The 72,089-nt window shown below is 33.5% G+C and overlaps 4 protein-coding genes and 1 long non-coding RNA gene across 6 annotated transcripts; all 5 read left to right on the top strand.

The window, feature by feature from the left end:
- Positions 1 to 15,112: 15,112 nt before the first annotated feature.
- LOC140890450 (uncharacterized) lies at positions 15,113 to 18,159 on the top strand. The gene is made up of 3 exons (XM_073298233.1): positions 15,113 to 15,955; positions 17,244 to 17,792; positions 17,891 to 18,159. The coding sequence occupies exons 1-3, from the start codon at positions 15,200 to 15,202 to the stop codon at positions 17,999 to 18,001; spliced, it is 1,416 nt and encodes a 471-aa protein (XP_073154334.1). The 5' UTR covers positions 15,113 to 15,199; the 3' UTR covers positions 18,002 to 18,159.
- A 2,568-nt stretch (positions 18,160 to 20,727) lies between these two features.
- On the top strand, positions 20,728 to 22,131 carry LOC140888218 (protein PSK SIMULATOR 3-like). Its single transcript, XM_073295908.1, has one exon. The coding sequence runs from the start codon at positions 20,728 to 20,730 to the stop codon at positions 22,129 to 22,131; it is 1,404 nt and encodes a 467-aa protein (XP_073152009.1).
- Positions 22,132 to 23,334: 1,203 nt separating this feature from the next.
- LOC140890449 (L-type lectin-domain containing receptor kinase S.4) lies at positions 23,335 to 25,605 on the top strand. Its single transcript, XM_073298232.1, has one exon. It carries the CDS (start codon positions 23,392 to 23,394, stop codon positions 25,474 to 25,476), a length of 2,085 nt encoding a protein of 694 aa, XP_073154333.1. The 5' UTR covers positions 23,335 to 23,391; the 3' UTR covers positions 25,477 to 25,605.
- Positions 25,606 to 28,796: 3,191 nt separating this feature from the next.
- On the top strand, positions 28,797 to 31,147 carry LOC140888216 (L-type lectin-domain containing receptor kinase IV.1-like). Its single transcript, XM_073295907.1, is given in 5 exon segments — positions 28,797 to 28,915; positions 29,051 to 29,213; positions 29,216 to 29,795; positions 29,798 to 29,994; positions 29,996 to 31,147. Coding segments are annotated over 5 exon segments (2,211 nt in total).
- A 23,563-nt stretch (positions 31,148 to 54,710) lies between these two features.
- On the top strand, positions 54,711 to 56,762 carry LOC140891862 (uncharacterized). Of its 2 annotated transcripts, XR_012152632.1 has the most exons (3): positions 54,711 to 55,880; positions 55,973 to 56,120; positions 56,476 to 56,762. It is a non-coding gene; the product is annotated as an uncharacterized lncRNA (long non-coding RNA). The 2 variants fall into 2 exon arrangements; XR_012152631.1 differs by having other exon boundaries at positions 54,711 to 56,120.
- The last annotated feature ends 15,327 nt before the right edge of the window (positions 56,763 to 72,089 follow it).

Below are 72,089 nucleotides of genomic sequence, written 5' to 3'. Positions count from 1 at the left end.
ATCCAGCACTTCAACCGTCTCCATCTACTGAAAAGTTTATGGAAGATCTCATTATGGATGAACCAAGTGCTGATCCTGGTACTCCACCAACCATATTGGCTGCAGTCGAAACTATTACATCTCCAACTGTACCATTATTGGAAGGTCCATCGGGTAGCTCTCCAGCCAGTTCACCCGCACCACATCATCGTGAGTCTAGCCCGGTTTCACCAAGAAATGACCCAGAAGGGCAAATGCTTCAGACTGATGATTCTTTAATTGAAGCCATGGCCGCAGCTCTAGATCATACCTTGATAAATCGGCTTCATGAGCTCATGCAAACGGTTAGGTCCTTCTCTCAAGACATAACAAACTCATCCTTATCGGTCGATAATTCACGCCAGACGATGATTCGGCATTTCGAGACCGTGTCTCGAGACCTTGCTCGTCTGTCCACAGAGATCACTAATCATCATCGCACTCAAATCAACACGCTCTCTACCGTCTCCGAACAAGTTATCCGATCCGAAAACCGCCTTCATAAGCAGTTGAATGATCGGATGGACACTATGCAAGCCACTCTACTTGCTCAAATCGATGCAAAAATAGACACTATGCAAGCCTGCCTTGGCACTCAACTCACTGAGGTCATCCTTCGACTCAACCAAGGTGATGCCAAAAAGGGGGAAGAAGAGCAACGTAGAGCAGCAGAGGCAAGAAGACGTGAAGAAGAGTCCAGAAGAAAAGAAGAAGCCGACAGAAGAAGAAGAGAAGGCGATAGGTCAGGAGGAGCCAGTTGGTTCAAAAGATGAACAACTTATCTCTTCTTTACTTATCGCAGCTGCATCTTATTTTTTTCTGTAGGTGTAATAAAAATGCTTATTGTACTTAATGAAATTCATTCTCTCAATGAAGTTCATTTTAATGCTTTCATATTGTTCTTGGAGCACTTAAGTTTTGTCATCACCAAAAAGGGGGAAATTGTTGAATCCGATATTTTGGTGATAACAAACAACAACTCATTGTATAGGAATGTGCTGCCAACCATTGTATTTCAGGAATCTACTACAACTTCTACCGGAAACTTGTCAACCGCCTTTGCTCTCGACCGGCTGAAGTCACAAGCCTATCGACTGGCTATCAAAACCAGCAGAGGATAAATCTATCTACCGGAAGCTTGTCAACCGCCTTTGTCTCTCGACCGGTTGAAGTCACAAGCTTATCGACTGGTTATTCAAACCAGCAGAGGACAAATATCTCTACAGGTAGAATGCCAACTGCTTTTCAGGATATCTCAAGACAAGTACCTGTGACAAGATGTTCTTTGCAAGATCTTTTATTAAAAGCAGAACCGGCGTGTCAGAAGATATGTTGACTCCTGCAATCGAGACAACAGGTTGCACCAAAATGGCAAAAACTCAGAATGACTACAGATAAAGCATTCGACCGTTTATTCCAGTTTTGGACCCTGGAAGTTGTCTGCAGTATACGATCTTCATGCAGAATCATCAATGCATTTATGAGCATTAAATGTGCATTCAATGCAGCATCAGAACGTTCAAAATAAAGACGTTGATGATTGACCTATATAAAGGGAAGATTGCTCAAGAAGTGAGACAACAACAAAAACAAAAAAAAGGTAGACAACAAAGAGAGACAAGCAATTCAGAAAAATCTCAATCAACTCAATCACTTGAATAATATCAGAAGTCCTCATCTGATATACTTGAGCACACTTACAAGATCATTCATTTGCTGCTCAAATAAACCCTCGCCTACAGTTCACATATCTGATCGTCAAGGATCATCCTAGGGTTTTCAAGCCTCTCGACCGCTCTGCAGTTTGAGAAGCTCAACTCAACTATACTCATTGTTGAAGAGAATTGAAGCTACTCTGAAAGCTTCCACCAGTCTGATAAGAACTGAGAATCTTATCTGTGTAAATCTAGGAGTTTCGGATTAGGCATTGGATAAGTCCTAAGTCTGAAGTGGGTGTATTACAAGACGTTGTAATAACCAAAGTCTTCTAGTGAATTCCTTCCTAAGTGGAAGAAGGGGAGACGTAGAAGGATTAAGCCTTCGAACTTCCATAAATCGTGTCTTAGTCTTTACTGCTATTTATCTTACATTCTGCTCATACATTGCATTATAAACTTTGCATCACTAAAACCTCTGAACTATTTCCGCACTATTTAAGTTGTTCAAACCGTTTTAGAAGTTGAGAAAACAGATTAAGTGAACTAAACCTCACTTGATCATTTTGAAGAAGAAGAAGAAAAGTTTCAGAGTGTATTCACCCCCCTCTACCCTCTGAACCGATCCCAACAGTATGCATGTATTATGTGTTTGCATATATTCTGTGATTGCATGATTTATATGATATAACACGTCATGATTGCATGTTTCATTCATATGCATATTGAGCCTTTTACCTTATATGTAACCTGTATTGCGCTCACCCTACGAGTTTATGGATGGTTGGATACTTAAGCCTTGTTTCAGGTCACCATGATTGGTTGGACACTTGTACTAGTTTCAGATCACCATTATCCACTGGTTATATGATCTACCTCCTGATGCGACGACGCAGCGTGCTATATACTCTGGGTCTGGTCTATGAGCTTGTTTCTTGACCCGAGAGTCTTGATACCCAGTTTCACTTGAATATATGCACGTATAATACCTATACTCATACTCATGTAGTGAGTATGTTAGGCTCACTTCTGGTTGTTCTCTATTGGCTGAATGCCCTATTCCATGGGGCATTTGCAGATAGTTTTTCCAGGGACAGAGAGGTTGTGACCAAGGCTGGATAGCAGGGTTGACCACTAGGTTTTGCTTACCTGGTATTATTTTATTTAAAATTCCACAGTTTGCTCTGATTAAGATTATTTATTGATTAATTCTATGCTTAAGTTCTGATTAGCAGGTGATCACGACGCGGGTCACTACACAACACAATACCAACTTCAACTCTGTCGGTTCATTTTAAATATTCTGGTTTCGACAATATTCAATCCAAATCTGAAATGAAGTATAATAGGATCAATATCGACATTCAAACTCAATTGAAATACGGCTCGATCAATTCAAACCAAACGATATCCAAAACTCGAACCGACGGCATAACAGCTAATAAATGTCTAACCGAAAAACCACAAACATCAATCTATCTATCTAATTCAACTCATATTATCAACAATCATCAAAATCTCAACACATTTCAAGCCAAAACGTGAATCTGATATTTGGACTATTTCAAAAATTCTTCTAGAAAAAATCATAACAAATTCAAATGGCGTTCTTTTTTCGAGCCGTCTTTGAATAAACAATCTATGCTAGCTCAATAACAACATATTAAAAAATAGGGAAAATTGCAAATTAAGTCCGGTATGTTTGTCATTTTGTGATTTTGGTCCTTTATGTTTTCACATTTCAGTTTTATTCTTGTATGTTTCAATTTTTGGCAACTTCGGTCCTTTTTCTTCGAAAATGCTGACGTGACACTGTACACGTCAGCTCCACATCTGAATTGAATTGGTGTCACGTCAACGCCACATCAGAAAAATGACTAAAATTGCAAAAAAAAAAAAAAATAGCGGACTAAAACTGAAATCTGAAAATATAGAGGACCAAAATCGTAAAGTGACAAACATACAGGACCAAAAAATCAATTTTCCCTAAAAATATTACGATTCCAACAACATCCAAAATTTGAAGTATAATTGATCGAAGAAAAACTTACGGTAGAACAAATCTTTCGCAACTGTGATCGCAATTATACCTTCAAATTCGAAATCTACCGGACGGATCGTGCAGAATCGGAAATTCCAAATCTTGGAGATCACGTCTGGGCTTCAATGGAGGAAGAACACGATGAAGAGGGAAAAATAAAGGAGAATGAAGCCTATTCATAACAATAAAAGTCCAAGACTAAGTCAAATAACAAAATTGCACTTTGGTCCCTAAACTCTTCAAAAATTGCAAAATAGTCCTAGATCAAATATCAATTTAGTCCTCGAATTCATAATCTCCGAATATCAATATTAATCTCAATTAAGATAATTTCGGAGCATTACATATATTATTAATCTATGTATAACTCATCTTATCCAATCTTACGTTCTTCTCATTATATTATTTATTCATATATAAATTATTTATTTTACATCAATCAAATCATTAATTATTTATCTTACATCAATAAAATTATTAAATTTAAATTATTATAACACTCTTATAAATAATATTATTCATATTTTATTTATTGTTAAAAGAACAAAATAGTAATTTATCACTTTTATATAAAATTTAATCAATAGAATAAATTATAATCAATCAATCAAATCAAATCAAATATTATATTCACTATCCTTTAAAAGAATTTGATGAGTGGTTCACATACAGAACACAAGTCTCATACTCTCACATTCTCAATGAAAAGAAAGAGAAAATTGCAAATTTAGTCATATATGTTTGTCACTTTGCGATTTTGGTCCTCTATGTTTTCACATTTCAGTTTTGGTCCTGCATGTTCTGATTTTTTGCAATTTCAGTCATTTTTATTCGAAAATGCTTACGTGACACTGTACACGCTAGCTCCACGTCAGCACTGAATTGGTGCCACGTCAGCGCCACGTCGGAAAAAGGACTAAAATTGCCAAAAAAAATAAAGATAGCGGACTAAAACTGAAATTTGAAAATATAAAGGACTAAAATCGCAAAGTGACAAACATACAGGACTAAAAAAGCAATTTTTCCGAAAAGAAATTGAGCTACCTTGCCAATTTAGAAGACAAAATGTTCACTCTCACAGATACCTCACATCTTGAGACAGCTCTAGGACAATCGAAGCTTGTTGATGTCCAATTTCGTGATAGCCTAGCCCGATATATTATTCTTCAGAGGAGAAAAGAACTTTGATCCTCTGAGCAAAACTGCCAGAGATGATCTTGAGGTCATTCTATGATTGAAGCAAGCTGCTGAAGTTACTGCCAATTTTCTGTGCGTGTACCGAGCCAAGCATGACACTGATTCAGTTCTATATATCGAAAGAGTATATCCAATCATATCATGATGAAGTAAAAGCCATGATGATTAATTTCATAAACGCTAATGATGCTACTGATGGAACTGGTCTGCCAAAGTAGATCACTACAAGAAAAAAGGCTAAAGACAACGGTTAAAAACCGTTGTCGTAGGGGGTTTAACACTGTTGTTGAAGGCCCTGTTGTTAAAAGTCACGCTCAAAGACAACGGTTTTTAACCGTTGTCTTTGAAGAAAAAGACAACGGTTTTTCACCGTTGTAAAACCGTTGTCTTTTCCTTCAAAGACAACGGTTTTTAACTGTTGTCTTTGAGCATGACTTTTAACAAAAATTCCTTTAACAACAGTTTTTAGACCCCTACAACAACATTGAAAAACCGTTGTCTTTTTTTAAAAAAAACAAAAAAAATAAAATTTGATAAAATTTTTTTGAATATTATAAATCACTAAAAATTCAAAATTTCAAAAATAAAATTTAACATACAATCTTTCAGTATTATACATCATTCAAATATAAAATATAATTGAATTCTAACTCAATGAACAAGAGGAAACAAAAATTATATGCATTAATCTTGATAAACTTGGATTCCTTCCTTGAGCACATGTTTGCATCCCGAGCTAGTGTTGATTTCTCAACTATATTTTTTTGACTCGAAACTTTCATAAAAGTCGCAACAATCTCTTTTTTTTTTAATTTGTATCTCCAAGCTGTAAATTATTAAGAAAACAAAAACCATAAAGACAATTCAAATATGAATAGCTCAAAATGCCACTAATACCGAGTTCGATCATTGTATGTTGGCTTGGTCTTGAGCTCTCTAAGGCACAGGTTCTATACTCCTTTCTCTCAGGTGAGTGTTGAACTATCTCTCCATTGATGAACAACTTGGCTGGAAAACCATGAACAAGCACATAGGTTCAAAAATTGATTCACAGTACTCAGGCATAATGAATAATTTCCTAGCGTCTATTTCTCCGTCAACTTTTTGGCTAAATGATGCAGAGAAGATGAGAAAATTAACCAACAACAACAACAACGATAATGAATCTAAATCAACTTAATTGATGTCCCATAAATGACTTTCTGGTTTTACCCACTAGAAATCATATACCAAAGTGGAAGGCATATATTTAGTCCCCAAAAGTTTTGCATCTCACTGAAGTCCATAGATAGTGAACATACGACTTAGCATTTCCGAAATAAATTCAATAGAACTTTTAGGCCAAATCTGTTTTCCCTTGGATACATGATTCAAAACATTAAGCAACAGAATTTAAGATAATTTTTATCAACAAAACATTTCATATAAATTATTTATTAATGGTTTTAATTTCCTGTGTTTATTTGACGTATTTGAGTATGACCAGTGTTTATCCATGGTTCACTTTTCGGAGATACATTATATATATCTTTTTGTTTGCACAAGAAAGAAAAACTAACTAGCTCTTTTGTCTCAGTCACCGGTGGAACACAATCAAGCACTACAATTAAAAGTGAATAAAGTTTAAGGATCATAAGATTTTGTTCAAAGGAGAGCCAAATAAACTAATTGTGTGTAACTTACATGTATATATCTCATTTCCATGGCGAACAACAAAGGAGTACTCTTTGTTGGATTCTCTGGTATGATCTTCGTAAAAATGAATTTGACACCTAGAATTAGAACAAGACATAGAAACACTTTTTTTAGATGAAACATATAAATAAAATCATGTAAGAACACATATTCAATCAATAACAAATAATCATGCAAGTATGTGATTTAAGGAACTCGAGAATCAATTCGGATTCGAGTGTTCATCCTTTTCTACTTCGATGTCAACTTATATCTTAATCTCGATTCAAGGTGCTCCAAACCTAGATAATCAAATGATAATCTCATATCAAAACTCATTCAAATTCATATCAATCTTCAAATGAGAAATCAACATGTAGTATCCCGGTTCCATTTTACAAGTGATTTTAAACATGTCAAAAAATGACATATAATTTTAAAAGTGTCAAAACATGTTTAAAAAGTCATTATTTGGTCAAAATAATTGAAAATCCAGATCCGAAACGTTCGAAAATGGTAGGGTAGGTCTCCGGGATCTCGGGGGTCCAAAACCAGTTCGGAAGCATGATAAACAATTCGGAGCTTCCGATCCTGCGATCAGAGCTTCCAATCTCGACCAAAAACAGGTGTCCAAGATGCTTGAACACGTAGCTGCATGCAGTAGATTGAAGCTTCCAATCGTGCGATCGGAACTTCCGATCGTAGCCATCCAAAACCTAGCCTGCACAAGATCAAAGCTTCCGATCAGGCAATCAGAGCTTCTGATCGTTGCCTATAAATAGGTCATCCGAGGCTCGTATTTTTCACACAATCACACCTCTCCTTGGCCCATTTTAGCTCAAATTAAGAGCTTTTGGGTACTTTTATTTTGAGTTGGAATAGGTAGTAGTTTTTCTATAGCAGACAGTGTTCACAGTAGTTGTCAGGCGGCGGAGCTCTGGCGAGGCGTCCAGGAGTCATAGCTAGGATATCCCCAGGCTTTGGAGCATGCGACATCAACGGGATAACGTCGGACGAATTTATGACTTTGGTTTTCTATAGTAAATAGGGAGTATGTTATAGTTTAATAAAGGTTTTTAGAGCTAGTAGGTGATGTTTGGCATGCTAGGTAATGCATGGTTGTTTATGTTGTAGTACTCCATGGTAGGCTTGGATCTAGATGGGAGTTTCTAGGATCTTTCTTAAAAAAGTACGGAAGTATTTATTGGAGATATCCAGATGAGTATGCATGTATTATGTGTTTGCATATATTCTGTGATTGCATGATTTATATGATATAACACGTCATGATTGCATGTTGCATTCATATGCATATTGAGCCTTTTACCTTATATGTAACCTGTATTGCGCTCACCCTACGAGTTTATGGATGGTTGGATACTTAAGCCTTGTTTCAGGTCACCATGATTGGTTGGACACTTGTACTAGTTTCAGATCACCATTATCCACTGGTTATATGATCTACCTCCTGATGCGACGACGCAGCGTGCTATATACTCTGGGTCTGGTCTATGAGCTTGTTTCTTGACCCGAGAGTCTTGATACCCAGTTTCACTTGAATATATGCACGTATAATACCTATACTCATACTCATGTAGTGAGTATGTTAGGCTCACTTCTGGTTGTTCTCTATTGGCTGAATGCCCTATTCCATGGGGCATTTGCAGATAGTTTTTCCAGGGACAGAGAGGTTGTGACCAAGCTGGATAGCAGGGTTGACCACTAGGTTTTGCTTACCTGGTATTATTTTATTTAAAATTCCACAGTTTGCTCTGATTAAGATTATTTATTGATTAATTCTATGCTTAAGTTCTGATTAGCAGGTGATCACGACGCGGGTCACTACACAACACAATACCAACTTCAACTCTGTCGGTTCATTTTAAATATTCTGGTTTCGACAATATTCAATCCAAATCTGAAATGAAGTATAATAGGATCAATATCGACATTCAAACTCAATTGAAATACGGCTCGATCAATTCAAACCAAACGATATCCAAAACTCGAACCGACGGCATAACAGCTAATAAATGTCTAACCGAAAAACCACAAACATCAATCTATCTATCTAATTCAACTCATATTATCAACAATCATCAAAATCTCAACACATTTCAAGCCAAAACGTGAATCTGATATTTGGACTATTTCAAAAATTCTTCTAGAAAAAATCATAACAAATTCAAATGGCGTTCTTTTTTCGAGCCGTCTTTGAATAAACAATCTATGCTAGCTCAATAACAACATATTAAAAAATAGGGAAAATTGCAAATTAAGTCCGGTATGTTTGTCATTTTGTGATTTTGGTCCTTTATGTTTTCACATTTCAGTTTTATTCTTGTATGTTTCAATTTTTGGCAACTTCGGTCCTTTTTCTTCGAAAATGCTGACGTGACACTGTACACGTCAGCTCCACATCTGAATTGAATTGGTGTCACGTCAACGCCACATCAGAAAAATGACTAAAATTGCAAAAAAAAAAAAAAATAGCGGACTAAAACTGAAATCTGAAAATATAGAGGACCAAAATCGTAAAGTGACAAACATACAGGACCAAAAAATCAATTTTCCCTAAAAATATTACGATTCCAACAACATCCAAAATTTGAAGTATAATTGATCGAAGAAAAACTTACGGTAGAACAAATATTTCGCAACTGTGATCGCAATTATACCTTCAAATTCGAAATCTACCGGACGGATCGTGCATAATCGGAAATTCCAAATTTTGGAGATCACGTCTGGGCTTCAATGGAGGAAGAACACGATGAAGAGGGAAAAATAAAGGAGAATGAAGCCTATTCATAACAATAAAAGTCCAAGACTAAGTCAAATAACAAAATTGCACTTTGGTCCCTAAACTCTTCAAAAATTGCAAAATAGTCCTAGATCAAATATCAATTTAGTCCTCGAATTCATAATCTCCGAATATCAATATTAATCTCAATTAAGATAATTTCGGAGCATTACATATATTATTAATCTATGTATAACTCATCTTATCCAATCTTACGTTCTTCTCATTATATTATTTATCCATATATAAATTATTTATTTTACATCAATCAAATCATTAATTATTTATCTTACATCAATAAAATTATTAAATTTAAATTATTATAACACTCTTATAAATAATATTATTCATATTTTATTTATTGTTAAAAGAACAAAAAAGTAATTTATCACTTTTATATAAAATTTAATCAATAGAATAAATTATAATCAATCAATCAAATCAAATCAAATATTATATTCACTATCCTTTAAAAGAATTTGATGAGTGGTTCACATACAGAACACAAGTCTCATACTCTCACATTCTCAATGAAAAGAAAGAGAAAATTGCAAATTTAGTCATATATGTTTGTCACTTTGCGATTTTGGTCCTCTATGTTTTCACATTTCAGTTTTGGTCCTGCATGTTCTGATTTTTTGCAATTTCAGTAATTTTTATTCGAAAATGCTTACGTGACACTGTACACGTTAGCTCCACATCAGCACTGAATTGGTGCCATGTCAGCGCCACGTCGGAAAAAGGACTAAAATTGCCAAAAAAATAAAGATAGCGGACTAAAACTGAAATTTGAAAATATAAAGGACTAAAATCGCAAAGTGACAAACATACAGGACTAAAAAAGCAATTTTTCCGAAAAGAAATTGAGCTACCTTGCCAATTTAGAAGACAAAATGTTCACTCTCACAGATACCTCACATCTTGAGACAGCTCTAGGACAATCGAAGCTTGTTGATGTCCAATTTCGTGATAGCCTAGCCCGATATATTATTCTTCAGAGGGAAAAGAACTTTGATCCTCTGAGCAAAACTGCCAGAGATGATCTTGAGGTCATTCTATGATTGAAGCAAGCTGCTGAAGTTACTGCCAATTTTCTGTGCGTGTACCGAGCCAAGCATGACACTGATTCAGTTCTATATATCGAAAGAGTATATCCAAGCATATCATGATGAAGTAAAAGCCATGATGATTAATTTCATAAACGCTAATGATGCTACTGATGGAACTGGTCTGCCAAAGTAGATCACTACAAGAAAAAAGGCTAAAGACAACGGTTAAAAACCGTTGTCGTAGGGGGTTTAACACTGTTGTTGAAGGCCCTGTTGTTAAAAGTCACGCTCAAAGACAACGGTTTTTAACCGTTGTCTTTGAAGAAAAAGACAACGGTTTTTCACCGTTGTAAAACCGTTGTCTTTTCCTTCAAAGACAACGGTTTTTAACTGTTGTCTTTGAGCATGACTTTTAACAAAAATTCCTTTAACAACAGTTTTTAGACCCCTACAACAACATTGAAAAACCGTTGTCTTTTTTTAAAAAAAACAAAAAAAATAAAATTTGATAAAATTTTTTTGAATATTATAAATCACTAAAAATTCAAAATTTCAAAAATAAAATTTAACATACAATCTTTCAGTATTATACATCATTCAAATATAAAATATAATTGAATTCTAACTCAATGAACAAGAGGAAACAAAAATTATATGCATTAATCTTGATAAACTTGGATTCCTTCCTTGAGCACATGTTTGCATCCCGAGCTAGTGTTGATTTCTCAACTATATTTTCTTGACTCGAAACTTTCATAAAAGTCGCAACAATCTCTTTTTTTTTTAATTTGTATCTCCAAGCTGTAAATTATTAAGAAAACAAAAACCATAAAGACAATTCAAATATGAATAGCTCAAAATGCCACTAATACCGGGTTCGATCATTGTATGTTGGCTTGGTCTTGAGCTCTCTAAGGCACAGGTTCTATACTCCTTTCTCTCAGGTGAGTGTTGAACTATCTCTCCATTGATGAACAACTTGGCTGGAAAACCATGAACAAGCACATAGGTTCAAAAATTGATTCACAGTACTCAGGCATAATGAATAATTTCCTAGCCTCTATTTCTCCGTCAACTTTTTGGCTAAATGATGCAGAGAAGATGAGAAAATTAACCAACAACAACAACAACGATAATGAATCTAAATCAACTTAATTGATGTCCCATAAATGACTTTCTGGTTTTACCCACTAGAAATCATATACCAAAGTGGAAGGCATATATTTAGTCCCCAAAAGTTTTGCATCTCACTGAAGTCCATAGATAGTGAACATACGACTTAGCATTTCCGAAATAAATTCAATAGAACTTTTAGGCCAAATCTGTTTTCCCTTGGATACATGATTCAAAACATTAAGCAACAGAATTTAAGATAATTTTTATCAACAAAACATTTCATATAAATTATTTATTAATGGTTTTAATTTCCTGTGTTTATTTGACGTATTTGAGTATGACCAGTGTTTATCCATGGTTCACTTTTCGGAGATACATTATATATATATCTTTTTGTTTGCACAAGAAAGAAAAACTAACTAGCTCTTTTGTCTCAGTCACCGGTGGAACACAATCAAGCACTACAATTAAAAGTGAATAAAGTTTAAGGATCATAAGATTTTGTTCAAAGGAGAGCCAAATAAACTAATTGTGTGTAACTTACATGTATATATCTCATTTCCATGGCGAACAACAAAGGAGTACTCTTTGTTGGATTCTCTGGTATGATCTTCGTAAAAATGAATTTGACACCTAGAATTAGAACAAGACATAGAAACACTTTTTTTTTAGATGAAACATATAAATAAAATCATGTAAGAACACATATTCAATCAATAACAAATAATCATGCAAGTATGTGATTTAAGGAACTCGAGAATCAATTCGGATTCGAGTGTTCATCCTTTTCTACTTCGATGTCAACTTATATCTTAATCTCGATTCAAGGTGCTCCAAACCTAGATAATCAAATGATAATCTCATATCAAAACTCATTCAAATTCATATCAATCTTCAAATGAGAAATCAACATGTAGTATCCCGGTTCCATTTTACAAGTGATTTTAAACATGTCAAAAAATGACATATAATTTTAGAAGTGTCAAAACATGTTTAAAAAGTCATTATTTGGTCAAAATAATTGAAAATCCAGATCCGAAACGTTCGAAAATGGTAGGGTAGGTCCCCGGGATCTCGGGGGTCCAAAACCAGTTCGGAAGCATGATAAACAATTCGGAGCTTCCGATCCTGCGATCAGAGCTTCCAATCTCGACCAAAAACAGGTGTCCAAGATGCTTGAACACGTAGCTGCATGCAGTAGATTGGAGCTTCCAATCGTGCGATCGGAACTTCCGATCGTAGCCATCCAAAACCTAGCCTGCACAAGATCAAAGCTTCCGATCAGGCAATCAGAGCTTCTGATCGTTGCCTATAAATAGGTCATCCGAGGCTCGTATTTTTCACACAATCACACCTCTCCTTGGCCCATTTTAGCTCAAATTAAGAGCTTTTGGGTACTTTTATTTTGAGTTGGAATAGGTAGTAGTTTTTCTATAGCAGACAGTGTTCACAGTAGTTGTCAGGCGGCGGAGCTCTGGCGAGGCGTCCAGGAGTCATAGCTAGGATATCCCCAGGCTTTGGAGCATGCGACATCAACGGGATAACGTCGGACGAATGTATGACTTTGGTTTTCTATAGGAAATAGGGAGTATGTTATAGTTTAATAAAGGTTTTTAGAGCTAGTAGGTGATGTTTGGCATGCTAGGTAATGCATGGTTGTTTATGTTGTAGTACTCCATGGTAGGCTTGGATCTAGATGGGAGTTTCTAGGATCTTTCTTAAAAAAGTACGGAAGTATTTATTGGAGATATCCAGATGAGTATGCATGTATTATGTGTTTGCATATATTCTGTGATTGCATGATTTATATGATATAACACGTCATGATTGCATGTTGCATTCATATGCATATTGAGCCTTTTACCTTATATGTAACCTGTATTGCGCTCACCCTACGAGTTTATGGATGGTTGGATACTTAAGCCTTGTTTCAGGTCACCATGATTGGTTGGACACTTGTACTAGTTTCAGATCACCATTATCCACTGGTTATATGATCTACCTCCTGATGCGACGACGCAGCGTGCTATATACAGTGGCGGCGGCGACACCATGATATCCATCCTTGTTAGATCTGCCGCAGGCTTGCACCATTGGCCATAAAAAATCTGAGAATCTTTCCCATGAACACAACCAAACAAGAAATAATGAATAAATTAAAAGATTTCGATTCACAAGCAGTCCAAATCATCACAAGACTTTACACTAATATTTCAAGGTAAAAAAAATTAGATACTAACCAAGATTTGAGTGGAAATTTGCAGAGGGTCGTGACTAGAAAAATTGAGCAGCTTGGTTGTGCAAGTACCGAGCTGAAGCCTCGCGATTCCAACAATAATCGAGATCTCCACGAACTAAGCAACCTTCTCCGGTGGACGTCGCACCATCTCCGATGACGTACGGCAGTGGCGAAGAAAAATCGAATGAAGAAGAGACGGAATCGGGCTGGGTGATTTTGGGGATTAGGTTTTCTTTCTTTTCTTTTTTGACGGTAGTACTTGGTTGAGTGGGTCGAAGGGGCGATGGGTAGAGCTAGGGCTTGGGCTTTTCTTTCTTTGTCTTTTTAATTTTTTTGGTTGAGACTTAACGTTATGTATGTGTGTATTAAAAAAAAAAGAAAGAAAAGACAACGATTTTTAAAACCGTTGTCGTAAACCCCAAAAAAAACTCGCACATAGACAACGGTAAATTAAAACCGTTGTCTTAGGTCATAAAAACCCGCTTATAGACAACGGTTTTAAAAAACCGTTGTCTTTGATACATATAAGACAACGGTTTTTTAAAAATTGTTGTCTTTTTTTATTAAAATACGTCCAACGACAACGGTTTTAGTAAAAACCGTTGTTAAATGTCAAAAGACAACGGTTTTTTGAAAAACCATTGTCTTTTAAGTGTTGTTGTTTTGCATTTTTCTTATAGTATATGCTAAGGTAAGACATCACTCACAACGTTGACAAAACAGCTGGGGCAAATGTAGATATCGAAGAAAAAGAAGACGTTGGGGCTATAAGACTGAATAAAAGCTTTTTAAATTTGGATTTTGTTGAATTTTGGTAGACGCAAAAAATATTTATAAAAAAACTCAGACATGAATCCTTCGTTTAAAATCGAATTCCTTATCAGATAATATATAGTTGTTACTAAGAAATGTTATCCGTGTGTTATCTGTTATAATTTTAATATATAACGCGTTTCAAATATTCCATGCTCGGTTTGTGATAGGTTCGATTAAAAATCGGCTTCATAGTTAATGTAGGACAATTAACGGACGTGGAAAAACAAGAAAGGTAATAAATTGTTTGTTTAAATAATATATAGTATTTATATGATTTATTTATATATACTGACACTCACATTTAATACCTTAATAAATCGTGTTTGAAGTTTTTAATGAAATTTATAAACGGAGATTATAAATTCATACAAATACTAAAATCAACTTCCCGACCAGAGAATTCAATTCAATTCAAGGAAAAAAACAGTCAAGATTTATCTCAAGTACTTATCGAATATCAACACCATTATCCCAAAATTTTCTACTAATTTTCAATTCGATAAAATGATTCCTCCTTCTTCGGAAACCAAAGCGGGAGAAGCAATATTAAATCCCTGGAAAAATCTCATATCTCATCTATCCAGTTTCATTTTCATGAAAGGCCTTGTAGCAATCTGCTTCTTCACTGCAGTCTCCATCTGTTGCTTCTCCGTGTTCCCCACCTGGAAACCACACCACGCCCCTTGCCCGGAATGCGATCGGATCATGATATACGAATCCATCATCAATGGCGGACACCAAGAGATCAAAACAAACATCTCCCACCTTCTCTTCGGCATCGGTGGCTCGGCCGCCACGTGGAGCACGCGCCGCCACTACTGTGAACTCTGGTGGAAGCCCGCCACTCACCGCGGCTTCGTCTGGCTCGACAAGAAACCCGCCGCCCGCGGGCCGTGGCCGGAAACTTCTCCTCCTCACAAAATCTCCGCCGACACGTCACGGTTCAAGTACACGTGCTCGTACGGAACCCGGTCCGCCGTGCGCATCGCGCGTATAATCAAAGAGAGCTTCGAGTTGGGGTCGGAGAACGTGAGGTGGTTCGTTATGGGAGACGATGACACCGTGTTCTTTACGGAGAATCTGTTGAATGTGTTGAATAAATACGATCACAATCAAATGTACTATATCGGTGGGAACTCGGAGAGCGTGGAGCAAGATGTGACTCATTCGTATACAATGGGGTACGGCGGCGGCGGGTTTGCCGTCAGCTACCCCTTGGCGGCGGCGCTGGTGAGGATCTTGGACGGATGCATTGATAGATACGCTGATTTTTACGGGTCTGATCAGAAGATTGGTGGCTGCATGAGTGAGATTGGGGTGCCATTAACCAAAGAACTTGGTTTCCATCAGGTAAATCTTTGACCCTTTTTTTTTGAATTACAGATTTTGTTTGAATTCCATCATAGTTTATGGAATTATCTTACCTTTTAATTTGTTTGCCTAATCTTATCTTTATTACTTTATATTTCATGCATCAAATCAAATGTGATTTTTTTTTTTTAAAAAAAAAAGCAAAATGTATAGCAAATATCATAGGACCAGCTTGCATGGTGTCACATATAATTTTTTTTAAAAAAAATCATGACATGGGAGTTTCAAATATTATTAACGAAGTTATCTCTTTTATGGAATTTAATTTAATCAACGCTCAAAATTAATATGAGTGAGATTCCGAAATCGAGACATTAATGTTAGTACTACTTTTCATGTTATTGTTAGTAGATGTTACGTAGCTAATTAATGGGGATGCTTTATTGTTATTTTTTCATACGGTCAAAGCACATTTGATACATTAGTTAGTTAATGTAATATAGTTCAATTTTCAAATGAAATGAACAAATCTAGTAATTTAGAACTATAATTAATTGTTGTAAAGAAAATAATCATTATAATGTGATTAATAACATTTCTATAATGCCCAAGGCTTCTAGCCTAAGTGGCATCAATCTTCCAAAAATGGGAGAGGTCTTGAGTTCAAGACCCTACAACCCCCAACCCCAATTAGGGATTGCCCGCCCCCGCATCAAACCCTTTCCGACGGGGAGGGTTCACAAGCGGGTCCAGGGTGGGTCTCGAGTTTGGCCAAACTCACTCACCAAAGTATTATATATATATAAATTTAAAATATTCATGTATATATATAAATATAAAATATATATGTAATATTAATAATATATAAATATATTATTATACTAAATAATTAATATTTTATCCATAATTTGAACGTGTAATATTATTGGATTGAAATGAATTTATTTTATTATGATATGTTTAGTATAAAAATAAATCATTATAATGTTTTTTTAGATAATAAATATTAATTAATTACAAGTTAATAAATTTAAACTTGTAAGAATAATTTTTTTTTGTCTTAAATATTATAAATCTATATTTAAAATTAAATTTATTGATATTTGTTAATTTTTTTATTTTAATAAATTTAAAATTATTTAATTTATGACGAATCCAATGGATCTAACCCGAATTGAATCCGCAGAGTTTGCGGGACAGGACGGGTCCAAAAGAAGGCAGGGCGGGTCCCGGGTTTTGCTAGACCCGCCCGTTGCCATCCCTACTACCCCCAATGTCAAAAAAAATAAATAAATAAATAAAAAATAACATTTCTATAATTTTGCAGATGGATATCAGGGGAAGCCCCTACGGCTTACTCTCGGCTCATCCGCTGGCACCTTTGGTAACCCTCCACCATCTAGACTACGTACAGCCTTTGTTTCAAGGTATGAATCGAGTCGACTCCGTCAAGAAACTCATGGATGGGTACAAATCCGACCCGACCCGAGCACTACAACATACCTTTGGCTATGACCAGGCACGAAACTGGTCCGTCTCGATCGCGTGGGGCTACAGCGTGCAGCTGTACCCGTTTTTGTTGACGGGGAAGGAGTTGAGCACCCCATTGCAGACATTTGTAACTTGGAGAAGTTGGAGCAAGGAGCCGTTTACGTTCGATACTCGAGTTTTGAAGTTGGGGCTGTGCGAGAGACCCATAATCTTTTATTTTGATGGGGTTGAAGAATTAGGAGATGGAAGTACACTGACTTGGTATAGGAGGTCGTCGAGTAGTTATCCCAAGAGACGATGTAACTGGGAGAACTATGTGGCGGCTCATTTGGTTAATGGTTTTAACGTGTCCGCGACGATTATGAATCCTCGCGAATGGAATAAGGTACTTTGCTTTTGACGTTGAGTTAGGTCCGGTTAATAATTATTAACGAAATCAGCCAAATTTGTTGTTTGATTATTGTTTTTGCTGGGCTGAAACAGGCGCCGCGAAGACAATGCACGGAAATAATGAATGGGGCGGATAAAGTAGACGGCACGATAGGAGTCAGAATTAGAGACTGTAGTGTATGGGAATCGGTAACGCCTCGATGAATTGAAATATTATGATCACGCATGGAATTTGATTTTAATTTAAGTTTCTGTTACTTGAATTCACTTGTACAGAGGGAGGAAACCATGTTAAATGAGGATTTGAAATCTAGATATCATTTTGGGGGTTTTTTTTTATATCAATATTTTAATTCCTTTTCCTTGTTCTGTTTCTTGACATGGCATATTATATCGTTTTGGTTATGATATGTAAAAAGCATTTACTCGAAACAATAATTTAACATATTTAACCTATGATGAAGGATCCCATTACGTAGTCAATTTCTTTTTACGATAGGAAACTGGTGGACGTTATTTTTTAATGTGTATTTTGGTAAATCTGCGGATTAACGCTATGTTATATCATATACGAAAATAAGATAAATCATAGTGGAAAAATTTTATACGACAAGATCATCTTAGATTGTCCTCATTAGTTAAATTGTTAGAGCTTCTTCAATCAGGCACCAAATTGGCGTAATACGCCAAATTGGCGCTTGAATTGGAGCTCCAACCCAGCGCTATTTTTGGCGCTGGGTTAGTGTATTGCTATAGTGTTGCACAAAATTTGGTGCAACACTGTAGCAACGCTATCCCTCTCCCCCTTTTTTTTTTTTGTTTTTTCTTTCTATTTTTTTATTATAATAAATATTAAGATTTTTTGTTAATAATTTAATTATATTATTATATAAAATTCTAATTATTTATTTTAAAATTTTAATTTATTCAATAATCAACTAAATTTACATTTTGATTTATTCAGATTATTTTTACGTGTGATTTTAATGTTTTTAATAGTTAATTATTTATATTCAATTAATTAAGAAGTTTAAGTATTTAAATAACGAAATTAAATTTTTGAATTTTAAAAAAATATCTCCTAAAATAGATTTAATTTAAAGTTTTAATTCATCAATATTTCTAATTAATATCTATATAGAAATTATTTTAGGTATTATTGATATTTTAATTATGGTGTTTAAAAATATTTTGTGGAATAAATTAGTTGTTGTGAATAAAATAATAGAAAATATTTCGAGAAATATTCTTTTTAGTGTAAAATTTAGAGTTAATGGGTTGGAAATGAGTTTTGAATTTGGTGCAAAAATTACACTATTTTGAAGTTAGTGTGACACCAAGATAGCGTAATGGGTTGGAGATGGCCTTAGGCCAAAAAATGGCTAACCCAGCTTACTTAACTATACTATTATATAAAAGTTGAGCACACTAGAATAACTATTTTGAGGTGGATATCGAACCAAAATATCGACTTTTTGGGATATCGTATCGAAATTTTTTCGATATATAATCATTTTTTGGTATATCGAATTTTTTTCGGTATCTATACGGTATGGGTATGGATTTTTTCTATACAAAAAATTTGAAATTTTGATATGTATGAATTTTTTTAATACTAATATTTTTTATATGGTATACCGAAAACTCACACCTATTTGAGGATACCAAATTTATTTATGTCACAATTACCATTTTCCTATCAACTACCCACTAAATTTCTTCCACACCTCCATATTTTACTTTTAAAAAAATATATAAATATAAAAACTTCTCTTTTGCACACACTTATTTTCTCTGATTTTAAATAATGAGAGGGATCCAAAGTGGGCAGAACCGATTGACTTATGCTGATTGTGTCCGTCATAATTTTTTCTCACTATATATGACATGAGCTACCTATTTAATTTTATACAAAGGGAAATATTTACTTTTTTAAAAAAATTAAAATAAAACTACAATAGTAAAAATCAAATAAATGAATTTTAAAAAAATCAAATATATAATTAAATAAATGAAGAAACTACAGAATTGTGACTTTAACAATTAAACGTGTGTTTGGTAGACAAGATTTGGAAGAGATTTGTTGGGATTTAGATTTGCAAATATTGTTTCGTTGTTTGGAAAAATAAAATTTTAAAACGAGATTGATATTTGATGAGATTTCATGGGATTTCATTTAATTAAGTGAAATCCTTACAAAATTGATCGGATTTCATGGGATTTGAGTTTATAAAAACATTAAAATTATTTCTAATAATAAATTTATAAATTTTAGTTATAAATTTAAGTTTTCATAACCTTTTTTTTAAAAAAATATCATTTTCCTAAAATTTATGTTAGTAAATTCCAATATGTATTTTAATTTTTTTTCCAAACACCAAAATATAATTTGAATTCCATGAATTCCAATTCCAAATTCTAAATTAGCTTTTAAAGTATATTTATTTTAAAAAACATGGTGTTGGAATTTGGATAAATGTCAAAATTAGTACTATATTTTTAAAAAAATAAATATACTTAGAAGTAAAAGTCCAAAAACTAAAAAATTAACTTCTAAAAAATTATTTTTAAGTGATTTTTATAATCAAGCACTAAAAAAATTTGTTTTTTTTAATCATGCTTTCTCCACTCAACAAGGCTCCAATTGACAAGTACACGAGACACAACGGCTACATGCCTGCACCATTAACACTTCCATTGTATTCTCCATCATTTATGCATAAATCATTTGATTATGTTCGATAATCCAATATGATAACGTTAAAATCCAATAATTCCTTTGATGTGATGGTCATCCACTCTGACTCCTCACTCTTCCCCATTTCAATGCTCCTTTTTCTTCTCTAGCAAAATCCCTTGAACAATCTAAGCGTTCAGGCTTTTGTTCAAGAAATACAGTGATACATTTTCTACTTGTGGGATTCAAGAACATGGGTTGGTTACCGGGTATTGGCTATATAACGGGAGGCGGTGGGCATAGTTTCTGCACGGAGAGTAAGAATAAATCATGTCATTTGGGAATCCTAGCCTTCGAAGCGGCCAAAATCATGTCAAGATTAGTATCCCTTTACAGATCCCTCTCCAATGAAGAGATTTTCAAGTTGAGAGAAGAGATTTTAAAATCTCAAGGAGTTGTGTTTCTGAATTCTAGAGATGAAAAGTTTCTCTTGAGCCTCGCCTGCAAGGAAATGCTCGAAGATCTTGATCGTGCCGCAGCCACCGTTTCTCGTCTTGGAAAGAAATGCAGTGATTTTGGGCTTAATCGGTTTGATCTGGCGTATGTGAATTTGAAACTTGGGATCGTTGATTATCGAAAATTGAAGTATGGGTCTAGATTGAATGAGAAAAGGCTGCGAAAAATGCAGAGATTAATCTCAGCCACCTCGCGTCTGCACGCGGCATTGGAGGCTTTGACAGAGTTGGAACAGCTTACTCAACAGAAGACGAGGCAAGGGAAGAACAAAAAGATTCATTTGATGAAGTCAAATTTCGATCCTTTTACTGCAAAACTCATGAATCAGCGCAAAATGGTTCACCATTTCCGGGGAATTTCGCTTTGGTGCAAGACGTTTGATAAAAGTGTTGGCCTAATGGCAAGAATTGTGTGCGTTGTATATGTAAGAATCTGTGCCATATTCGGTCAGTATGTTCCAAATCTGACCTCTTTTTCGTTCCAAAACATGGGTTGTTTCAAGAATCAAACAGATATGCCCATGATCGAACCAGTCAAGGAACAGTTTACATCCCATTCGGGACCTATTACAATGTCTTCAAAGGCTACTCTTGTTAGGTTTCACAGCCAAAAGACGAACCTTTTCTTCAATGAGAAAGATGATAGAGTTCTATCTATTGAAACTTTTCTGAAAAAGAGTTTATTCCACTCTGCAGGACCTCTGACTCTAGGTGGTTCGGGGCTCGCACTGCGTTATGCCAATGTGATTCTATTAGCAGAAAAGTATCTGGATCCAACTGAATCCATCGATCATATTGATCGTGAATCGTTATACCAAATGCTGCCTGAAAATCTGAAAGTTCTTGTCAGGACAAAGCTTAGCAAGAACATGAAATGTGCAGAGGACGATTTTTTGCTGGCCATTGGATGGAGGGAGGCTATGACTGAGATGTTGGGTTGGCTTGCACCTGTTGCTCGCGACACGGTGAAGTGGCAGATGGAGAGGAGTTTTGAGAAGATGAAGTTCCATTCGAAACCTAGTGTTCTTTTGTTGCAGACGTTGCATTTTTCAGATAAAGAGAAGACAGAAGCCGCCATTGCGGAGCTCTTGGTCGGGTTGAGTTGTGTATATAGGCATGAAAATCGACAGATATATGTATGATTGATTTTGTTTGTGATTGGATTTTGCGGAATGCGGTTGAGTTGTGGACTGTCATCGGATGGAAACCTCGATATTGGTCATTTAGGAGAAGAAATTTAAGTGTGAAGTTGATTATAAGAATTCTACTCATTTTTTGCATTCATTCTGGTTCATGACACCTTTGTTTCTTTTTTATAAACTTTGTTTTGGTGCGAGTAATAAGACGTTGAATGATTAATCAGTTGAATATTCCAGTGTTAGCCGCAAATCTTGAATTTGTGCACGTCCTTTTGGTTGGTATCAAACAGTGCATACATTCGAATATCTGAATCTTTTTGGACACCTTAAAATACCTTATCTCAGAGCAACACCTGCCATGTGATTCCAAGATTTATGATCGCTATTAAATGTATCCTAATTGCTTATGATATATACTTTAGATTATAAAATTTTACGCCTAAACTAAATATAATCGTGTGAGTTACATCTTTCAGCTTATTTATCCCATGAGCTGGCCCAAACTCTATCAAATTCGACACGGCATATGCCGATAAATGGATTGAGCCTAGCTGTGCATTGCATCGTATGAAAAAATAATGTGATTCCCGTTATAACTATTAGATCTACCTTAGCATCAAAGCAACGTGAGCTTGCGTTGGAGTATTATTATTATTATTATTGTGGTAAGGTGGGCATCCAATCCAATTGGCGTTGGGCTTTCTTAATATGTCATTTCGAAATGTAAAATGACAAAAGAATATGGCTCACCTACAATTTGTCCCTTTGTGCTCAGCATCAAAACCTTGACGATGAAATATGTCATCAATATTGACCATGTTCACAATATGATAAATTTGTCATTCCACGCAGATAAAATACTCAAGTTTGCTCTTTAGAAACCCATCGTATGTATTTACAACAGTATCCGGTGTGATTACTGATTGTATAAATATATTTTTTGAATGGGTGTGATTATATATAATATAGCATAAGTAATTGTACCAAAATTATACGAATAATTAGTTAGAACTATAAATGATTTATGTTACGGTAAGAAAAATAGAAATCCAAGACCTTTTAATGGCTGCTTTATGTAGTCCAATCACATCAACTTTAATAATTAAAAAAAATGAAATACCTAATATCTGACATTATTATATATTGAATTAAATAAGTAATCCCACCTATACACTATTATTATTTCACCCCAGTTAAAAGAACAATTCCTGGCCAACTTCAGACATCTAATTTTGCAAGAAAAAGAAAAAATCAGAGCTTTGAATGATTCTTCAATCTGCGATGGCAGTTTTCTTCATTGCCCTCTTCTCTTTCACTTTCTTCTCGATCCAAGCTGAATCTCAGGGGGTTGATTTCACATACACAGGATTCAGTGATCCAAAATCCAACATAAGCTTAAATGGGGTGGCGCTGATAGATGAAAATGGCATCCTTCAACTAACCAACGAGAGCTCCAGATTCAAAGGCCACGCCTTCTTCCCCACTCAGCTCCAGCTCAAGAACTCGACCACCGGCGCCGTCTTCTCTTTCTCCACCTGTTTTGCCTTTGCGATTCATCCCGAGTACCCAAAACTCGGCGGCCATGGCATGGCTTTCACGATTTCACCTTCCAAAGAATTGAACTCTTCTCTCCCGAGCCAGTATCTTGGCCTGATGAATTCCAGCGATGTTGGCAACTCATCTAACCATATCTTTGCGATTGAGTTCGACACGGTTCAAGATTTTGAGTTCGGGGACATTAATGATAACCACGTTGGGATCGATATCAACAGCATGGTGTCCAATGCGTCTGCTGCTGCTGCTTATTTTGGTGATGATTCGGTCAAAAATAGTCTTAATCTCAAGGGTGGGGATCCTATTCTTGCGTGGGTCGAGTATGATTCGATCACAAATTTTGTTAATGTTACTCTCTCGCCTTCTTCGGTAAAACCTCAAATTCCTCTCTTGTCTATGCAAATTGATCTTTCTCAGGTTCTTGAAGAAAATATGTATGTGGGATTCTCTGCTTCGACTGGCTTGCTTGCAAGTTCACATTATATCTTGGGTTGGAGCTTTTCCATGAATGGACAAGCAAAATCATTGGATTTAGGCTCTCTCCCTTCACTTCCCGCACCCAAGAAAAAACCCATTGCCCTGATTGCAAGCCTTTCCGTGGTCGGATCTGTGGTTTTGATATTGGCTTCAATCTTGCTTGCTGTTTTCTTGTTTAAAAAAATTAAGAATGCTGAGGTTATAGAATCATGGGAGCTTGAAATTGGCCCTCACCGGTACAAGTACCAAGAACTCAAGAAGGCCACAAGAGGTTTCAAGGACAGTGAGCTACTCGGGTCTGGAGGATTCGGCAGAGTTTATAGAGGGACTCTGCATCATCCGAAAACCGAAGTTGCTGTAAAGCGTATCTCGCATGAATCTAAACAAGGTGTGCGTGAATTCGTGTCTGAAATTTCCAGCATCGGCAGGCTCCGCCATAGGAATTTGGTTCAGCTTCTCGGGTGGTGCAGATGCGGCGGTGATCTTCTTTTAGTCTATGAGTTTATGCCGAATGGAAGCTTGGATAAGTGGTTGTTTGATGAGCCAAAATATGTGCTTAGTTGGAATCAAAGATTCAAGATTATCAAAGGTGTTGCATCTGGTTTACTGTACTTGCATGAAGGATATGAACAGATCGTCTTACACAGGGATGTTAAGGCTAGTAATGTGTTACTTGACTGTGACATGAATGGGAAACTCGGAGATTTCGGACTGGCAAAATTATACGATCACGGGTCGAACCCCAGCACGACAAGAGTGGTGGGCACATTGGGTTACCTTGCACCAGAACTTTCAAGAACCGGGAAAGCTACCACAAGTTCTGATGTATTTGCATTTGGGGCTTTATTACTCGAAGTCGTGTGTGGGCGTAGGCCAATAGAGTCGAAATCTGATCCCGAAGATCTAGTCTTGGTGGACTACGTTTGGAAGAAATGGAAAGAAGGGGGAGTTCTTGATGTGGTTGATCAACAAATGAAGGGCGATTTCGATGAGAATGAGGTGTTGATGGTACTTAAGTTGGGACTGATGTGTTCAAGTAACGAACCTATGGAACGACCCAGTATGAGACAGGTTCTGAGTTACATGGAACATGAGATTGAAATGCCAGAGATTGTGAAGGTACCGGGGAGTGGTAGTGACTTTGATGGCGGATTCGAAAACTATTTGCACTCGTATGCATCTTCTTCGTTCGACAAGACAACTAGTTCTTTTGGAGGTTTGGCTAGCGGAGATGCGGATAAGAGTTCTACATCCATAGTTACATCTATTTCCACTTCGCCTTTTCTACATGTCCATAGTTTAAGGGAAGCTAGGTAGCATATTCGTTGTTGCCTCAAATTGATGTAGTCCCTACAAATCTATTGTATTTTAGATGGTAACAAAAACATCATGTAATCCATCCAACTCATGAATTAATTCTGGTTTTCGAAGTCGATTATTCTAATGAACTAAAATATGTCTCCTATATTGCTTACCTAAAAGATTTGTATCTGTTAGAGCAAGCATTCAATGAAAGCACGTGGAGTCGGAAGGAATTGTCAAAGCATTCACACATGGTGGGATAAAATAGAAGCTTCTGTTGAAAGAATGAAAAATCAAGAAAGCAAAGTGATGGTGGTCAACCAGCTATTGACTTGTGTCATCCCATTACCAGCCTTCTATTTTGTTAAATGGAGTACACTTTTTGAAAAATTAAGAAAGCAAATGAAGTGGTTTGACAATAGAGCCACCTGAAAGTAGTGAGATTAACATATACAAATCAATAGTGATTTTATATTCTAAAGGCGAGTTCCATTAACTTGAGTCATCATAGCTCATCCCAAACTAAATATATAAACCACCATTTAGTGCGAATGATCCCTTCTCATCCAACGTTTGACTATCTATAATGATTTAAGTTATATATCCTTTTTGTTATCAAGATCTTACAATTTATAGAATCATCAGTGTACATTGTTTATTTATCATATTCCACAAACTAAATGGGGAGTCACTACCCTGTTTCTGGCCAATACAGTAAGGCTTAACTAGACTACATAAACTCCTATGAAAGCCGTCTCACAGCATCTCGACTTTAATTTCTATGTCAAAAGTATTAATTTTACTAAATATAGACCGGATCAACTCATGATATAATAAGAAATGTTTTGTGATATAACAAATATGATGATATATTCGGGCTCATAGTCATAACATTAAAAAGTTCAAGGCAGAAAACAACAACGTTACGGAAGTGCATCAGTACATGTAATTTGATATGAATTTAACCAATCCTTGGCGGACTACACACTTTCCCAGAGGAATCCACGAAGATCCGGACCCGATCCGTTCGGTAATCCATGGTGATAAACGAATCGGATGGAACCACATGAATACGGATTCCTTCCCCCATCTCTTCCTTAATCTTCCTCTCTGCTTCATCTGCTGTTAATCCCACCACTTCATCCCATGATGTTTTCCCACGTACATGACTTCCTCGTTCTACTGATCATATTAAGGCAAGATTAAAAAATATATAATATTTAAAAAAAAACCCAAATTATAAATTACGGATCTTGAACAGGGCAACCAAGAAAATTGGATACCTGGTGGAAGTGGCGGGTCGATGGATGGTTCGTCGGAGACATATTCGGGCCGGGTTTCTTTTTCAGCCATTTATGGAGGTCAAGGTATGAATGATTGCCATGAAAATTATGGCCATTTTATATTGATGATGACCGGCTGCAACATGGTGGGGATCCAGAATGACTCTTGGGACAAATCAAAACAAAAATGTTATCTTTTATTTTATTATCCTTTTACTTTTAAAATGTCGATCCAGCTCCTTTTGGCATTTGGCGTGGATCAAGGATCCTATTCTTGGATCGATCGAGATACGGGTACTTGGCATTTGCCATGGGTTTTGTTTTCATTATGATATTTTGGTAGTATTTAATTTAATTTTTAATGATAATAATAATATTGATGGCAAAACATAGATATTTTTTGCCTACAATCAACATTTGGCAACTTCGAGTCAGCGTGAAGTAGACCACCGTAACATAATATTATGTGAATTGTGCTAATTAAATATTGAACGCGAGATTAGATTATACTTTAATGTTAAATCTAAGAGTTTAAAAAATATATAGATTTCACGTAATCAAAATAAAATTGATCTCTTGGATACAATGTAAAGATATTACACTTCACAAATACGTAAACGAACTCATCGTTTTTTGTTTTTTGGCAATCTCTTTCTATTTATAAAGTTTAAGGTTAAAATAATATATGTTAACTATTCGAATCGTTTTTTATGTTTAATATCTTTTAGAGTTAAATAGAGTAATTGATATTATTATATTAAATATTATATAAAAAGAATCAAAATATAGTGAGAGAAAGGCTAATTAGTAAATTAATTGAAAATAAGGATGTTAAATATATTTTTAGGTGCTCATACGGTCATACCCATGTTTTCCTTTGGGCCTAGAAACAATATTGGACTTGAGGATAATTAAATTTATTGGGCCACAAACGGGTCAAACTTGTAGGCTTATGTTACATTGGCCCAAAGTTTGACGATATATCACGGAATCCAGGTGTACTTTAGGCTTAATATTGGGAAAAAAAATGCCAAAAAATCCAAATAATTTCAATTTGGTTTTTATGTCATCCATTTCAATAAAATGACGTTATTTCTAACATAAATTTCTAAAAGAGACTGGTTTTCAGATTATTCGTGCATACAATGAATTTGGTGCTTGTGAAAGTTAAATTTTAACATGTACATGTATTGTCTTAATAGTATATCTAACGACTAACAGTAAAGATTTATAAATACACGTAAGTTTACTATTATATGTACATGCAAAAACCAAATAGTTATATTATACAAACAAGAATATTATTTGGTACAAATAAAAATGAATAGTGATGTGTATAAAAAACGATATAATAATATGCTTTGTGAAAATTTTATTTGGTATATTTTTTTATGACGTAAGAATCTGCAGTTGTTACTTTTTTGGTGTACACGGAGTAAACTGGACTAATGCATAAATTTTATTTGCTATTGACAATTTGAACGGTGGTGTATCAAATATCAACGCGGAAAAAACACCACAATATATGTAATTTTCATCGTACATCAGCGATAAACATGTATGTTAATGATATCAAGCCAGCGTTGTACAATCCTTTCGGAATTTAATTAATTTCCAATATAAATGATCGATCAGCTCAACAACGTGAACATTATTTCATTGACAATTCGTCTCCATTGCCTCGGCTAGCTAATTGAACCCAATTCTCCGTGCATTCATCCATAGTTAATATGGAGTTGGTTATATATTGTCATCACATCCACTGATATGTCGATGCTACCCCATTCGAGCATTACGCGAGATGTTCAAACATCTCGCTGTAAAATAAGAAGAGTCGTCGGATCTAACATATGAACAGTGCCCATATGCTAGCATCGACAGAACCCACGTCCACATGGTTAGATAAATTTTGGAGACACAGACGGACATTTATCAATCATATATTGTCTATTAATCTTTCAAAAGACTTTATATCTGTCTATTAATAAATATGCACTCTTATGTATATACACTTCGAGTGTTCTCCTAAAAATACCATTTGTGGGTCCGCATATGTTTTATGTCGCCAGACTCGTGCTTTTGGCTTTGTCCAAGTCCAGGACTGAGAACTCCTCAGTAAGTAATTTCAAATTGGCGGCCCTTTCGAGACAGCTGTTGAACGAGAATACAATGTAATATTTGGTTCTTTTTTTGCAATTTTTCATGATAAAATGCAATAAAATCTTGTGAAGATTTGTTACATTTAGCCATGTCTGAGATGAAATTTGGAGCTCTGTTTCTGTTACCTCTAATGATGGCCTTAACAGCTTCCGAGCCTTCTTTCACCTGCAACGGATTCAGATCCTGGATGGTGTAGCAGAAATCATGCCAGATGCATTGTTAAGGCTCTCAAATGTCACCAAACAGAAAACAGGCCACGCCTTTTATCCCAACCCCTTTCATTTCAAGAACTCGGACAATGGTTCGGTTTTTTTTCTTTTTCCACCAACTTTGTGTTTGCCATAGTCCCTCAGTACCAGCCTGTGGGCGGTCACGACATGGCTTTCGTGATTGCCCCGACAAGAGGTCTCCTCGGATCTCTTCCCAGCACGTATCTCGGGCTTTTCGATGAATCAAACAACGGAGACCCTTCGAATAATGTCTTTGCAATCGAGCTGGATATGCTCAAGAGTTCTGAGTTCAATGATATAGATGATAATCATGGTGGCATAAATATTAATTCACTGGTCTCTGTGACAGCGCATCCTGCAGGAAATTACGAGGATCAAACCGGTTTGTTTGAGAATTTGACACTGAATAATGACCACAAAATGCAAGTTTGGATTGAATATGATGGCTTTTCTCAACAAGTTAATGTGACACTGGCTCCAGTAGATGTGAAAAGGCCAAGTTATCCTCTCGTGTCTTTGACGACCGATCTTTCTCCTGTTATAAACCAGGTCATGTACGTTGGCTTTTCGGCAACGCCTTTGTTCGCGTCCCATTATGTGCTCGGATGGAGTTTCAGCATCAACGCCCCCGCGCAGCCATTGGATCTCTCTCAACTCCCTGAGCTCCGAGAGTCGGGCCCAAGAAGAAACCGAGGATTTTGACAGTCGGGTTGCCTATGATTTCTGAAGTCTTTTTGTTGGGAATCTTGAGTGCAGTGTATTATGTTAAAAGGAAGCTGAAGTTTGCCGAGGTTCTTGAAGATTGGGAACTTGACTTCACACCCCAAAGATTCAGGTACAAAGATTTGTACATGGCCACAAAAGAGGTTCAAAGAGAAAGAGCTATTAGGAACTCGAGGATTCAACAAAGTTTACCGGGGCTTGATGCCTAGATCAAGCATTGAAATTGCAGTGAAGAGGGTGTGTCATGAGTCCAGGCAAGGAATGAGAGAATTTGTGGTAGAAATTTCGAGCATAGGGCATCTTTGCCACCGTAATCTAGTCCCTCTTTTGGGCTATTGCAGGCGTAAAGGCGAGTTACTGCTGGTCTACGAATACATGCCTAATGGGAGTCTAGATAAGTTCATTCATGACCAACCAAAATTGACTCTTGATCGGGATCAGAAAATTTGGGTCATCAAAGGCGTTGCATCGGGGCTACTGTACTTGCACGAAGAATGGGAGCAAGTAGTGATTCATAGAGATATAAAGGCTAGTAATATCTTGTTAGAAAACAAATTAAACCCAAGATTAGGTGATTTCGGTCTGGCAAGATTGTATGATCATGGAAAAGATCCACAAACAACTCATGTCGTGGGTACTCATGGCATAACACATATTGTCTATGCGGACGACCTGTTGCTATTCTCTAGAGGTGATGTGATGAGCATTGAGGCGGTTTTTGAGCATTTGAGTTGGTCTAGTGATATGTCTGGAGTAAAGATCAACTTGTTGAAGTCGAATGTGTTCATGGCCGGTGTGTGTATGGAGGATAAAAGTGCTATCTTGGAGTTGTTGGGATTCAAGGAAGGGGTGATACCATTTAGATATCTTGGTATTCCGATCTCTTCGGCTAGACTCCGCACATCCGACTATAGCTTACTTGTGGATGTCATTGGAGAGAGGGTGTCGAGATGGCCGAAGCATTCTTTATCATATGCGGGAAATATTGAATTGGTGAGGTCCGTTCTACAATGGGTGGAGTGCTTTTGGATATCTATATTGTCTTTACCATCCAACATTATTGATAACATCTATGATATTTGCTGGAACTTTATTTGGAATGTCAAGCACCCACCGATTGCTTGGAGGGAGGTTTGTAAACCGGTAGAAAATGGGGGATTGGGGTTGAAAGATTTATCGGCTTCAAACAAGGCATTTCTTGCTAAAACTCTTTGGAAGATACACATGAGAAAGGATGTCTTGCAGATAAAATGGGTGAATCATAAATACCGATCATTTGGGGAAGTGTGACATTGGAGATGACATAAAGAGAAGTCACTGTTGATTAAAAAAAAATGCATGTGATGTGTATACGAGACTTATTGGTGGAGAGGCTTGGATCGATTGAGCTTACGAGCCGTGAGTTGGAGGTTTGGTTTAGGGGCGATAGTGACTTGAAGAGAGCTTATGGATTATTCTTGGGTACTAGAGGTGTTTGGCTGTGGAAGCCTATTGTTTGGAAATCTTGTATCTTACCTTAGCATAGAGTTATCTTGTGGCTCTTTGCTCATGAGAAGTTGCTTACGAAAGATAGACTTGGATTTGTGGAGGAAAAAAGATGTGGATTATGTAAGTGTTAGGAATCAATCCGAAATTCGGTTATCGAGAATTCACCAAGCAAAACGAAACACACAGATAAGAACAATAATCCCAGAAACAGATAAAACCAACGCACACAGATCAAACTCAAACACTCACGTGAAAGCAATAAACAACGCAAGTATTTACGTGGTTCGGCAATGAATTTGCCTGCGTCCACGGGAGAGCAACACAACACTTTTATTAATCACCAACAGAACAACCCAAGCTCAAGAACAGAGCTTATTACAGAGATGGACTCAGACAAACTATCAAGCTAGATACAGACACGATTCAAGCTATTGATACTTGAATCTTCCCGTCACAATCCACGCTTAGTTTTCTCCTCCGAAATCTCTCCTTCTTATCTCTCGATATATTCTGAAGAATTTTGATTTTCTGTTATTCTCGTTGCGGCCAGCTTCCATCTGCTTATATAGGGAATTAGACCGACTTTCATCTTGGGCTTTAGGTCAACAGTAACTTACGACCCAAATATAAAGTCAACCTGGTCCAGCCCGATAAGCCTTCATTCATCAATCTGATCTGCCCTCGTATTTCGATCTGCATCGATCTGCCTGCAAGCGTATAGCTCCTCGGACACTTCATCTGTCTTCTAACCAAGTCACAATACTCGAGCAATCTATCTGCATGAACTCATCCGAAGACTCATCTGACCATCACATCGATCTGATCCCAGTATACGATCTGGGCCATGAACTCATCTGAACACCGAGCTCATCTGATCTGTACTATTCGATCCGATCTCTTCTCTATTCCTATTCAATCTGATAGAAGCATACTTCAACAATCTCCACCTTGATTCTTTCAGGTTGAATGCTGCTCTCCATCCTAGCCTCCTTGGCTAATTTTCAATCACCGCATTAACTAAGTCCAAACATTTCTTGAACTTAGCATACGGCAGTGACTTCGTCATAACATCTGCAGGGTTTTCTTCTGATGCTATCTTCACAAGGATTACATCTCCTTTTTCAATCACATCTCTCACAAAATGCATCTTCACATCTATGTATTTCGATCGTTCATGATAGACTTGATGTTTCGTCAAGTGTATTGGACTTTGGTTGTCACAGTGTACTACAACTTGATCGTGTTTTACACCCAACTCCGCTATCATCCCTTTTAACCACAATCCTTCCTTTATGGCCTCGGTAACAGCTATGAATTCTGCCTCAGTGGTAGAAAGGGCAACCACTGACTGTAAATTTGACTTCCAGGTGATCGCTGTGCCATAAAAGGTGAACACATAACCAGTCAACGACTTTCTCGTGTCTAAGTTTCCAGCAAAATCTGAATCCACATATCCAACTACCGGATCAATCCCATCTTGCTATTTTTCAAACTTCAACCCCAACCCAGTAGTGTTTATGAGATATCGAAGAATCCACTTCAGAGCTTCCCAATGATATGTTCCCGGATTTGCCATAAATCTCGACACTACACTGATTGTGTATGCCAGATCAGGCCTACTACACACCATTCCATATATGAGACTCCCCACTCCACTAGCATATGGAATACCAGCCATCTTCATCTTGTCTTCCTCACATTCAGGTGACTGATTCGCAGATAGCTTCAAATGCTGTCCCAGAGGGGTCAAGACAGATTTTGCTTGATTCATGTTATACCGCAGAACAACCTTCTTCAAATAGTTCTTCTGACTCAGATGAATCTCCTGCCTTTTCCTGTTTCTCACTATGTCCATGCCCAGAATTCTCTTCGCTTCGCCCAGATCTTTCATCTCAAACTCTGTATTGAGCTGTTGTTTCAAGGATGATATCTCTGTTCTACTTTTACTTGCAATCAATATATCATCAACGTAAATAAGTAGGTACAAGATAACCTGCCTTTCATCCTTCTTCAGATAGACACATCTATCATATTGGATTCTCACAAAACCAATACCAATCATGAACTCATCAAACCTCTTGTTCCACTGCCTCGGACTCTGCTTTAGCCCATACAATGATTTTCTCAGTAAGCAGACTTTGTTCTGGGTTTTCTGATGTATGAAGCCCTTTGGTTGTTCCATATAAATGGTTTCTTCCAGGTCAAACGCAGTTTTCACGTCCATCTGCTCAAGCTCCAAATCGAGCTGGTTCACCAATGCTAACATAATCCGGATGGAACAATGTTTGACCACTGGAGAATAGTCATTAAAATCTATCCCTTCTACTTGACCAAAACCCTTTGCAACCAATCTTGCTTTATACTTGATCTGATCTGTACCAGGATTTCCTTCCTTCTGTTTATAGATCCACTTGCATCCCAGTGTCTTCTGATGCTTCGGTCTGTCTACTAACTTCCAGGTTTGATTCTTCTCAAGTGAGTTCATCTCTTCATTCATAGCTTCAATCCACTTGTTTTTCTGCTTGCTTGCCATAGCTTCATCATAATTATTTGGCTCTGAATGCTCCACCTCCTCAGCTACTGTAAGTGCATACCAAGCCAGATCAGCTTCACCAAACCTCTTAGGAGCTCTGATCTCCCTTCTGGTTCTGTCCCTTGCAAGATTATAAGTTCTTAAGTCATCTTTTGGATCACTCGCTGTCATATCATCATCTTGCATCTCATCTGCCTCTTCATCTGGCACAGAAGACTCCACCTCAATCGGTAGTTTATCATTCACACTGATCTGACTGTCCTTTCCATCTGTATTCATTTTATATCCCAGTTTGGATTCATCAAACTTCACATCCCTGGTGTTGAAACACTTTGGACCTCTTGACTCCAGGTTCCAAACCTTATAACCCTTCACACCATCCGGATACCCAATGAATATACATTTGACTGCCCTTACTTCCAACTTTTCCTGTTTCAGATGAGCATATGCTAGACATCCGAATACCCTCAAGTTTGAGAAGTATGCAGGTGTTCCATTCCACTTTTTCATTGGTGTCTTGAAATCAATCGCACTGGATGGACACCTATTGACCAAGTAGCACGCAGTAGATAACACTTCTCCCTAGAAGGACTTAGGTAGAGAAGCATTGATCAACATATATCTGACCCTTTCCAGAAGAGTTTTATTCATTCTCTCTGCCAGGCCATTTTGCTGTGGCGTTCCTGCCACTATTCTGTGTCTGGTAATGCCTTTCTCCTTGCATATCTTGACAAACTTATCTGATAAGTATTCCAGCCCATTATCTGTTCTCAGGTGTTTCACTCTTCGATCACTCTTGTTCTCAACTGCCAGCCCAGCAGCCATTCTCTGAACTTGTCATAAGCTTCATCCTTAGTCTTTAAGATGAATATTCATACTCTCCTTGAGTAATCATCTATCAAAGACATGAAGTATCTGCCTCCACCATGAGTTTTTGTCCGAGAAGGACCCCATAGATCTGAATGAATGTAGGCCAATGGTTACTCAGTTGTGTGACTTTCTTGACCAAACGATACTCTTTTAGATTTCCCAAGAGCACAACTATCACACAGCTCAAGTGATTCGATATTATCTCCACCTAACAGACCATGTTTAGATAGCTCATGTAATCCCTTCTCACTTACATGTCCAAGCCTCAGATGCCATAGCTTGGTTCTGTCTTGCTGTTCCTGAATACTTGTTGTACTTCCAATAATCGTATCACCTTGTAGTACATACAGGAGGTTTCTTTTGACAGCCTTCATCACAACAAGAGATCCTTTTGACACTGAGATACTGCCTGCTCCTGATTTGAATGAATATCCCTGAGCATCAAGCGTTCCCAATGATATCAAGTTTCTCTTCAACTCGGGCACATACCTCACCTTGGTGAGTACTCTGTCGATCCCATCATGCATCCTTATTCTGATATTTTTAGAGCCCTTTATCCTGCATGATTGATTATTCCCCAACAGTACCATGCCCTGATCTGATTCCTCCAATTTTTCAAACCAAGATCTTATAGGACACATGTGAAAGGAGCATCCTGAATCCAGTATCCACTCGTGGTTTTGATCACCTTTAGAAACCACCAATACTTCTACTGAGTCATATCCATCTGTAGCTATGGCCAGAGTACCATCATCCTTGGGTTTTTCCTGTTGCTTCCATTTCCTTTCAGGACAATCTCTTCGCAGATGTCCAACCTTCTGACAGGCATAGCACTTCATATTACCCAAGTTTCTGTTCTGGTATCTTCCTTGACTCTTCGATCTGGACTTTGGCCTGTATTTCCCACTGGATGTCCTCTTATCACTTCTGCCCCTCGCCGTAAGACCTTCTCCATGTGATTCAGTGTTTGTGTTCGATTTTCTCTGAAGTTCCTTGGATTGAATAGCAGACATAACTTCTTCCAATGTTATCGTCTGTTCTCTTCCATATAGCAAAGCATCCCTGAAATTTTCATATGCTTTAGGAAGAGCATTCAGATGTATCAAAGCTCGATCTTTATCCTCAAGATTTACTTCAATATTCTCCAAGTAATCCAATATCTTGGTGAATTCTTCGATCTGGTCTTCAAGGTTCTTCTCATCCTTAATCACAAAGGAATACAATCTCTGTTTCATGTACAGACGATAAGCCAGGGATTTTGTCATGTATAAATTTTCGAGTTTGAGCCACACCGCCGCTGCAGATTCTTCTCTGGCCACCTCCCGAAGAGGTCTATCTCCCAGACAGAGAATAATTGCACTGTGTGCTTTCTCGAGCAATTCATCCTTGTTCTTTATCTCATTGGACATCTCCTCCTTCTTCTTAAGAGCCTCCACCAATCCTTGTTGTATCAGGATTGCACGCATCTTAATCCTCCAGAGTGAGAAATCGTTCTTGCCCGTAAACTTCTCAATATCAAACTTCATTGATCCCACCATCTTTTCTTGGTTTCCCACGGACGGCGCCACTTTTTAGGAATCAATCTGAAATTTGGTTATCGAGAATTCACCAAGCAAAACGATACACACAGATAAGAACAATAATCCCAGAAACAGATAAAACCAACGCACACAGATCAAACTCAAACACTCACGCGAAAGCAATAAACAACGCAAGTATTTACTTGGTTCGGCAATGAATTTGCCTACGTCCACGGGAGAGCAACACAACACTTTTATTAATCACCAACAGAACAACCCAAGCTCAAGAACAGAGCTTATTACAGAGATGGACTCAGACAAACTATCAAGCTAGATACAGACACGATTCAAGCTATTGATACTTGAATCTTCCCGTCACAATCTACGCTTAGTTTTCTCCTCCGAAATCTCTCCTTATCTCTCAATATATTCCGAAGAATTTTGATTTTCTGTTATTAAAGTTGCGGCCAGCTTCCATCTGCTTATATAGGGAATTAGACCGACTTTCATCTTGGGCTTTAGGTCAACAGTAACTTGCGACCCAAATATAAAGTCAACCTGGTCCAGCCCGATAAGCCTTCATTCATCAGTCTGATCTGCCCTCGTATTTTGATCTGCATCGATCTGCCTGCAAGCGTATAGCTCCTAGGACACTTCATCTGACTTCTAACCAAGTCACAATACTCGAGCAATCTATCTGCATGAACTCATCCGAAGACTCATCTGACCATCACATCGATCTGATCCCAGTATACGATCTGGGCCATGAACTCATCTGAACACCGAGCTCATCTGATTTGTACTATTCGATCCAATCTCTTCTCTATTCCCATTCAATCTGATAGAAGCATACTTCAACAGTAAGGATGGTTATGAATCGATCCAACATTTATTCTTCCAATGTCGTATTTCGAGCGAGATTTGAGATGGTATACGGGATTGGCTAGGTTTGAAGAAACTCATGAGATCACCAACCATGATACTAAAGGCTTTTCGGGGAATGTATAGAGGAGCCAGAAAGTTGGCTTGCATGAGAGTTATGGGGTTGGCGGGTTGCGTATATTTTGTTTGAAATGCGCGTAACCGAGCTCACTTCAAGAATGAAGAACCATGTGTTGAAAAATTGGTTAGACGTATTAAGATTCTTATATTGCGTTGTATGTTTTCGAATTATGATTGATGTATTTGATTTTTGATGTTTAGCCAATGGGGCTTCGTTTTATTTCCGGGTGTAAATCTCCCGGGAATGCCCGACATAGTTGTACATGATCTATTTACCTTTTAAATAAATTCTTCATTCATAAAATTAAAAAAAAAAAAAAAAGTGGAAGTGGAACTTGGGTTGAATCTTGGCTTGTTGTGCTCTCATTCGAAGCCGGTGGTTCGGCCTAGGGGTGCAAACGAACCGAGCCGGTTTGTGAACTTTATGAGCTCGCTCGATAAACATTTGATTTGTATTCGAACTTATTGAACTCGAGCAGAATTCGAATATGTTCGAAATTTTTTTCGAGCCGAACTCGAATTAAAATTATTATGTTCGATAGTTCGCGAATAGTTCGTGAGCCTTAATATTTAATTAATATAATATAATTATATAATAAATATATATATATTTCGAACTTTGCGAACCATAATATCCGAGCAATAGTTCACGAATAGGTTAGAATGTTTCGAGCCGAACTCGAACTTCATTTCGAGCCGAGCTCGAGCCAAATATTTAAAATTATCGAGCTTCGAATCGAGTTCGAACTCGAATATACTCTTATCGAGCCGAATTCGAGCTTTAAAATTTTACCATTATTTGGCTCAATTCGGTTCGTTTGCAGCCCTAGACTTCAGCCTAGTATGCGACAAGTGATGTTGTACTTGGAAGGGGGCGTGGCCTTGCCATGAGTTGAGTACTGTGAGGTTTCTAGTTCGAATTTTGTCAAGGATTTGATGAGTTTCTAAGATCGCCTGCGTTTTCGACCAATTCGAACTTCACTGGTGCTTCTTCTGTTAGCAATGCACTTCTTTCTGGAGGCCGGTAAGTAAATAAGAATGTTAGCAATATAGCCTTATACCTAGATTACCAAAAAAAATGGGTTGTATATTGTGTGGTAAAGATGAAAAGATAACACTTTTTTATTTCCATTTCTTTTGCTTCTTCTCAATGTAAATTATAATCATTTTCTTAACCGTGAAAATTGGAGATGTTAAACTATAAGTGCTCGTTTTGTTTACTCGAATAACTCTGCAAATTTTTTTTATGATGTCCTTAGATTTTATATAAAACATACGTTGTTCAAAAACAGAAAATATATTAATAACAACCATATAACTTTCTTTTTTTTTTTTTTTTTGAAATAGAATAATACACATTACACATCAAGGTCCTTAAGAACAAAATTAATAAGCCAAACAGGAAAATCAGAGAAGGTCAATGTAGCCGGACGCGAACGCGAAGAAGCGAAAGAGAAAAGTTTGTGAGCTGCGATGTTCGCACTTTTCGCACTTCTCGCCATATGATTAAGACCCAAGAAGATATCCTCAGACAGCAATTCCTGAATATAAGCAATCAAGTGACCCCCCGGGCCTAGCCACACAGAGCTATCATGTACCGCACTAGTTGCTTCCAAAGAGCTAACATTTATAACTCAACATTTATAAATTCAATTCATATAATGGTCGACATCAAAAATAAGAAACAAAAAAACAAAAATCATATAATGGTCAAATCGCTGGCCCCGTCGTCCAAATATTTTTTTTAACATTTATTTAGCATCACCACAATTAATATTCAATATGGAGTGGGTCTACATAGCAAACTGGTTTAGATTACTTTTATTTATTTATTTATTTCTTTATTTATCTATTGAGTTTGAAGAGAAAAATTCTCCCACCCATTAAGTTACTTAAAATTAGGGATGAAAAGGATTCATCCGTTCGTGAGCTATTAAGAGTTTGATTTGATAAAAATTTGTATAGCCTTGTTTAATGAGATTCGTTAATATAAGCGAATTAAACTCAAATTTTATAATATCCGGCTTATTAGCACGTGAATATGTTCATTAATAGGTTCGTAAGTTAATTTTTTTAGATACAAAAAATAATAGTTTTGATACTTTTTTTTAAACTCGATAAAAGCTTATGAGTCATGATTATATTCTTTAAATAAAGACTAAGTTAGATTTGATTATAAACAAATCAAACTCAAACATTCAAAAATTCGACTCGATTCGATTACATCCTTGCTTAAAATAATATATTTTATTTTATGAAGAAATTTTTCTTATTAACATAATAAAATTAATATTTATCCACATTTAATTTTCTCATAAAAACATATCTCTACTTTTAAAATAAATACCATATAAATTAGTTTAAATTGTCTAATATATATCTATTATCTATTCTATTATAACATATTACATTATTACATTACATATATATATATATATATATATATATTATATATATATATATAATATTTATATTATATTATATTATATCTATTATCTATTACTCTTATAAATATATGAGTTCCAATTCTGAATTTTCTAATTTGCCCTTCTTTATCTTACATACTATTAATTAAATACTTTTTCATTTCCATTGCTTTTTAGGTTTTTAATTTCATTTCATTTTCTAGATTAGTCAAGAGTAATTAATTTTTGTCCATTTATTTTTATTTATTCAAGTTATATTAATTGTTAATATTTAATTCATGCCTTAAATTAAAAAAAGTTATTAATTGAAATTTATCTTAATTTTGTGCCCATTGATTTATTATTCAAAGTAGATTAATTGTTAAATTTAATTCATTTCCTAAACTAAAAAAATTATTATATTAATTGAAATATGTCTTAATTTATTTGTCTATATCTATATATGTCTATAAAAGTGACGCTTTAGTTATTATCATTTTTTATTTAATAATTAATATTTTTTTGTAATATTTATGAAAATTTTAGGGACTACAAATATAATCAACAACATCAATATTTTTTTGTTCATCTATCTATCTATTATCTATTATCTATTACTCTTATAAATATATGAGTTTCAATTGTGAATTTTTTAATTTGCCCTTCTTTATCTTACACACTATTAATTAAATACTTTGTCATTTCCAATGTTTTTTTTAGGTTTTTCATTTCATTTCATTTTCTAGATTAGTCAAGAGTAGTTAATTTTTGTCCATTTATTTTTATTTATTCAAGGTATATTAATTGTTAATATATTAATTAAATACTTTGTCATTTCCAATGTTTTTTTAGGTTTTTCATTTCATTTCATTTTCTAGATTAGTCAAGAGTAATTAATTTTTGTCCATTTATTTTTATTTATTCAAGGTATATTAGTTGTTAATATTTAATTCATGTCTTAAATTAAAAAATTTATTAATTGAAATTTATCTTAATTTTGTGCCCATTGATTTATTATTTAAAGTAGATTAATTGTTAAATTTAATTCATTTCCTAAACTAAAAAAAATATTATATTAATTAAAATATGTCTTAATTTATTTTTCTATATATATATGTCTATAAAAGTGACGCTTTAGTTATTATCATTTTTCATTTAATAATCTATTACTCTATTACTTACTCTTATAAATATATGAGTTCCAATTGTGAATTTTTTAATTTGCCCTTCTTTATCTTACATACTATTAATTAAATAATTTGTCATTTCCAATGTTATTTTAGGTTTTTTATTTCATTTTATTTTTTAGATTAGTCAAGAGTAATTAATTTTTGTCCATTTATTTTTATTTATTTAAGGTATATTAATTGTTAATATTTAATTCATGTCTTAAATTAAAAAAATTATTAATTGAAATTTATCTTAATTTTGTGCCCATTGATTTATTATTCAAAGTAGATTAATTTTTAAATTTAATTCATTTCCTAAACTGAAAAAATTTATTATATTAATTGAAATATGTCTTAATTTATTTGTCTATATCTATATATGTCTATAAAAGTGACGCTTAAGTTATTATCATTTTTCATTTCGTAATTAATATTTTTTGTAATATTTATGAAAATTTTAGGGACTACAAATATAATCAACAACATCAACATTTTTTTGTTCAAGGTAAAAAATATACTAATTTCTTCCCACTTATTTAGACTTGTGTGTATTTTCACATATATATTAAGAAATTGTTTGAAAAAATAAATTTTATAAAGAAATTTCTTATTTTACCCTTATTTAATGAAATTTTAATAAAATAAAATAATTATAAAAGTCGTTAATAATATGAATTTAATAGAGATAAATTGGTAAAAGAATATGACATGTGATATTTAATATGAAATAAAAGTGACACTTTACTTATTATTATTTTTTATTTAATAATTAATATTTTTGTCAATATTTTTGAAAATTTGAAGGACTACTAATGTAATCAACAACATTAATATTTTCTTGTTCAAGGTAAAATAATATACTCATTTTATCCCACGTGTTTAAGCTTGTGCATATTTTTACATATATATTAAGAAAATATTTGAAAAATTAAATTTTGTAAAATTTTTTCTCATTTTGCCCTTATTTAATGAAATTTTAATAAAATAAAATAATTATACAAGTAGTTAATAATATGAATTTAATAGGGATAAATTGTTAAAAGAGTAGGACACATGATATTTAATATGAGAACTAAACTATATAATTGAAACAAATAAAAAATAAATATAGTTTAAATAAGTGAGACATAAAGAGTGTGATTATAAATAAATTTTATGTTGATATTTGTATTATAGTATAATAATTGGCTAATAGAATCAATTAATTATAATTCTTATGAAATCGTAAAAAGTTGCGTGATAAAAAATAGAAAATCACTAAATTCAAATCGATTTTAAGTCAAAAAAGTTATTCTTATATCTAAGTTACTTAAATCCTAGCAATAATTGTTTTTTATGGCATGTACAATAACATGTGCTTTATATGTATATCAAATTTAAAACAACTCAATTGGATTATTACAGAAGAAAATTAAGAATAAAAACATAATCGAGTAAAAAATTGAGATCGAACATTATTGAATTTTCAAAAATCACGTTAAAAATTGAACTAACAATAATCAAAAATTAAATTTTAGTGCACCAAAATCAAATTTGACAACTCAATGGACTAAAACTCAAATTTGAACAAGTTAATGAATCAAAAATCATTTATCTAAAATAAATTACAGTAGCAATTCAAGCTACGTACAAAGACTGCCTTATGATTAACATGGTTTATCATATAAAAATAATACGTGATTTATGTTTATAACTTTATCAATAGAAGATCAAAATTCATCTCTAAATAAAGCTTTTAAATAAAAAAATGGCTTTTTGGTTCACTAATGTTTATGCTGGGGTGCAGTAATAGTCTCTGAGAGCATTAATCGAAATTAAACATGAATTTTGATATTTTGTATTGTTTAAAATATTTGAGTCGTATTGTTACCATCAAGACGTGTTCGGTCATACAATTAATATCATAGTCATGCTCGTAGTTTCGATTCATATTGATTGAAAGTACAATTATTGATAAGGTGATTGTTTGCGTGCAATAATTGTCTCCTTGGGTTGAACAATTGAAACATGTGTTTGTATGAACTGCGATACGATCTAAAAGATTTGTGTTACATAATTATCACTAATTATAAATTTTAATAAAACACAAATATCTTGATCCTACAATTTGTAACAAATATATATTTTGTACGTTTTACAATAAATATATAACACATTTTATTGTTTAAAATTGTTAGCTAAAAAATAAATTAAACTCAATGCTTAAACATATAATATACTACAAAAAATCGTCGATCAAAAACCGACAAAATATAACAAAAAAAAAATTTTAATAGGTGATATGACCACTTCAGTAGCTAATTAGATATTGAATAAACATTCAAATTTTGATAACTTCGGTCTCAATCAAATAAAATTGTTGTTATGTGCAACGCACGTACATTTTTCTAGTATATATATATATATACTAGGCATAAGCACGTGCGTTGCACGTGGCAAAACAATGAAACCGATATTATATATTAATAATTATATTACATGTTAAAAAAATAAATCGGTCAACTCTATATTGAATAGCTGAAAAAGACAAGAGTTGAATTTAGGCAAAAAAGGATGAGAAATAATAGAACAAAAATGATATGAGTCTTTATTTATGAACGAGACATGTGTTAACGTTTCTACTGTATGATTGTTCAAGCAGCAGAGAGTTTCTTGTTATATGACGCAGTCTTTCTTTTAATAAATTTTTTTTGCCCCAGAATTTGTGAATTCGCTTAATTAAATTTATTGTTTTTCCTTTTGTCAAAACTTATAGCAGACCAAACTTATAATAAATGTGTTAACCTCTCACTATACTGATACAAATGGCTAAAAAACAAGGTTATAAAAAACATGAATTGTGATGAAACATCACGAAAGCTTCAAGCATTAGAAAATTAAGCGAGCTTCATGCGAAATTAAGCATGGATTTTTTTTAGTTTTATTATAATTCTAATTATATCAAGTAATTAATAAATTAAATAATATATAAACTTAAAATTGAGAATAAATGCATAAATTTTCAAGTTATAAAAACATGAATCTCAAAATCACTATTTGTGTGAAAAAAAACTTTCTTCGATCGCAGTTGGATCAAGTATCATTTTTAACAATAGTAGAAAATAATCTGTAAAAAAACATAGACATTTAAGTAATACATCATGCAACTTTTTTTATTTAACTATCCATATACTGTTTTGTAAAATTTATTAAAAACAGTGAATAAAAAATAAGAATATTTACTTGAATTCATAATTACAACTCAAATAGTGTATACCAAACAATGATATTTAAATTAATGATAATTGGAGCTCATATTTACAATAGTAATAAATATATATAATAGATAATAAATAATAGATCATCAAAAAAATAATGTGTAAAAAACTGTTGGGTACAATAATTGTTCCTGTTTGATAGAGCGATTAAACCGCATAACGGTTGGGCTGCTGTGAGATATTTTAAAAGATTTACAAGGTCAAACTTTTATATATTATGATATAAGATTTATTATTCATGCATCTTAATATCGAAAAATTCACTAAAAATATATTGATTTATATTGTAGCTCTCATGTTAGACAATCTAGTTTTGATGATTTGATGCCTTCAAGAATATCAGTATACAGTAGTAAATGTAACGTAATATTTTTTCCAACAGATATATGTCAGATGACTTTTAAAAGAGAAGTAATAGTCATTAAAAAATATTCACCGGTTACAAAAGATAAAGGATAAATTCAGTAGACTGCTTTTCATATCTCATGTATACTATTTGTTATATAATGTTCCTAGTTACGAGTTAATTTATTTTTTCATTACAATTCATTCATTTGATCTTACAGAAGCATTTATTGTCGTCACCATTTTTGGAATAAATCATCTTCAAAAGACTCAAACATTTATAGTTTATCTCAAGTCTTGGATCCATCATGCAAAAAATGTTTGATCAAATTCAGAATATTGCTTATGCTACTGTTTTTCATAAACAATTATTGTATCTTTTAAAAAGTGTGAAGAAGTTGTTACATGAGGAAATAATATTTTCCAAAATTTTCAATATTGATTATCATAGTGTGTTGCTTGCTAGGAGCTTCAGTAGTCAAAGTTAAGATTGTTAAAGTAGATTTGTTTATCATCTGTGTCTATCAATTTAGATATTGAAAACCAAAACACATGATGAATATGATATATATATATATATATAGTTGATATTTTTATTTAAATATATAATTTAAACATATAAATATAATTCATGGTTAATGACTACAAGTAGAATAAAGAAATTAGAAAATTAGAAGATCTGAAAAAAGACATATAATTTTATTTAAACATATAATTTGTAGCTAATTTCCACGAGTAGAATAAAGAAATTAATTTTTGTGCGGTTTAAAATATTTGAGTTGCACCATTACCACCAGCTATAGTTTTTGGTAAAGAAACAAGCGTTCGATCTTACGATTATCTTGTAATATTAACAGAAAATAGTGTGTAATAAATGATTAAATATATTTTGTAGAAAAAAATTAAATCAAATAAAAAAGAGCAAATAATAAATATCAAATAATAAAAAGAGCAAATAATAAAAAAAATATGAAAGTGTACAATAGAAAAATATTGTATAAAAATTAAAAATATTTACGATAAATTGGAGTTATATACCCATCAAGAAACATATTTTGGCTTTCAGTCTCCGTGTCAGATAAATTAATTTTCCACTCCCTGACACACCACAAATCTTTTTACTAACTCTGTAAGGCCCAGAAATATTAAATTAATAATTATGGGATTTGAGAATTAAATTCCATATTATGGGCTAATATTGATTTGAGAAGATAAAGAGATTATAGATTTAATTTCCGAGCCAAAAATATTTAAGTTGAGAATTTACGGATTATGAGATTTCAATTCCAAGAATTCTTAAAGTAAAAGAATAAATATTCGATTTTAATATTTATGAAATTTGAGATTAAATTTCATGCTTCGGGAATTAAAGAAGATTAATTTTGAGGACTCAACCCGATCAGGGACTGATTTGGAAATATCGAAGTTGCAAGGGCTAAAGTGCAAAAGGCCAGGATTATTTAATTAATCCGAATTTATTTAATTTTAATCCAAGTTTATTTAATTTGGGAATATTTAGAGTTTTGGATTTAAATTCTAATATTCTTAAATTATTTAGGATTGAAATTGAATTAAAAAGAAGGCCGAGGACTGAATTGCAATTAATGAAGACTTGAGGGACTAAATTGCAAATATGCCATACTTATCTGATTTGAATCAGATTTATCAGCATGTACACGTGCATACTTTATATTTCATTCAGCAAATTGAGGAAACAGAACTGAGGAGCCAAAGCTTTCCATTTCTTTTGATTTCGATTTGTTCAAAACCCCATAACTTTTGATCCGTTCGTTCGATTTCAATTCCGAAAAGTGTTCTGGAATCCTTGAGACGAGGATTTCGATTTGATGTAAGTATTTTAATGTTTCTCATAGGTTTCAAAATCAGTTTATGGGCAGAGATTAGAATTTCTGTGTTGATCTTGTTCTTGAACTTCTATCATGTATATTTTCGAAACCAGATTGAATATGGATTATTGAATGAACTTGCTATGATGTTCAGCAGGAATACGAGTCTTTGAACTGCTGGTATGAGGATTAGAATGATGTGTTAATGATTTGAAGCTACGTAGGAATTGAAATGAAGTTAGAAATGAATTCGATATTTCGTCGGTTACCGATTTTCAATCGTTACTCCGCCGAACTTGAGATTTGAAGCTGTTTTGCTAGCTAATTATTGACATGACATATTCTTGAAGATGTTAGGATGTTATATCCATTTGATTCTTCAATTTCGTAATTGTATTGACGATAAACAACTCAAGAACTTTGCATTCGAACCGACGAAAAAATGAGAAGGGTTGAATCATTCTTATTGAGGATGGAATGATGTTCTTGAGCTGATTTTGAGTTGATTGATATTGAATAGATGGTAATGTGTATTCATGCTTATATTCTCAGATTTGAAGAATTCAAGAATACAGATTCGACTTGAGAATGATTTGATAACGATTTGAAAGTCTCCTACCATGAAGTGTTCATGATGAATTGAAGTTGGAAGTTGAATTTGTGTGAGGATGGTTCAGATATGGAATATCTTCAACTCGAGAATGACAGGTATAATGACGACATCACGAGTTAGGGATTTTGAAACTCAAGAATGACTATTCTTGAGTTGGCCCGCAAAAATCACATACTTGAGATGTTGATTATGTTTGATGTTGTCGATCCATCGCAGGTAGTGGATCTTTGATTTTGAGTCGATATGATTGTATATTGAATTGATTCTATGCCAAGGTTGCGGTTAACCTTATTTTTTAGCCTGGAATGGCTACGATAGATGGATATCCATGTCAAGATCGGTTACGAATCTTGATGGCAATGAAGTGATAAGAATCAATTCTTGAGATAAGTGCGCTATATAAATTGAGTCTTGATTTGAAGTTGAGTCGATATATGCGTTATTTTTACTCTATTCTTGAGTTGATATGTTTAGAGTTGATATGAATTTATTTAATGCATTTATATGTCGATTATACTGAGTATGATTTCTCACCGGAGTTTATCCGGCTGTTGTTTTGTTTTGTATGTGTGCATCACAACAGATGGGACAGGAGCTGGTCTGAGATGACATTGACAGCTTGGGAGCGAGACTTAGCACGTGAGGACTCGGGTTTATAGATGAACAAATATGTATTAGAGTACATAAAACCTAGTAGAAGACTTGAGGCTTGAAGCTCACTTATGACTTTAGTGTAGCTTATGATTTAATGCCTTTTACGTTATCTGTTTGATGTAAGAATCGCATGATTAGATGCTCAAGTTGTTGTAAATGATTATATGCATGTTCCTAGATATTGTAGCATGCTTTTGATCGATTTGTATTGAGGTTATTTGAGATGGTTCCAAGTTTTGACAGCAAAAATCAGCAGCAGATTTCGAGCAAAAGTTAGCTCGCTCGATCGGGTGAAAGTTACCGATCGAGCGAGGCCTGTTTTCTTGGGCAGAGAATTTGAATTTTATTGCCCGCTCGATCGGTAGCTTTTGCCCGATCGAGCGAGGCCAATGTTTGTGTAGACCCGAGAATTTTATATTTTGGCTCGCTCGATCGGCTGACTTTGCCCGATCGAGCGAGGCTCTAAAATTTTTAAAAAAAAAAAATTTTCTGCTCTTGATTTATTATTCTTTAATTGTTTGATTAATTGTTTAATTAATCATTAGTTGCCCTAAAATGAGATTAGCAACCCGAGGTCCTCACAATAGGTGGTATCAGAGCGTAGGTTCTGGACTGAGATAGAAGCTGAGCGGGGTAGAGTGGGTCATATGCATTTATAGTATTACATGATTATGCAGTATTTGATTCGATGATTTAATAAATTGCATGTACTCTTGATCTACCTTTGAAATTGAATTGATTAATTTACTGATTTGTAAATTTTCGAATTCTTATCGATGTTATTATAAGAATTTCCCCGGGTGATGTAAGCACCCCGAATCAAAGAGAATATTGTTCTTTGGGTGATGTAAGCACCCCAGACTGACAGAGTTGTATGGCCAGACTGAATAGAATGGTATGGTCAGATTGAACAGAACTGTATTATTGCTCAGCTGAATGAAATATCTCTGATTGAACAAAACAGAATATCAGCGAATGAATAGATATATTGTAGGTAGAAGTTGTTCTGAAGAACTGATGTTCAGATATCTTGAAGATACCGATGAATGATGTATCAGATTGACTGTCAACCAACTTCAAGACCTAGCAACTAGCTGATAGATTTTGACGAAAAAATTCTGACAAAATAGAGGTATATTTATTTGTTGGTAAGTGCTTAGAACAGAGTTTTATTAATATTTCTTTGCCACAACAGATAGAAATGATGAGAAGGAAAAAAAAATATACCTTTTAGAAGCTGAATATTTTGAGTATTGAAGAATGTCTTGTTAGATTTCAAGCCTATTATAATTCTTTGAATTGTAAATGATCAGAAGCTCAAGATTGAGTTGTTTAGTTAGGGCTTGAATTCGAAAAATAGGTCTGAATAAATGCTGACGACTAAAGTATGTTATGAAAGACATAGTCTTGTTTAATAGAACTGAAGCTGAATGATGAAGCAAAAGGACTGAAATTGTAAAGATGCTACGGTGTGTGAGAAAAACACATATGTAGCTACAATTTCTATTCTAGAAGTATACAGAGAATCAGAATGAAATTGCACCTGAGAATGAAATTTCAGGTAACAGATTTATTTTGTTTTGACCTGTTTATTATTGGTGCAATAGATTCATGATAGCTGAAAGATTATTATATGATCACCTTTGTATCAGAAAAGAGACTGTGTGAATTGAACGGAAGAATGGAACTATTGCTTCGATGAACTGAAACTGAAGATGATTTTTGTTCGTATTGAAGTATCTGTTAATGTTGCATGATAGATGATGATGCAATATTCGAATACAGATTAATAGAAGAATTGATGATAAGAAGCGATAAAATTAGATCAGCAAGAACATAATGTGCATATGAATAAGTTGATATGATATAGAATCTCGAATTAAGATTCTATGATTTCGGTTTGATATATGATGTTTGATTACAGAAATATTCCGAAATCAGTATATTCGATGCACTAGATATGTTCAAGATCTAAACCAGCAGTGATAGATATGCCAATGAATAGAGATTACAGAGATGTTCCGGTAATATTTTTGACTTTAGATTCAGTTGCGAACTGGAATTCAATAGCGAATTGATGAAGTGATAAATTACCGACGTAATGAGATTATGAACTAAATAATGATTTTGAGGTTTAGAAAATAGAGGATGATATGAAAATCAATTACAGATGAGTCTTTTCTTTGATTATGCTGAATCGATTACATCAACTGGAGATATAATTCTTGAATGATTGAATATTGATTGGCTCTCATGGCACATTGCTTTCGTTTAGAGCCTGTGTTGTTTTCACTTTGCAGAGTTTGTTATCCAGACGATTTGATTTTTGGATGGCCTTGATTGAGGGATTTTCTAAATCTTGATTTATTTTTTTTTATTTTGAGAATTATTGATCTTTTGATGATATTCCAGCGTATTTTAAGATTGTTGGCTCGTCATTGATAGAAGAATTTGAATTTTATCCCTGAATTTTTGGATTAGATGATATGAATTGTCTGTACTTAGAGATAGAAATGAGGAATGGAATAGACATCCGATGAATTGATTTTAGATTTCTGTGTATTCTGGTTTAAATATTCAGATGAATATATCATCAATCAGAATGATTTTCGATTAGAAGTAAGATAGAACTGTTCATAGGATGAAATAAACACAGAAAGTAACTAAAGCGATGAGAATTCAGTACAGAATGTCAGATTAAGATATGAATTGAAGCCTTAGATCAGAATGAATGAATTCTATTATGATTGATTATCTGATTGTGCTTGATATGTCCGAAAAGAAATATCAGATTTTGAAGAAAATGCACAACAATGAATTTGGGATTCATCCAATAATTGTTTTATCAGAAGATAAAGCAACTAGATGTAACTGAATTAGTATGTTTTCGAAGTTAAACGTACAAAAAGTTTCTGATGAAGTTGCAAATCGTTGGCCAGATTAGTTCAGTGATAGTTTAGAAACTCCAAAAATTGAAATGAGATCATGATTTGGAAGAGTAATTTGTGAAACTACCAAGATGAAGCTGTTTATATGATGTAAACAGGTGGTAGTTAAAAACAGATTGATTTGAAATACTGTATACGATAATTTGTCTGTATGATCAAATCACTAAATTGTGATTAGATTTGTTGTAAGACGAACAGTAAGCCAAGAAATAATGTTTCATATTGAAACATTGGGTTTACTATTACATTGTAATACAGATGATTCGAAGACTTTGAGTACTTTTTGAGGTAAAGGTGCAATATGTTATCCTTGAATTGGAAGAATAATCAGAGAAGATGAATTGAATTTCGAGAATGAAATTTTATCTGATATGATACCGATTATCAACAGCTCTGAATACTTTGAAATATGTGAATACAACATGTTAAACTCTGATTCATAGATAGTCCGAATAGACTAATCAGATTTGTAGAATACATTGTATGAGATGTGAATAACAGCTATCTATTCAGATCTGTGAAGAAGATAGAGATATGATAAAATTACAGGAATGGTTAAAAATCTATTGTCAGGATTAAGACTTTAGAATTATTCAACAGATGTGGCATCGATTGATTGATTGATGTATTGATTGAGTTGATTTTTCGGATATTGAGACTATTCTCAGAACTTTGATACCTGATTCGATAATACTTGTCTTGATGTGTTGCCACTTGATAATTATAATTTCTGTAACAGCTAATGAATCGATTTTGAGATAATGATATGATGAAAAGAAATCAGATTTCTTTGTGTTGGAATGATACTACTGAAGTATATGATATCAGATAAGACATGATTTGTTGACAGCAGATCAGATTTGATTTGAGGAACACAAGGATGATGAATATGAATCTGTATGGAATGAAAGCAGAGAAGATGAACCAGAATTAGTAATTGAATGATAGATATAACTTTTGAAGCTGAAATTGATTAGTTAAGTGGAAAAGTTATTCTTGAAACATCATTCAATTCAGAATAGAGAAAGAGCAGAGTTTAATTTACAGATTCAGAATATGAAGTTGAATACTGATCTTGAAGAGATGTACTGAATAACAGTGTAGACTTGATTTATTTCTATACTCTGTATAGAATGATATAGAGAAAGAATCAAGTCGTCCCAAAGGATGAATTTCACTGAATGAAATGTCAGACAGAATTGATGATTTGATTGAATGATTTATTCTTATCAGCTTGATATGATGGATCTGATTTGTTCCACGTCTCTATGTGAAGGAAGTCTCAGTCGATTCTTCCTACGTACTTTAATTCGATGAGATAGATAATGAAAAGATTCTGAGTTAATTCGTTAATTGAAGAAAGAAACAACTCGGAACGAATTCTTTTCAATGACGTAAAGTACAAGAGAATGGAAGCATATTCGAAGAAAGAATCTGATAAGACATGAAGAGATGAGATACGAAGATCAAAGTTGGATGATTGAAGTGAGAATCACTTCAGATAATCATTCAGTATATCAGATTGAATAGTTCGATTGACTACGATTTCGAGGACGAAATCATTCCTTAGAGGGGAGGAATTGTAAGGCCCAGAAATATTAAATTAATAATTATGGGATTTGAGAATTAAATTCCATATTATGGGCTAATATTGATTTGAGAAGATAAAGAGATTATAGATTTAATTTCCGAGCCGAAAATATTTAAGTTGAGAATTTACGGATTTTGAGATTTCAATTCCGAGAATTCTTAAAGTAAAAGAATAAATATTCGATTTGAATATTTATGGAATTTGAGATTAAATTTCATGTTTCGGAAATTAAAGAAGATTAATTTTGAGGACTCAACCCGATCAGGGACTGATTTGGAAATATCGAAGTTGAAAGGCTAAAGTGCAAAAGGCCAGGATTATTTAATTAATCCGAATTTATTTAATTTTAATCCAAGTTTATTTAATTTGGGAATATTTAGAGTTTTGGATTTAAATTCTAATATTCTTAAATTATTTAGGATTGAAATTGAATTAAAAAGAAGGCCGAGGACTGAATTGCAATTAATGAAGACTTGAGAGACTAAATTGCAAATATGCAATACTTATCTGATTTGAATCAGATTTATCAGCATGTACACGTGCATACTTTATATTTCATTCAGAAAATTGAGGAAACAGAACAGAGGAGCCGAAGCTTTCCATTTCTTTTGATTTCGATTTGTTCAAAACCCCATAACTTTTGATCCGTTCGTCCGATTTCAATTCCGAAAAGTGTTCTGGAATCCTTGCGACGAGGATTTCTATTTGATGTAAGTATTTTAATGTTTCTCATAGGTTTCGAAATCAGTTTATGGGCAGAGATCAGAATTTCTGTGTTGATCTTGTTCTTGAACTTCTATCCTGTATATTTTCGAAACCGGATTGAATATGGATTATTGAATGAACTTGCTATGATGTTCAGCAGGAATACGAGTCTTTGAACTGCTGGTATGAGGATTAGAATGATGTGTTAATGATTTGAAGCTACGTAGGAATTGAAATGAAGTTAGAAATGAATTCGATATTTCGTCGGTTACCGATTTTCAATCGTTACTCCGCCGAACTTGAGATTTGAAGCTGTTTTGCTAGCTGATTATTGACATGACATATTCTTGAAGATGTTAGGATGTTATATCCATTTGATTCTTCAATTTCGTAATTGTATTGATGATAATCAACTCAAAAATTTTGCATTCGAACCGACGAAAAAATGAGAAGGGTTGAATCATTCTTATTGAGGATGGAATGATGTTCTTGAGCTGATTTTGAGTTGATTGATATTGAATAGATGGTAATGTGTATTCATGCTTATATTCTCAGATTTGAAGAATTCAAGAATACAGATTCGACTTGAGAATGATTTGATAACGATTTGAAAGTCTCCTACCATGAAGTGTTCATGATGAATTGAAGTTGGAAGTTGAATTTGTGTGAGGATGGTTCAGATATGGAACATCTTCAACTCGAGAATGACAGGTATAATGACGACATCACGAGTTAGGGACTTTGAAACTCAAGAACGACTATTCTTGAGTTGGCCCGCGAAAATCACATACTTGAGATGTTTTGATTATGTTTGATGTTGTCGATCCATCGCAGGTAGTGGATCTTTGATTTTGTATCGATATGATTGTATATTGAATTGATTCTATGCCAAGGTTGCGGTTAACCTTATTTTATAGCCCGGAATGGCTATGATAGATGGATATCCATGTCAAGATCGGTTACGAATCTTGATGGAAATGAAGTGATAAGAATCAATTCTTGAGATAAGCGCGCTATATAAATTGAGTCTTGATTTGAAGTTGAGTCGATATATGCGTTATTTTTACTCTATTCTTGAGTTGATATGTTTAGAGTTGATATGAATTTATTTAACGCATTTATATGTCGATTATACTGAGAATGATTTCTCACCGGAGTTTATCCGGCTGTTGTTTTGTTTTGTATGTGTGCATCACAACAGATGGGGCAGGAGCTGGTCTGAGATGACATTGACAGCTTGGGAGCGAGACTTAGCACGTGAGGACTCGGGTTTATAGCTGAACGAATATGTATTAGAGTACATCAAACCTAGTAGAAGACTTGAGACTTGAATCTCACTTATGAATTTAGTGTAGCTTATGATTTAATGCCTTTTACGTTATCTGTTTGATGTAAGAATCGCATGATTAGATGCTCAAGTTGTTGTAAATGATTATATGCATGTTCCTAGATATTGTAGCATGATTTTGATTGATTTGTATTGAGGTTATTTGAGATGGTTCCAAGTTTTGACAGCAAAAATCAGCAGCAGATTTCGAGCAAAAGTTAGCCCGCTCGATCGGGTGAAAGTTACCGATCGAGCGAGGCCTGTTTTCTTGGGCAGAGAATTTGAATTTTATTGCCCGCTCGATTGGTAGCTTTTGCCCGATCGAGCGAGGCCAATGTTTGTGCAGACCCGAGAATTTGATATTTTGGCTCGCTAGATCGGCTGACTTTGCCCGATCGAGCGAGGCTCTGAAATTTTAAAAAAAAAAAAATTCTGCTCTTGATTTATTATTCTTTAATTGTTTGATTAATTATTTAATTAATCATTAGCTGTCCTAAAACGAGATTAGCAACCCAAGGTCCCCACAAACTTACTAGTTAAAAGATTTACGCATTCATTGAACAATTTGTGGTTTTTTCTTCCTCTCTCTTCTCCCCTGTTTCACGGTACAAAAGCCCCATGGGAAAAAATGGAAGAACACCTATAAAAGTTTTCTCATCCTTCCTACACTGTCAACTCGATCTTATCCTTTACTCTTGTTTTCTCATCCATTTTTCTACCATTATTGTTTACTCCATTTGGGAAATCGCATATCAAAAAAAGTCTTTGCACTGATTTTTTCGATTTGTTGCACTTTTTATTACAGGATTTCTTCAATTAACAGTTGATTTTTGTTCGATTTTCATAGGGTATTGTTCAATTTGCCTCTGTTTCCATAAATTTTTAGCTGCAAGTTCGATTTGCCTCTACTTTTCTGTTTTCTCTTCGCATGTTTCTGTTCAATTTTCTGTTGGTTTTTTTTCTGTAGGTTTTTGTTCAATTTGTGGTGGTTTTAAGAATGTCCCGTAGTTGATTTCAGACTGTGTTTTGGATGTTTTGTTGATCTTTCTTTTTTTGTTGTTCTCTTTTTTAAAAAAAATTATATTTTCGGATTACATTTCTTGATATTTGGGTTTTTATGTGTTTTTTTTTAATTATTGGTGTTGATTGTTTAATTCTTGGTTGGACTTGAATTTTGATAATTTATTATTATTGGTGTTGATTGTTTCAATGAGAAAAGAGAACGAGGATCTGATGTTCACTAGCTTTTTGAACTTTGACTTGTGTAAGAATTCATGGATGTTAGGGTTAAATGATTCATGAGTTTCGATTGAGAACAATATTTTCTGCGTAGATTGTGCGGTCAAAGTTTTCAAAAGTTTGAAAGATTCTGGATTCTATTGATATGATATTCGTTTAGGATTTCTTTTTAGAAATGTTATTTATTGATGATAATTGAATTCGTAAAACATCTGGTTGATGTTAGCATGAAATTTTGACAGGATATTTCAGTATTTCTTAGTACACAAAATTGTATTTTCTTATCAAGTTATGAATACAATTTATTTTTATTATCCTAATTATTTCGTTTAATTTTTATTATTTATGTTGAGAGTTTATGTAGAATATAAACAAGATCAACTGTTTAGAAGCTAATTTATATTTGGTATGAGTTTGGTCGAAGCACAATATAGATGGATTCGAGAGATAGTTCGAAGTGAAGTGATCTTTGGTAGCTGTCAATACCATGGGGAGTTGTACATGATATTGGTAATGATTCGACGAGTTTATTGGAGTTATTTTTGGAGCTGTCAACAAAGTGTGTCGAGATTAATCGAGAGACGGTGTTGTCCCGTACGTAGGTCCTCATGATAAAATGTTTGTGACTTTGAACAATGACGATGATGTCTCGAACATGATTCAATTGTACATGCATCTGAAATTGACAATAATTGATATGCGGGCTCTGAGAAGAAGCAAACAAATGTGAAGTAACAAATGTGTTGAAAGGTAGTTCTCTTGAATTTTCCTTTAAACTGAATTAGAGTAGTTGTATTGTTTTTCAATTTCTGTAATACTGATATGTTTTCTTAATACTAATTTTGTGGAAGTATTGTACTGCATCAATTGATTTTAAAGTTCACTCTCAGAAGATTTGTGCAAATTACAGCAATATAAAATTGATTCCATGTGCAAACGTCATCGAGGCTTGTGTTCGGTGCCATAGGAAGGAAAATAACATATGCGCATTCAAAGAAGGGGTTTAAGATTATGTTTTCTAATAATATGTAACACATGCATTTAATGTTTTATTTTTTTTCTTGTTTGTCAATTTTTATTTATAATGTTCTTGGTTTCTTGGCAGAGTCAAATGACAAATGGTACATTGACAAGGATCCCCATTTCACAAGCGTGGATATACATCTAGTATTTGAAGAATGAAATTAGTCTTGTATTTGATGATCAAATTATCTTGGTGACTCAAATTTGTAGTACTAATAGTAGTTTATTTTGTTTTGCAGTTTGCAATGATATACTGATTTAAATTCTTGGTGTTGGTGTTATTTGGTTCTATCTTGACGGTGTTGGTATTTTTTAGTTCAACCCCCATGTAGTACTAATATTATTCTAGAAGTAGCATTATTTTGATCATGATATTAGTACCGGGTAACTGTAGTACTAGTATTATTCATCATAGCTTCGTATTGTTTGGTTTAGCCACATGTAGTATAACATTGTTTTGACAATGATATGAGTATTAGGTGAAGCAAAAGTATTACTAATTAAACTAAAAAAGCTACATAAGTTCATTACAATGTAGTTAATTGAACTAATATCATACAAGAATGAAGACTCTAATTGATACATTAGTTTATAGTACCACACGGGGTATTATTGAAACAACAATTAAGCTATTATGTACCACAAATCAAGAAATACGCACTATACAATAAATTCATCGTATTGCTGATATCGTACAAGAACAAATTTCATTAACTCATACATGTGTCCATGGTATCACGCATTGAGTATTATTGATACCACGGTTAAGCTACAGTGTACCACAAATACAGACACAAGTACTATATAGTAAGACACAAGTATTATGTATCGTTACAAATGGTACTACATTTCTGATCATGCACCAACACCACTATGTAAAACATGTACGGAAGATATACCAAATTTAACAGATTCTCATACCAAGATTAAAGGTTATTATACTTCATTTTCAAGTAAACGTACTACGTATCAATACAAATGATACTGCGTTTTTGAACCACGCACCAACACCACAATGTAAAACATGTGTGGAAGATATACCAAATTTAACAAATTCTCATACCACAATTAGAGATTATTATACTTCATTTTCAAGTAAACGTACTACGTATCAATACAAATGGTACTGCGTTTCTGAACCATGCACCAACACCACAATGTAAAACATGTATGAAAGATGCACCAAATTTAACAAATTCTCATACCACAATTAGAGGTTGTTATACTTCATTTTCAAGCAAAGGTACTACGTATCAATACAAATGGTACTGCGTTTCTGACCACGTAACAATACCAAAATATAAAACATGTATGGAAGATGTACCAAATATAAAAAAATCTCATACCACCATTTGACGTTATTATACTTTATTTGCTAGCTAAAGTACTACGTATCGATATAAATGGTACTTCGTTTCTAACCACGCACCAACACCACAATGTAAAATATGTATGAAAGATGTACCAAATTTAACACATTTTCATACCATAATTAGACGCTATCATACTTTATTTGCTCGCTAAAGTACTACGTATAGATATAATGGTACTGCGTTGCGGACCACTTCATTTTCAAGCTAAAATATTTTGATTTATACTATAAAATTAGACATTTGATGTGTAAACATGTGTTAATCACCATTGATGATACAAAATTAGGACAATGGATGCATAGATAGAGTTGTTTTAATCATATATGTTACAAACATATACAATGGATACATATATATGTGTTTGTTAATCACCATAGATGCTACTAAATTAGATATTAGAATGCATAAACATGTTATAATCATGATTAATACTAAAAATTTAGACATTTTATGAGTGAAAATGTTTTAATCACCATTGATGTTATAGAATTAGGATATTGGATGCATAGATAAATTTGTTTTAACCATAGATGTTACAAACATAAACAATGGATACATATACATGTGTTTTGTTAATCACCATATGTGCTACCAAAATTAGACATTAGGATTCATAAACATGTGTCAATCATCATTGAATCATGCACTTGATGCACAAACATGTGTTAATTACTAGTCATTGATCTCCCTTCTTGTAATGTATATACGCAGTACGAATGAAAATGTACCAAATAACAAATTCTCATACCACAGTTAGATGATATTATACTTAATTTGCAAACACTATGAGACATACCAAATTTAACAAATTCTCATACCAAATTTAACAGAATCTCATACCACAATGAGGCATTATTATACTTCATTTGCAAGATAAAGAACTACGTATCGATATAATTGGTACTGCGTTTCTGAACATGCACAACACCACCATGGAAAACATGTATGGAAGATGTACCAAATTTAACAGAATCTCATATCACAATGAGGCATTTATTATACTTCATTTGCAAGCTAAAGTATTACGTATCGATATAACTGGTACTACGTCTTTGAACACACACAACACCACCATGGAAAACATGTATGAAAAATGTACCAAATTTAACAGAATCTTATACCACAATGAGGCATTATTATACTTCATTTGCAAGCTAAAGTACTACGTATCGATATAATTGGTACTGCGTTTCTGACCACGCACCAACACCACCATGGAAAACATGTATGAAAGATGTACCAAATTTAACAGAATCTCATACCACAATGAGGCATTATTATACTTCATTTGCAAGCTAAAGTATTACGTATCGATATAATTGGTACTGCATTTCTGACCACGCACCAACACCATCATGGAAAACATGTATGAAAGATGTACCAAATTTAACAGAATCTCATACCACAATGAGGCATTATTATACTTTATTTGCAAGCTAAAGCACTACGTATCGATATAATTGGTACTGCGTTTCTGAACACGCACCAATACCACCATTGAAAACATGTATGGAAGATGTACCAAATTTAAGAGAATATCATACCACAATGAGGCATTATTATACTTCATTTGCAAGATAAAGTACTACGTATCGATATAATTGGTACTGCGTTTCTGAACATGCACCAACACCTCTATGGAAAACATGTATGGAAGATGTACCAAATTTAACAGAATCTCATACCACAATTAGACATTGTTATACTTCATTTGCAAGCTAAAGTACTACGTATCGATATAATTGGTACTGCGTTTCTGACCACGCACCAACACCTCTATGGAAAACATGTATGGAAGATGTACCAAATTTAACAGAATCTCATACAACAATTATACATTATTATACTTCATTTGCAAGCTAAAGTACTACGTATCGATATATAGTACTTATGTCTTTATATGTCGTACACTATACTTTAATTGTGGTATCAATAATACAAATGTGTGGAACCACGAACACATGTATGAGTTAATGATATTTTTTCTTGTATGATATTAACAGTACGAATGGTCTTACTATGTGTTACTTATGTCTTGATTTGTGGTACATAATAGTTTAGTTGTGGTATCAATGATACCCAATGCACGATACCATGGACACATGCACGATACTTCATGTATGTTCCGTATCAATTACATTGTTATGTGGCACTAATGTGGAATATTGTGGTAATACGAAGACTAATTGTAGTATTATTACTAATGTCGCAAACTTCGATACAATGAAAACTAATTGAAGTATTAATACGGTTAAAATAGGACTCACGCACTTGCAATTACTCATTCGATACAAAAAAATAAGTTCAACACCATTTGCAATGTGCTTGACCAAGCCAAACTTACAACAAAGCATCAACCACTTTTACTTATTTAATAGAGATTACAATCAATAAAACTAAGAGCAACAGACAAGCAACCAAACCAATGTGCACATATCCATCACCGACATGGGATCCACCAGATCTTTTCCCAACTTCCACGCAATTTTCATCGCCAAATTTTTTTGCTTGTCTTTGTATTCATCATTATTGGGGGTGCTCTGGGATTGATCTCTACTACCCTGATTTTTTGTATCTTCTCCCACAAGTCCAGATCCAAGTAACCTTGTAGCATAGGCTGGTTTGCGCCAACAAAAAAAACCACACTGATTGTTTTGATTGAGGACTGAACACAAACTTCATTTTTTGATTAGGGATTTATCTCCAATTAACCGTAAAAAAAGGAGTAATTAACACTTTTATCCATAGACACCAATTTACAAAACTTAAATTATAATATTCCCAAACAAATTGAAAATAACCAAATCAAAATTGTGCAATTCAATTCAATCACTAAATTAAAGAGTGCCATAAAATGAACACTATACTATTCGATATTGCACTCCTAATCCATGGTCATTACTCCTAATTGAGTTTCAATTCATCAGGTTTTTATATAGATAGAATAATATTGTGATTTCAAATTTTTGCTCCTCAACCAGTATGAATCATTGGCATCAATATATTCTTTTTTTTTTCTGACCATTTCTACATCCAGAACACACAAAATAGTATCACCATAATCAATATAAATAAACATATAAACTTTTAAAGTTTATCCAACATATATCATTAAGCTCAGTAACATAAGAAACTCATCAAATACAAAACATAAAGCACAAATCGTTGATTTTGTATCCTATTTTGATATATAAATTAGATTCCAATTTGTTGAGCTATTTTAGTCTATACAAACACCCAACAAAAATAATAAACATAAAACAAAATTAGGATAATAAAAAAAACAGTATCAATTGCATCGATATCTTGCCTGTAATGGTAGGTTGAAATGATCACATATGTTGATTGAAATTGAACTATTTTTCTACCAACCGTCAATCAAAATAAACACAATTTCAAACCGACACAAAGAATCCAGTTCATCTTTAAAATTCCCACTTTGAGTATAAATTTAAAAAATAAAATATTCGGGTCAATTTTCATTCCAAAACCAACCAAATATTTCATGAATTCATTCATCACTGAAAAAAAAATTCTAAAAAGATTTCAACTTTTTAGAAACCACCATACAATCTACACAAAAGACATCTCCCAATCACAATTCACCCATCATTCAACCATAATATATGCAACTATAGATTAATACTAATTAATAAATAAATAACGACAAACTGAGCATATCCTACAATAAAAAAACCAATGAAAATTGAATAGAAACCTATGAAAGCCAACAAAACGTAATGGCAAAAATCAAAATATTAAACCCAACCATGAGTCAATTAAACAATCCCTCGGTTTTATGATGTTCCTCTTTTCTATCTGCTGGAGGGCAATACACTATATATACCCTCTACAATTTAAGGGTGTCTGTGTGGTAAATTGTTTTGCTCAATTCTCATGCAATTGCTGCTTTAATTCTGAAATTCGAATCTTGCCGAGGAAGAGGGGAAATTTCTCGCTCAATTTTTGTTTGCCCCTTTCTCTAATATGTCGTCATGAAATTAGAAATTTTTTTCAATGGCTTCTTTTTGTAGAGCCGAGAAGAATAGCGATTATAAGAAGAAAAATGAAGGAGAAGGAAGGACGGGGTTGAGGGAGCGACAGTGTTTCAGCGGCCATGGAGATATTGATTAGGGTGGAGAAGAGTCGTGATGGGTGAGAGAATATCTATTTTTTGTTAAAAAGAAACGGAATTCTATAAATTAAATGTAAAATAAATGAGGAAAATATGTGGAATATGATATTAGGGAGTTCAAAATAAAGTTTTTTGTGTGTCAGGGATTCAAAAAAGAGAAAAACTGACACATGGACTGAATCATAATTTTTATTTATGAATGGGGATTTATAGCTAGTTTCCCCAAATATTTATGTTAATATAAAATTTTTACTCATATGTTTATAATAGTAATAAAATAGATATTAGATAGATTATAAAAATTAAAATAATATAGATATTAGATAGAGGAAAAAAATTAAAGTACACTATGCAAATTTTTATTTTAAGTATCATAATATCTTTTAAAAGAGTTATTAGTAATTCAAATTGTTCATATGTGAATTATAAATTGTTATAAAATCTTAATAGTTTTTTTTTATATTTGAAAGAGTGCATGATATACTTTTTAAATAAATTATTTAAAAAAAAAGTCACATAAATAAATTATTGAAAGAAAAAAAACAGATTAATTATTTGATAATGAGAAAATGGTAGCCAAGTAAATTCATAAATAAACTCATATATTTATATATAAATATAAATAAATAAGTAATAAGGAATAAGTCATAAGTCATAAGTAATAGAAATAGATAGATAATAGATATAAATATAATAATAATAAAACAAAGAACACATTTAATTGAAGACATTAATGAAAGAAGAAAATATGAGTAAATTCACAATTCAACTCACATATTTATATATGTAATGTAATAGAATAGATATGTAATAATGATAATAATAATAGATTTTTATATTTGAAATATTGCATGATACACTTTTTAAATAAATTAGTTAAATAAAGAGTCACATAAATAAATTATTGAAAGAAAAAAACAAATTAATTATTTGATAATGAGAAAAGGGTAGTCAAGATTTATATATGTAATAGAAATACATAGACAATAGATATAATTATAATAATAATAAAACAAAGAACACATTAAATTGAAGAAATTAATGAGATAAGGACATATGAGTAAATTCACAATTCAACTCACATATTTATTTATGTAATATATATATATATTACATATATACAATATATTTTATTATTAGTATTATCTTTTTAATTCAATGATATAATTACTAAATCATAAAATAAGTTATCGTACGTGCAGAGCACGTGCACTTTTACTAGTATTTATAAATATGAGAGTTTTAATTATGAATTTGTTTTAATGTCCTTATTAATATATGTATTTATTAATTATTTATTTTTATTTCATCATTAATTGTTTTGTACTTTTTACACCAAGCTTTATCTTTAAGTATTACATGTGAGTTTATTCGTGAATTTACATGAATACCCTTCATTACTAGATAATTAATGTTGTTTTATTTTTTTTAATAATTTTATGTATTTAGTTATGTAACTATTCAATTAACTTATTTATTTAAAAATTATATCATGCACTATTTTAAATAATCTATTACTCTATTACTTGCATATATTAATATGTGAGTTTTAATTATAAATTTACTTGAATGCCCTTATTAATATGTGTCTTTATTAATTGTTTATTTTCATTTCATCATTAATCTATTACATATATAAATATGTGATTTTTAATTGTAAATTTACTTGAATGCCCTTATTAATATATGTCTTTAATTACATATATAAATATGTGAGTTTTAATTCTGAATTTACTTGAATGCCTTTATTAATATATGTCTTTATTAATTGTTTATTTTCATTTCATCATTAATTATTTTGTACTTTTTTCACCAAACTTTATCTTTAAGTATTATATGTGAGTTTAATCGTGAATTTACATGACTACCCTCCATTACTACATAATTATTGTTGTTTTATTTTTTAATGTTTTTATGTATTTAGTTATGTAACTATTCAATTAAATTATTTATTTATTTTAAAAAGCATATCATGCACTATTTTAAATAATCTGTTACTCTATTACATATATAAATATGTGAGTTTTAATTGTAAATTTACTTGAATGCTCTTATTAATATGTATATATTTTTATTAATTGTTTATTTTCATTTCATCATTAATTTTTTGTACTTTTTTTCACCAAACTTTATCTTTAAGTATTATATGTGAGTTTATTTGTGAATTTATATGACCACCCTCCATTACTACATAATTAATATTATTATATTTTTTAATTATTTTATGTATTTAGTTATGTAACTATTAAATTAAATTATTTATTTATTTACATGACTACCCTCCATTATTACATAATTAATGTTGTTTTATTTTTTAAGTATTTTATGTATTTAGTTATGTAACTATTCAATTAAATTATTTATTTATTTAAAAAAAGCATATCATGCCTTATTTTAAATAATCTATAACTCTATTACATATATAAATATGTGAGTTTTAATTGTGAATTTATTTGAATGTCTTTATTAATATGTGTCTTTATTAATTGTTTATTTCCATTTCATCATTAATTGTTTTGTACTTTTTTTACCAAACTTTATCTTTAAGTATTATATGTAAGTTTATTTGTGAATTTGCATGACCATCCTCCAATACTACATAATTAATGTTGTTTTATTTTTTAATAATTTTATGTATTTAGTTATGTAACTATTCAATTAACTTATTTATTTATTTACATGACTACCCTCCATTATTAAATAATTAATGTTGTTTTATTTTTAAGTATTTTATGTATTTATTTATGTAACTATTAAATTAACTTATTTATTTAAAAAAAAGTATATCATGCACTATTTTTAATAATCTATTACTCTATTACTTAACTTACATATATAAATATGTGAGTTTTAATTGTGAATTTACTTGAATGTTCTTATTAATATGTGTCTTTATTAAGTGTTTATTTTCATTTCATCATTAATTCTTTTGTACTTTTTTTCACCAAACTTTATCTTTAAGTATTATATGTGAGTTTATTTGTGAATTTACATGACTACCTTTCATTACTACATAATTAATGTTTTTTGTTTTTTTAATTATTTTATGTATTTAGTTATGTAACTATTCAATTAACTTATTATAAAGTATATCATGCACCATTTCAAATAATCTATTACATATTAAAATGAGAGTTAGTAAATTTTTTACAAGAATAAATACACTTATTTTATGAAGTTTCCCAATTATAAATTACTTTGAATATTTTTTTTTTGTATTCTCTCAAATAATGTCTATCTACTTATTTTAATCATAATAGTTTATTTTAATCTATTAACTAATCGCTCTGGAATTGTTATTTGGATTCAAATATATAAATATGTGAGTTTTAAATAGAACTTTGCGATCAACTAAATCTTCGAAAACCTCTTCATTAACCCTTGAATCTAGTTATGTCTTCCCTATAAGTCACAAACACTCTCGATCCCAAGGTAAGAAAATAACATTTATAGTGTGAACAGTGGAGACATTTTCTAATTTGTGATGTTATTTGAAATTTGGGAGATGCAATTTGACCGAATGTGTAGTACTGAATTTGACATTGTTGGATTATTTATAACTCTTTCTCGGTTATATCATTAAATTTCAATATGTTCTTCTTATCTTTATTTGAATTCAAATAATAAGACAACCCAAAAAACTGATTTAAATTTCAAGAAAAATTTTGAAGGTAATTCAAGAAACTTAAAACAGTGTACACAATTTGTACACAATATACGATATCTTTACTTAAATTTATGGTAATTTAATGTATAGAGTATACAGTTTCTTTATTTAAATTGATGATAATTTAATGTCCAGTAATAACAACTATTATTTCCTTTTTTAACCAATAATTTGGGCCGGAACTTTTCATATTTGACAAAAACTAAGCTTTTATATATTAATAAATTAATAGATTGTATTTATAAAAAAATTAACTGAAGATGTAAAAAAATTAACTGAAATTTGAGACAATATTATGCATATAAAATTTATTTTTCACATATATTTGGAGACAATAAATTATTTATTTTTAAAAAAATACAAAATTTTATCAATTTTGAACTAAAAATTGATATATTATCATATATAGTATTTATGGGTATTTTTATATATTGAAAATTTTCACATATACTTGGACACAAAAAATTTACAAAATTTAAAAATAATGATAACAATTTATGAGAATAAATAAAATTAATTGAAATTATTTAGATTAAAAAAATAACTGAAATTAAATCTATATATATATATATATATATATATATATATATATATATAAAACCAAGAAAGTATGCTAAAAAAAGAAAAACAAGCTTTTCCCGCCTAAAGTTTATACTAAAATTAGTAAAAATAGATAAAAATAAAGATAATGTTGAATTTAAACTAGGTAAAAATAATATTCAAAATAAAACAAATATTATATTATAAGTGATAAAATATGTTTCCAAAAATTTTAAATCTATATATATATCTATATATATATATAAAAACAGAAAAGTCACCTAAAATAGAAATAAAAGAATTTTCCCGCCCAAAATTTTTTTCTAAAAATAGTAAAGATATTATAAAATTTAAAAATACATATAAAATATTATTCAATTTAAGATCTATATATATATAAAAACAAAAAAGTCACCTAAAATAGAAATAAAAGAATTTTTCCGCACAAAATTTATTTTCAAAAATAGTAAAAATATTCTAAAATTTAAAAATACATATAAAATATTATTCAATTTAAGATAGAGATAATATTGAATATTCATAAAAATTAGATGATGATATTATAAGTGATAACTATTTGATCTAAAAAATTTAAAAATAGATAAATACAATTTAATTTAAACAAAATTTAAAATATATTTTATCGTGATAAAAAAAAATTTAATTTTTGATTTTAATGTTAGTTGTTTTGCCTGTCTATATATATATATATATATATACAAAAAAATCCCCCAAATAGAAATAAAACATTTTTCCGCACAAAAAATATTTTCGAAAATAGTAAAGATATCATAAAATTAAAAATACAAATAATATTATTTAATTCATTATAGATAGAGATAATATTGAATATTCAAAAGTATAAGATAATATTATAAATGATAAAAATATTTGATCTAAAAATTTTAAGATATAAATGAGTGATGTTACATGTAATATGAGTGCTTGAATTAATAATTAAAATATAAATAAATTAAGTTTGAATTGAAATAAATGATTTGAAATCTACGGATATAAATATATTTTCATTGCTTAGATAACTTTTTAAAAAAATTCAATTTGATATTTATTACACCAAAATTGAGATCATCACAACGGATTTCAAATCCTTAGATTATTGGAATCAATTTAAATTTATTGTGGTTGGAGTGGTGTTTATTTACCCAATAATTATAAATTTGATGCATACAATATTTGTATTCTATACAAAATAAAAATATAATTTTTTTAAATTTTAAAATAAATTTTATAATTTCAAAGTTGAAATACAAAAATATAAAATATAAAAATAAATATAAAAAATATAGATACATAATATTTTTATAATATAAGTTACATTAAACTTTTTACAATTAGTATAAAATGTTTTTTATATTAACAAAAAATTAATATATAAATTATAAGATATAAATGAGTGATTGTTGGGATCGGTTCAGAGGGTAGAGGGGGGGGGGTGAATACACTCTGAAACTTTTCTTCTTCTTCTTTAAAATGATCAAGTGAGGTTTAGTTCACTTAATCAGTTTTCTCAACTTCTAAAACGTTTTGAACAACTTAAATAGTGCGGAAATAGTTCAGAGGTTTTAGTGATGCAAAGTTTATAATGCAATGTATGAGCAGGATGTAAGATACATGGCAGTAAATGCTAAAGCACGATTTTATGGAAGTTCGAAGGCTTAATCCTTCTACGTCTCCCCTTCTTCCACTTAGGAAGGAATTCACTAGAAGACTTTGGTTATTACAACGTCTTGTAATACACCCACTTCAGACTTAGGACTTATCCAATGCCTAATCCGAAACTCCTAGATTTACACAGATAAGATTCTCAGTTCTTATCAGACTGGTGGAAGCTTTCAGAGCAGCTTCAAGTTTCTTCAACACTGAGTATAGTTGAGTTGAGCTTCTCAGACTGCAGAGCGGTCGAGAGGCTTGAAAACCCTAGGATGATCCTTGACGATCAGATATGTGAACTGTAGGCGAGGGTTTATTTGAGCAGCAGATGAATGATCTTGTAAGTGTGCTCAAGTATATCAGATGAGGACTTCTGATATTAGTCAAGTGATTGAAATTTTTCTGAGTTGCTTGTCTCTCTTCGTTGTCTCGTATCACTTGTTGTTGTTCTTGTTGTTTTTCTCTTTTTGAGCAATCTTCCCTTTATATAGGTCAATCATCAACGTCTTTATTTTGAACATTCTGATGCTGCATTGAATGCACATTTAATGCTCATAAATGCATTGATGATTCTGCATGAGGATCGTACACTGCAGACAACTTCCAGGGTCCAAAACTGGAATAAACGGTCGAATGCTTTATCTGCAGTCATTCTGTGTTTTTGCCATTTTGGTACAACCTGTTGTCTTGATTTGCAGGAGTCAACAAATCTTCTGAAACGCCGGTTCTGCTTTTAATAAAGGATCCTGCAAAGAACATCTTGTCACAGGTACTTGTCTCGAGATATCTAGATAGGCAGTTGGCATTCTACCGGTAGAGATATTTGTCCTCTGCTGGTTTGAATAACCAGTCGATAAGCTTGTGACTTCAACCGGTCGAGAGATAAAGGCGGTTGACAAGCTTCCGGTAGATAGATTTATCCTCTGCTGGTTTTGATAGCCAGTCGATAGGCTTGTGACTTCAGCCGGTCGAGAGCAAAGGCGGTTGACAAGCTTCCGGTAGAAGTTGTAGTAGATTCCTGAAATACAATGGTTGGCAGCACATTCCTATACAATGAGTTGTTGTTTGTTATCACCAAAATATCGGATTCAACAATTTCCCCCTTTTTGGTGATGACAAAACTTAAGTGCTCCAAGAACAATATGAAAGCATTAAAATGAACTTCATTGAGAGAATGAATTTCATTAAGTACAATAAGCATTTTTATTACACCTACAGAAAAAAAAGATGCGGCTGCGATAAGTAAAGAAGAGATAAGTTGTTCATCTTTTGAACCAACTGGCTCCTCCTGACCTATCGCCTTCTCTTCTTCTTCTGTCGGCTTCTTCTTTTCTTCTGGACTCTTCTTCACGTCTTCTTGCCTCTGCTGCTCTACGTTGCTCTTCTTCCCCCTTTTTGGCATCACCTTGGTTGAGCCGAAGGATGACCTCAGTGAGTTGAGTGCCAAGGCAGGCTTGCATAGTGTCTATTTTTGCATCGATTTGAGCAAGTAGAGTGGCTTGCATAGTGTCCATCCGATCATTCAACTGCTTATGAAGGCGATTTTCGGATCGGATAACTTGTTCGGAGACGGTAGAGAGCGTGTTGATTTGAGTGCGATGATGATTAGTGATCTCTGTGGACAGACGAGCAAGGTCTCGAGACACGGTCTCGAAATGCCGAATCATCGTCTGCGTGAATTATCGACCGATAAGGATGAGTTGTTATGTCTTGAGAGAAGGACCTAACCGTTTGCATGAGCTCATGAAGCCGATTTATCAAGGTATGATCTAGAGCTGCGGCCATGGCTTCAATTAAAGAATCATCAGTCTGAATCATTTGCCCTTCTGAGTCATTTCTTGGTGAAACCGGGCTAGACTCACGATGATGTGGTGCGGGTGAACTTGCTGGAGAGCTACCCGATGGACCTTCCAATAATGGTACAGTTGGAGATGTAATAGTTTCGACTGCAGCCAATATGGTTGGTGGAGTACCAGGATCAGCACTTGGTTCATCCATAATGAGATCTTCCATAAACTTTTCAGTAGATGGAGACGGTTGAAGTGCTGGATCAGCATCAGTCACTTGCTGTTCTGGAGATGCAGGTGATACAATAGTGCTTGATATCTCCGTTGGGGGCACTGTTGCTTCACTACTGCAAGGAGCCTCTGTCACAGAGGTGACAGGTATCTCTTGTGCAACCACTTCTAAAACATCTTGTGAATGACCGGGAGAAGGGTGAGCGGTCGTCACGGGAGAGGAGTGAGCAATCACAACTGCTTCCGGTTGAGTAACTGCTTGGACTGCGGTGGAGGAGGGTCGACCGATGAAGATGCTGCTACACTCGATCTTAGAGCATATGATTGAAAGAGGTCAGCAGTGATGAGATCGGTCAGAATCCCATCTGAAGAAGGGAGAGCATAGACGTCTTCTTCACCCTGATCTTGAGTGAGAAAGGTTTTCATCATCACTTGTGCTTCCAGCACATAAGCTTGCAAACAGGCTGCTGAAGCTGGTGTTTTGACATTGTTGAGAGCTTGGAAGTGCTGAAGTAGTTGAGTGATTTGACGTAGACTATCCTGTAGTCCAGTCAAAATCACAAAGTCATCGGCAGCGGTAGGACTCTTGGATTTGAAATTCTTGACACGCTCATTAATTAGCAGTGATAGCAGGCTTCCTCGAAGCTTCAAGTCTATGAGATGTCTTCTTCCCAGAGCCTCCACGATGTCTTCAGTATCAGCAAATAGAAGCATCTTCTGCTCAATGACGTTTAAAGATTTCCATTTAGGAAATATTTGAGCGAGTGTCAAGTGAGTGCGGGAGTGATGCCATCTGTCAAAACGTTGTAGATGACGCTTGACAGTACGGAGCACGTGAGAGATGATCATATTGAGTTCTATCGTAGCTGCTGGTTGAGCCTTGGGTGTGTAGATCATCACACCTTTCCCTTTGTCTTTGGGATCAGCTAGAGTGACCTCAGGAGCTGATGAGGCACCTTCCCGGATTATCACACCTTTTGTAGGACGAGGAGCAGTAGAAGCAACAACGGTAGTAGTCTCGACCGTTGGCAGGGTAGGAGCAAGTCCAGAAAGAGACTTTAGCTTCTTGTGCTGCCTCTTCTTCTCGCCTGCAGGCGTGGATGACACAGCTGCTTTGGAGACCGAAGGGGATGACCTGCTGAAAGCTTGAATCAGTGGAACATTCTCACGTGATTCATCTTCAGAGTCAGATTCGATGATCAGTTGACGCTTGGCAGACTTTTTGGTATGGACTGGTTTGGCCACGACCGAAACCGTTGAAAGCGGTTGAGGGATAGCAATAACCTTTGCGGTTGAGGGCAAGGTGTCGACCGCAGTCTCTTTCTTGTTCAGGAATTTGAGAATCGTAGACTTGTTGAGCCATTTGGTGGGATGCAGAGGCTCAGTCTTGGAAAAGTCCACTCCAAGGACGCCCAAGATGTGGCAGATTTGCAAAGCAAATCCCTCGGATTGCCTTTGCCCCTGATCATTTCACATAGAATATTGAACAGAATGTCTGACCAGTTTATGTTGATCTTGGAGGCAATACAAGCCATGTATTGAAATTTCTCCAGCGTCACCTTGTCGTAAGATCCAGCCTTGGCCAGAAGATTCTTGGCCACGATATTAGTCAGTAGCCTGAATGGAGCTTTGAGAGATGTCTTCTGGGCCGGCAGTTTGATCGGAGCATCAGTAGTTGAGAACTCCTTCAACCAATAAGAGCAGTTACCATCTGGAAGATCCGTGCATTTTGTCAAACCCTGGAGGGCAGATCAAATGTGCTGGCGAAGAACTTCTGATTGAAGGAGTAGACCTCTGTCTTGATCAAGCATTTGATAGTCCCATGCTCGATTTGAGCGGTTGCGAAGAATTCCTTCAAAACAGGCAAATCGCAGATGGCGCTGCATTCCAGAAATTTCTTCAGTCCAGAGGCTTCAAGCATGGTGAAGACCTCAGTTATTCCTGCGTTGTTTGCCTTAACAACGGAATCAAAGTTGATGGCGAGGCAAGTCTTCTGGATCGACATGATATCTGTAGATAAGAACTCGAGCAAAGAGTAAGCAAAAGCTTGAGAGTAATTCGATGGAGCGTTTAATACAATATGAAAGTTTTTAGCAAAGGTGAAAGATTGATATACGAGTGTAAAGAAGTATATATAGGAACCTATGGGCCATAGGGTGATGTCATGAAAAGTATTTTTGAAATTCAAAAAGTTTTGAAGAGCATAATCACGGCGCCCAATTAATGTCATTTGGTTCAAAGCACCAAGCTGCTAGTACGAAGCCTGTCAGAGACTAGTTAAAGGCGGATGAT

The sequence above is a fragment of the Henckelia pumila genome, chromosome 3 (assembly GCF_033568475.1).
Source record: "Henckelia pumila isolate YLH828 chromosome 3, ASM3356847v2, whole genome shotgun sequence".
Taxonomy (NCBI): domain Eukaryota; kingdom Viridiplantae; phylum Streptophyta; class Magnoliopsida; order Lamiales; family Gesneriaceae; genus Henckelia; species Henckelia pumila.
This window is presented reverse-complemented; position numbering and strand designations above follow the sequence as displayed.

Coding starts and splice junctions, on each gene's coding strand:
- LOC140890450 (XM_073298233.1), top strand. CDS start 15,200: ATGAAAGGCCTTGTAGCAATCTGCTTCTTCACTGCAGTCTCCATCTGT. Junction 15,956..17,243: donor AAGAACTTGGTTTCCATCAG/GTAAATCTTTGA, acceptor ATAATTTTGCAG/ATGGATATCAGGGGAAGCCC. Junction 17,793..17,890: donor ATCCTCGCGAATGGAATAAG/GTACTTTGCTTT, acceptor GGGCTGAAACAG/GCGCCGCGAAGACAATGCAC.
- LOC140888218 (XM_073295908.1), top strand. CDS start 20,728: ATGGGTTGGTTACCGGGTATTGGCTATATAACGGGAGGCGGTGGGCAT.
- LOC140890449 (XM_073298232.1), top strand. CDS start 23,392: ATGATTCTTCAATCTGCGATGGCAGTTTTCTTCATTGCCCTCTTCTCT.